The sequence below is a fragment of the Symphodus melops genome, assembly GCF_947650265.1.
Source record: "Symphodus melops genome assembly, chromosome: 2".
NCBI classification, from domain to species: Eukaryota; Metazoa; Chordata; class Actinopteri; order Labriformes; family Labridae; genus Symphodus; species Symphodus melops.
Window position 1 is genome coordinate 18,100,266 of NC_136692.1, and position 59,997 is coordinate 18,160,262.

General features: G+C 38.4%; 2 protein-coding genes across 2 annotated transcripts; one reads left to right on the forward strand and one right to left on the reverse strand.

Annotated features, from left to right (window-relative positions):
* Positions 1-6,770: 6,770 nt before the first annotated feature.
* On the forward strand, positions 6,771-34,783 carry LOC306820233 (neuronal membrane glycoprotein M6-a-like). Its single transcript, XM_079338010.1, has 7 exons — positions 6,771-6,980; positions 21,375-21,567; positions 22,351-22,507; positions 25,244-25,397; positions 27,800-27,876; positions 27,995-28,060; positions 30,910-34,783. Exons 1-7 carry the CDS (start codon positions 6,944-6,946, stop codon positions 31,060-31,062), a joined length of 837 nt encoding a protein of 278 aa, XP_079194136.1. The 5' UTR covers positions 6,771-6,943; the 3' UTR covers positions 31,063-34,783.
* Positions 34,784-39,595: 4,812 nt separating this feature from the next.
* Positions 39,596-53,638, reverse strand: LOC306820229 (docking protein 3-like). The gene is made up of 7 exons (XM_079338002.1): positions 53,552-53,638; positions 51,325-51,403; positions 42,039-42,175; positions 41,839-41,949; positions 41,623-41,692; positions 40,801-40,973; positions 39,596-40,656 (listed from the first exon to the last, which is right to left on the reverse strand). The coding sequence occupies exons 1-7, from the start codon at positions 53,606-53,608 to the stop codon at positions 39,730-39,732; spliced, it is 1,554 nt and encodes a 517-aa protein (XP_079194128.1). The 5' UTR covers positions 53,609-53,638; the 3' UTR covers positions 39,596-39,729.
* Between the last annotated feature and the right edge of the window lie 6,359 nt (positions 53,639-59,997).

The window sequence follows — 59,997 nt, forward strand, 5'->3', positions numbered from 1 at the left end:
TGTGTTAGTACCGTACTACATCAGCAGTGAGTGAGCAGATGTAAATTTGGTAATACAATCAGTTAGTAAAAACAGGTAAAATGTGAGTTGACATTTTATGACTGCACTTAAAGGTACGGTGGGTCATTTTCTCCAGATACACTTTTTAAGTTTTTGGTTGAAATTGTCTTTAGGTCCTGACAGAAATGAATAACTCATGTGCTCTGAACAGGGGTGCTGCCAGAAATTCTGGGCCCTGTGAAAACAAAACTTTCTGGGCCCCCTACATTTTTTACAGATAAAATTTGACCCAATATACCCGTATACTTTAAAAGAGATTTACTTGGCACAATGCATTGTTAAAATGCATAGAGGTGAGTATAAAGCCCACAAAAACAAGAAAAATTATATCTATTTTGTCAACTAATAATAGCCAATGGTTACTATAGACACATTTTTAAATTCATTTTTATTTATTATTTTTCCTGTAGGGCATTTCATTCATGTTAAAAACGTTTGAATGACAGCATCGAAGCAGCAGCACTGTCACTTCACATACACAGAGTTGTTTTATTTGGCAAACTGATTTTGCAACTTCATTTTCTAATGTTTGAAGCGCTATTTTTTGTTTTGTAAAGTTATCATGTGGAGAACACAATAGATAGGTTGTGTTTAGAGTATTTAACATTTGTGACAAGTTTAGTGCACAGGCTCACCTTGTTGTGCTGAGACGGAGACGGGTTCCATGGGGGAAGGAGGAGGACGTGTGCGGCGGCTGAGTGTCTACGAGACGTGATAACCCGGAGACAGCAGGGGTTTCATTATTGTTGGATGTAAATCCTAAGTCAGTAACTATTTTACAGTAAGCTAGCAAGATAAGAGCAGGTCACGTAGCAACAAGTCTGAAAGTTGTGGAAGGCAGGAATAGGGCAGGCTACCTTTCTTTTTCCTTTTTTAATGCTCTGACTTTTGATGTGACATGCCTGCATGTGTCACTGACTGTCTGCACAGCACTGCTCACCATAACAAGTGCAAGTGACGCTCTTTCGGACGTCAAAGGTGGAATGAACCATTGTGAGGGGGAGGGGTATGATTGAAACAGTAAATACATTAAATTCTTTGTTATATATTAAATCTATGGTCAAAGTGGACAAAATACAGCACTAGCACATTTAATGTATGTATAAAAAAGTAAAAGTAAAAAAAGGGGGGGGGGGGGGGGGGGTCTGCTCTTCTGGGCCCTTTGTCAGCCTGGGCCCTTACAAACCTAACCTTCCACCCCTTTACGGCGCCCTTGGCTTTGTAAAACATAAAACGAAAATGTGTCATCTGTAGCAGTTGTAAACATGTAAAAACTTTGAACAATGTCTCGGCACACGTTTAATGTAGCAATCAGGCCTCCCTGTCCCCCTGCTAGCTAGCTCTTTACCACATGCATGCATGAGCCCACACTCAAAGCTGAAATCTTCTTCTGGACCAATGGCGCTAGTGCATTTAAGTGAGAGGCGTGGCTTTAGAGGGTGCACAGAGTGGAGGGGATGAACACAGAGTTTTCAAAAATGACCTATCCTGCCATTAAAATAATGAAGTCTTTCAAAAATTAAGAAAAAATAAGTAAATAAAAGTTTAGGGTATGGATTGTTGTGGAATTTTTCTATTACCAAAGAGTGAAAATAAAGAGTGAGAAGATCTTTTCAAAAAAGAACCCCAAGATCGATCTGGTCTCAATGAACATTTATTCGAAGGCAAAATAAGCGTTCGAAGATCCGTGTCTCTTACGGTGTGGAAAGAAAGAGGCCCAGAGAACAGGCAAACATGAATACTTATACATTTAAGAACACAAGTTCATCACGTCTCATAGAGCACTCCCCCATCACGCCACATAGGGCCACTTCCCAGCAGGACACAATCTATCCCCTTGTGTGAAAAAAGAGCCTACTTACCCATCTCCTAAGGCTTAGAATGAGATGGAATTGTGTGAGAAAGAGCCTGGGTGACTATTCCCACATCTGCCCAGGGTGGAAGACAAAACATCCTTACATACTGTGCATGCAGTATTGTAAGACATTTCTGACAGATTATGTGAGACATTTGAACAGTGCGAAGTAAAATAATGCACATAGAACCTGTAAAGTAACATTTTCCATAACAGGATCTTTGGAGAAGAGCTTTTTTGTTGATTCATTTGGATATTTTTTTCAATAAACTGATCTTTAGTAGTGGAGGAAACGAAAAATCAATACACAAATGTATGCTCAATCTGATTTTGTCATGCAATTATCAAATTACTCATGCCAGATATCAATATTTTAATTTAAGAAAAAGCACTCTAAGTCAGAGGTGGGCAACATTTTTCTCTACAGGTTCATACTGACTTAGAAAATGTAAGTGAAGGGCCACAAATTGGGCAATTGAATCGAAACATTAAACATTGTTTGAAATTATGTAAAAGAAAGACGGCATGACCAATATCATCTGCCGATATTTGCTTATCCAGTGACTATCTGTATCAGCCCTCACTATAATGTATTGATTTTACAGAATTTATGGAGCTTCATATTTGATTGGTAATTTTCATGTCAGACTCTTTTTAATCCCAGCTCGTCACAAACCGACTCTTTACAAACTCACTGATGTTCATCATCTGTTTAAATGTCGGTCGGTCCTTTGTCTTTTTAATGTCTGTCTTTTCTCCGGCATTAAACTCCACTCATGTTGATAAATTTCACTTAAGTCTGATCCACTGCATCATCCAATCAATGAGTGATATACAAGAAGGAGGCGTGCTTGTCTGTAAAAAGACTTCTGTGTAGTTAACTCTCTTGTTTCCTCCCTCCTCTCTCCAAAGCTCTTTTAGCCTCTAATGAAAGGAGTCATTAGAGGCTAAAAGAGCTTTGGAACGATTGCGGGTCTGAAACTACTTCTGGTTCGGCTGAGGAACGAGGACAGAGGAGATAGCAAATAAGAGAACTGAAAAGTAACCAAAGGCAATTGTCATGTGTGATTTTGAACTGCGCAGAACAAAGGACAGATCAGTCTCTACCTTGGCCTATAGTTCATCGCAGGAAAAGTTTGTTCACACTCATACGTAAACAATCAGCTAATGACCTTTTCAAAGTACAGCTAAACAATCTAGTGATCCAGAGTGTCTGCATGTTCTGCCTTGCTTTTCTTCAGTAACTGAATGAAATAGTGACATAAAGCCTGCAGCAGGAACTACGGTCATGAGATTCACCACAGTCATAGTGTTGCTGAGGTTTCGGAGATCCATCAGCGGTGACCCCAGTGGTTTTTTCAATGGATGGATGTTGCTGCTATATCCAGCATGATGTAAAATTATGTAAAGTCAGTTACCTTTTTTGACGATTACCTCCACAGGCCAATTGACTGCAGCTACACTGATCGTTTTTTTCTGGCCTTCGTTTTGTAGCCCTGATGACTGCACCATTTCAATAACTCGCCATCACAGAAATGTTTGCTGTGGCTCGTGAGCTTCTTTTTTATTATGTAGCGAACTTTTGTTGCTGATTCTTGCATGGCTGACTGCGTGAGTTGAAACAAAGATTCAGGGCTTTTCTCTTTTTCAGAAGATTAAGTGTTCTTGCCATAATTAATACCAAGTTAAACAATGTGCCCAAACACTCTCTACACTGTTAAATTCACACAGTCATTCATGTTGTCAAAATTACATGGTTATCAATGTATGGGGAAGATACCTGGAAATGCTAATCTTCAGTGGCAGTTTAGGTTACTTATAAATGGTGTATTAGGTCACAAACATCACTGTTCAGGTCAGATCACAGAATTTCGTCACAGATCTGAAATAAGATCTGTTCATCGATTTATGTGATAGATTTGTAGGAATTTTAAAATAGTAGTCTGTAACTTGTTTAAACTACTTTCTGCTGTGATACAACTCGCAGTGTGACAGAGCTTTCCTTTGTTACCTCCAAATGTAGGTGTTGAGAAGGTTTTCAACATAATCACAATAATCAAAGATGTCCAAACATCCTGCCAAACGAAGCAGCATATCTCTGTGCTCAACTGATTTTAAATGCCTTCTATGGTCCACAACTACAATTGCTCACAATCACTGAATCAGTCCCACTATTCTGCCCTTTGCAGTAAATTAGACACATAAAAAAGACACACTTGCATCAAAGCAGCTGTGACCCTTCTCTTGAACAGAGCTGACCATTGCTTAATTTGATTTACACCATCTCTTTCTGCTTCATACAACAGTTTATAGACAGATAGGTCATTCCATCACTGTTATTGTATTAGAGTTTAAAGGGTCAGACACCACGTCCTTTCAACTTCACACAATAAATTCTCCTACACCAACTTCATACATTATGACATGGCACTCTGCCCTTTATTTAACTTGTCTTTTTTTTCATTTATGTTTTATGCTCTTGGTGCAAGATAACTTTCCCTTTGGGGGGTTATGGTTTATTCATTCATTCAACCTTCTTATGGGGCTAAATCACAGGAGAGATTATAAAGGAGACCTCAGAGCAGGGGCTTTATTGACTCCATAATTTAGGTTTTAAAGCTTATGATTGTATTTTTAAGATGTCAAAACAGACACACTAACATTTGAGCTCAATGGCATATTTCAATTCCTTTTTTGTTGTTTAAAAACACATGACCAATACGGAAATAGTTGGCAGCCGGTTTGCAAATTCCATCCACTTTTCAGGGTAACCTGACTGACTTTAAGATTGCACTCTAACAAGCTGGATTTTGAAATAAATGACAAATGAATAAATACATATACTTGTGCCCTTATGCTCAGTAAAGAGAACCCTCATCCTTATAATTGAATTGAGGTAGTGACAGTGCTACTACTACTTACCGATATGGCCCCTGTTGAGCCCCAACACCCAACTGTAAGGACATCCAATGGTATATCAGCAGGAGAGCGAAGAGGTGAAGACATTTAGAAGATTTTAGGAGATCACCCCAAAAGGCCAAAAAGAGCAGTGTGTATGGGGCTTAGATATTGTTACAGCAAATGACATAGTTGCAGCAGTTGTGCGTGCATTGGCATTAGCTGATTAGTCAGTCGTAACACTCTTCCAACATGTTGTGACTATCTTATGCAATCTCTTCTGAAGGCACCAGTTGCAATATTGTTCAGCAAGGCTTTACACTTTCACGTAAATCATAATCATATATAATATGTTCCCTTCATGCTCTCCAATTGGCTCCAATTAATCAGCTGGTTTTGGTAACAGATGCAACATTTCATGGCAGTATTAGTGGGAGTGGTCGACAATAAGATTAAAAATGTTTGATTATAGGATGAGAAAGGCATCTCATGATTATGTAATACATTTATGCATTAGTTAACTCACGTTTTTATTCTTGTCTATTAAAAAATACATTTATATAATTATTTTTTACTGGATGTATTTTTAATAAGTCATGCATTTAGTAAAGAACGTATTTGTTAACATTTTACCAACATTAACTAGTCCCACCATACCTTTGGAAGAATGGACGGTTAGCTACAGCAGCCCAGAGCTTCCCCGCTCCATGCTAGCTCTCATAGCTAACCCCACCCACAAGCAAATCTTCAATATCCTAACTTTTCTGGCCATCACAGCCAAAACAGAATTGTCATCTTCAACAGATCCAGGCTCAGTTAATGCAAGCTAAACATAGTGACAACACTGATACAACCTACCCTAGCAGATGACCCCAATTTTGGTCCCCAACACTCAACTGTGTTGGGGAAGACTGATGGGCAGCAAAAGCCAGGACATCAATGGGGTTGTCAAGTGGGAACCTCCCTTCACTGGTGTTTCATCTAATAAGTCCAAAAACACCTATTTTTTGTTTATTTATGTTGATCCTGAAAATATTCAATATTTTGCTTTACATTGCTTGATCGCTGTCATAACACACTAGAAGAGGTCAACTTTAAGGTTTTTCCTCATGAATATTACTGTCCAGTTTTGGTATTTACACAAAGGTAGAGGACCTATAAGTAAAGAGTGCAAAACAATTGTTTTTTAACAAAAGCCAAAAGGAAAAACAGAAGCTTACGTTCTTTGTGAGTCCAAAAATTCATATGCAAACAATGTCCAACATAAAATTCAAACCAGGAAAAAAACGGCAAGAATAGTTAAAAGAAAAAAAATCACTGTAGAAGACCACAGAACCAGGATGAAGGTTTGACATCAAATTGACTCTGAAGAGAAGATACACATTCATGAAATACACTATAGGAGTAATCAAACACAAGTGGGACAAACAAGCCCTGGGTGAAACTGATGAGGGCAATCAAACAACACAGGGGCAGAATGTTCAAAAAAACAACAACACAGATTTAATTATAACCTCATATATCAAGTCAGTTCTGGATCAGTTCCCAGCAAAAATAATAATAATAATTTAAAAAAAAACAAGTGAGGACAGAAAGGTTGTTTGAATGTGTTGAATGAATTCTGACCTTTAGGACTTAATAATAGGCAACAAAGATAAATAGTTCTTGTTTTTTTGTTTTTGTCCCTGAAAGTCTTCTGTAGACATTACCTTCTTTTCACTTGCTGGCTTTACTGTATATTTAACATCATGTACTGTGTATATATTTCTATTAATTGTATTTGTCACGAGAATTTTATGTAATTATTTATCTTTTATGGATACACTAGTATCTAAGAATTATTTTAAACATCCACGTTTCCTTTTTTTAATGCTTACCCCTTTTTTAATCAGTTTTCATGATTGGAATCTAAATGCTCAGATAGATGCAGAGATAGGATGCTGGAGTAAAGAGAGAGAGCTTTGTTGAAACAGGGACTTCCCTGAGCCTCCATCATTTGTAGGGAGGGAAAAAAAACACGCACACACACACATCCTCCTACATACACACACGCACACTGTGCTGCGAGCTAGCAAGGGGCTTTAAACTGCTTCACACTTAACAGAGACAAAGGGACTGTAACCTGCCACAATGGAGGAAAACATGGATGAATCACAGAGCCAGAAAGGTAGGACGGAAGAGCAATTTGTTAATTTTTATCTTTGATCAGCTGTGTCGTTGTGGCATTGTTCTTTTCATCCATCCATCTCAGTATCATGGGATTCCTTTGTGTGTGTGTGTGTGAGTGTCTTGTGGGCAGAGAGAGAGAGAAGATGTCCTGCAGAAAAAGAGAAAAGCATAGATTTGTATCTTTATATCTAATTTGCTATTTTTCCTCCACTTGATTGTGTTAGCTATTCTTCCCAGCAGAAATAAATATTGTCTGTGTTTTTTTAATCCCCCCACTGATATGTCTGCTTTTGATAACACCCCAGATTATACAACCCTGTTTTTGTGGTGCGTTTGATAAATGGATGCTTAAATGAGCAGATTGTTTGTGTCGAAGATGAGAGGAGATGGCAGACATTGGAGGGAAGGTGTTGTTTTGGAGGCTGGACGGACAGATGGACAGACAGATGGATGGATGCATGTATGGACGGATGGATGGATAGAGGAGGTGGGAGTGGCAGAGGGGGGATGAAAGGAGGTAGATGAGGGTGATAGAAGGAGGGAGTTTGGGGCAATAAGCTTTCAATAAAGCCTAAAAATTAGAAGGAGGGGGGATAAGTGGGGCAGTGATTGATGCCTCCATTGGGATTTTCTTTGTTAGCCTCCATTGTTGATGCTTCACGCTTGTCTGAACGCCTTTTCCTCTCTTCTCTCCCTGGCTCTCTGCATGTCTCCCTTTTTTCCTGCTGTCTGTGTCGCTCCCTAGCCTTTCCCTCCATTTTCTTTATGTCTCTATCACTTGTTGTCTCCTTTCATGCATTGGTTCAACTCCATATCTTGCACTCCATTTTAAGGCTCTGTGCCTCTGCAGGTCTTTTGTCTTTCCCTGCCTTTTTCATCATTATCTCTATAAACCTCAGTTTTGACTCCCTCCCTCACTGCCCCCCCCCCCCCCCCCCCCCCCTCCACACACACACTTTTTAAATGTATCCTTTCCTCCATCCATTTTTTAATCTTACACCGTTACACCTCCATCATCAGTTTCCTCTTGCAATGAGTGTGGTTTTTTTTTCTTTTTTTAAAAAACTGGGTATCCTCCCATATTTATGTTGTTATTGTCGGCTGTAAAAAAAATGGGCGTGCCCATTTTCCTCGTCGCACCTTCAGATTGACAAACAGACGTAAGCTGTTTTCACAGATTCAGAAATGAACAAGGATTTTACTGAAAAACATTACTATTATTTGCATTTATCGTCGTTTATTAACACTGTATCCATGGTAACACCATTATGGGATTGTCGTCTGTTGTGTGATAGGCGGAGTCATTTGGGGTTTTTTTGTAAGGAGTTTGTTTTAACCAATCAGAGAGCCAAATGACAAGGCATGATGTTTTAAGCAAACATGCTTTTTCATTTCAGCCACTTTTTTTTTTTGTTGAGCACTCACCCCCACTCCTTCTGTTCATCCCTTCAATACTCTCCAACTTCATTTCTTTATTTTAAAATCCTTGTTTAGACCAGCCGTCACTGGCCTTTGTGCTCTGTCTCCTGCTCCATCTAATAAATAAATGTTATTAATTGAGATGAAATACAGAGATTCAGGACTGTAAGAAGGCTAGCTGACATTTTAAACTACTTTCATTTTAAACAGTTCTGCTCTGTGAATAATCCACATCTCTAATAGCACTGACATTTGAGTAAACTGGTTTCTTTGCTTATCTTGGCTGAACAGATTACTGATAGTGTGCTTCTGCTAGTGTGATTAAATATTCAGAGATCAGCTGTGCTAAATGCAACATTAAAAATCTACATTGTGGTAAGAGACCAACTATAAGACTGTGTCCACATTAAGTCTAAAGCTCAAGCCTTGATCGTAAAAAAGTGATTAATCCATTTGACACGATAAAAAAAAAAGTTGTTACTAAGAGACTTCAAGTTCACCAGATTTTTCCTCTGACGTCAACAGCTAGCTTTAGCATTCTGTTTTCTTCTTGACATTTCTGTTTGGTGGAGTTAAATTATTTAATAGGGAAGGCATACTTCACATAATTACTCAATTTTCATGTTAGCCAGGTGTATTGATGTGTTAGTGAATATTTGTTAATGTTTTTTGCACTGAAATAGTGCCCAAAGATCCTCCATACTTTCACTAGCTATAATAAGTTTGTTGTCCTGTTAGACATTTAGTGAACTTTTTGTTGCTGTGTGTGGCCCTTCTGGATGGGATTACCATTGAAAGGGAAGGCGCTGGATCATTTTCAATGTAATGTGACTTCCCAAACAAATCAGAAACAGCCATTAATCTAATAAGAAGACTCTTCAGGATCATCATGTTTTTGTCAATATCAAAGCAATGTGATAGCTTTCTGTACATTCTGTAAAGGGGAGTTGCTAATTGTTGATACGTATCGGTACTCAAGAAACTTTGTCTATCTCTTTAAGGCATTCAAATGTGTCTCTGTAAGATGTGTTTTCCAAATAAACCTGTTGTTGGTGATAGCACGTTTCCATGTGACTTCCTGCATTTAAACACAATAGAATACGTAGATTTGACTGGATTCAGAAATGAAAGATCCATTTAAAACATAAAGGCATATCCCTGGTTTGGATTTGATTTACAGGTGGAAAGCTAAGGATAGTTATGTCCAGTGTAGATTTAATTTTACTCTCTGGATTAATATAATTCACCAGTGCAGGCAATGTGAAATGATCAAATCTTTCTTGGATGAATATCCAGTGCAAACAAGGCTTTAGTCCGAGTTATGATTGTCCAGATTTGAATATGATCTGTAATATTGTATCCATGTTAAAAACGGTATTCTGTTTGTTCTGTGGAAACAAACACCTAGCATCATCACAGAGATGAGTCAAGTTGAATGTTGAAGGTGTAATGGAAATTCAAGAGGAAGTGTTACCTGGAGGAGAGCTGGCAGATGTTTTGTGGTTGCTCCCCAAACCCATATGATCAAATTGGCCATTTTGCTCCTTCCCTTGAACATGACCCACAGGACCATTTTCCAAAACTGGCTCCCCATTGATGATGTCCTGACACCTACAAGCGCTTACCAGTAACGACATGGTTAAAAAAAATTAAATCAGTGGTGCTTGCTTTTTTGTTTGTGTTGGTTTCAAAATGTGTTTGTAAGCCTATAAGTGTTGAGTTAAACAAATCATCTTAAATCTTAAACTCATCACAGCCCCCTGTTGAATCGTACTCAGTACTTTCATGCGAGCAGGACTCACAAGATATTATACGTCAAGGAATGGCTGCTAAAAATTTTATTCTGACCCAGTTTCTTCTTCTCAAATAGATTTGTCTTTTAACAGTAATGCCCATGGAACATGGATCACTCGTGGTACAACCAAAAGATTGTCAATACATTGAATTCATATCTTTAAATGACATTGGAATGTTGATTCAAATAATTTTCATGTCTAAAATATTTAGGAAAAATTGTTTGTCCTTATTAAAATATGGCATTAAAGATATGGCATCCCACATCGAATGAACAAACTACAAATGTTATAATTGCTGAGCAAGACATAAAGTTTAAGACTCTTCAGTTATTATTTAATGAAGTTTAGTGATTATTATAGTAGGAAATTGACTTTGTAAAAGGCCACAACATATAAAATCAGGTTAAAATATCAGAAATGAGGGAATTATGTTTGTTAAATAATGGTACATGTTCTGAAATGTTTGGAAAATCACTGATCTACAACATTATCATCCTATGATATGTCGTCATTGTTGAGTAACATTTAAAAGCCAAAACATACAGAGCCTTATCTAACATGATTATACAAGGTTAAACTTAATTAAGGAACATTTTAGAGATTTGTGAAAGAGACAAAAAATGAGTAAAAACCGTATATTTCATTATGTATGTGTCTTCTGTTGTTTTATCCACTGGTTTTTTGTTTGTCATGTTGGAGATTGGACTGCTTGATGGATACTCTGGTTAATCAGGAGCCATTTACCCCATCATAGTTTTTTTCCTCCAAAGCAAAGACTGGATTTTTAGCATTTCAAAGACAAATTGTTAAGTTGCAAAGAACCGGCTGGAGAATGATTAATTTTAAATCACACTGATATTAAGAGACATTACAAGATAACCTATGAAAAAGCAATTATTAGTTTTTTGTCCCATGAAGTTGGTTGTTTAACTTTTGCATACCGTGCGTGGCAGTCTTTTCTCATTCACGTTTACTTACGCCAAACAAAAGTAAAGCAGGTCTTTTAATGGGATTAATTGTGTGCTATTTTGTCCCTTTAAGTGCATCCAATGTTAGGCTGGTAGATGCCCTGTGGCCACAGTGATGGAAAAGAACAGCACCACAACCACTGTGTGATATCAAACATTTTACTTTATTATCGTTCCTTTTAGCTATTTTCATTTACTTTTCAAACTGTCACAAGTTCCTGTTTCCATGGTTAAGATAACGTTGTAATCTTACATCTACTTATTTTCTTTCATAAATGAACTCAGGTTTGAATCCAAACCGGAAGTTTAGTACTCCTATCTTAAGACTGTAAATAAAATACACAATGAAAGTATAACAAAAAACAGTTTTCAATTGCAAAATAATTGAAGTTCAAACGCACAGTTATAGATTTGACTGAAATCCAGAGGTGAATGACGACTAAGAAAACTATTTGTTAAACAGTCCATAGTCCAAACCCAACTAGACAAGGTTTATGATTTCACAATAACCAGCCAAGCATTCTAGTGAATATTTCAATCAGCTGTAATAGGTTACCTTGAAATTGAAGCTGAAGGCAACCTTTAAACAATGCAAAAACACCAAAAGGTACATCAACACAGATACTAATGGGTGTCTTAAAAAAGAAAGTTCTGAATGGTACAATCTAACAGACATGAAAGGAAGGTATATTAAAGCTGAAATATGTTGCAACAGCCACTAAGCAGATGATCTTTGTGCATTTGTTTGAGTGTATCTTGTGTGTCGTCTTGGCCTAAGAAAGTCTTGATAACGTATGTCTTATTGTATGAGGATATGTTGTGTTCCTTTTTTCTAAGTCTACACTAAATAGAAGCTATAATTAATTAACTGGGACCATTTGAATATAGAATATCTAATTTAATGGAAATATCAATGGATACACTGAGTGTTCTCAAAGAGCTGAAAGTGAACTGGGTGTATTTGCCTCATATCCATTTCATTATTATGACCACTAATAGAAAGGAACTTAATGGATAGAGGAATACGTCAATACAAATTGACTCAGCTTGACCACAGCGGACGAGACAGAGGAGACCAGGAGTGAGAGAGAAACAGATCCAGAAACAGAATGGTTCTCCTTCTCTGTGGGTAATTTAATTACCTTCCATCATCAGTAGAAATGAAATCTAGCTTTAAACAAGGTCTGTTCGGCTGCCTGTGAAGTGTATCATATTTACACACCAAGCAGCTCAGTTGTTTTCTGACCAACGTGGGAGGAAGAGGTTGACTCTGGCCCTGCATGCAATATTTTATTACTCTGCAAACGATTAGAAGTCTTTGATCCAAATATCAGCAGCTTCTGGGCTGACTGCCATGAATCTGCCTCATCAGCCCAACATTTCACTTGTGCTAAAGATGTATAAATATAGTGAGCTTATTGTAAAATCCACTTTATATAGTGTAATAAACTCAACTCATATTAAAAGCTTCATGAGCCCTTTCCCAGTACACTCCCAGGTAAGAATGCTGCACATAAAAAAGCTGTGAAGCTTCTTAAAGTAGATAAACCCTTCTCTTCTGTTTAAGACCTATTGAGCTCTTTAGGACCACTTTATGGAAGGCTCAAGGCCAAGATACTCTCTGAATTTAACAAAAAGGATATTTGATGTAAATGTGGTGCCTCACATTAAGCCTTGGATTGCATGATTCTCACTCCACCTTCAACTGGATCCTTATGTTGCTATTTGGATAATCCAGCAAAAATACAATACTTTCATTTTTTTTTATAACCTTATAATTTATTTTGCTCTTCACTAAATATTAAATAGATCAACTACATTTTTGCAGGATTGTAATCTCAAAGAGAAATTTGTTTGTGGTCGTCAATGTATTTGGCGTTTTTACTGTTGGCATGGCTTCTAATGTGACCCCAAAATGTTCCTTCATCTTTAACCGAACCACTGATCAGATCTTAAATGGATCATCATGTAAGACTGTAATGAGTGTACAGTGTGCACTTCATGTTTACATTAAATGGACTCTATGTCAAGTTAAGATTGATATCAATGCAATCAATATGTCTGTAGGTCTTAATTAAAGGTCAATATGTCAATATGTCATATTTCCTAAACAATAACTTTGTATGTTTGGTTCATTCATCTAAACCTGGGAAAGTTGCAACAGGCACAGTGTAGTTATATTCCATCATCAGATCATCATTTAAAAAATAAATAAAAAATAAACCCTTAAATGTTGCTGTAACAGGAGACAGAATGGTCACTGGTCAAGATTGAAGATTTTTACTAAATTGACAGTGTCCTAAAAACCACATCCATCCTGGTAAAAGACTGTTTTCAGTGAGCTCCAAATATTCTTTAAGAGGAGCCTTTGTTCTCAATATTCTTGTTTCAGGTGTGATCATTTTCTAAGGACTCTGTGTGTGGAGCCCTTTTAGATGTTCTCTTTTTTTATACGCCATTATCCTATTTAATTATTCATCTACAGTCAGAAGAACCAACACTCCATAATCACACAAACACCAAGATTGAGTTCAGAATCTGTGATGAATTATTGTATGTGATAGACTGATACATGAGCTAGCTGTGTTCTGTGTATCTTTATTTGCATTTGTCCAGCTATGAGTCAGAAAATAATCTTATCTCACTGAAAACACGTCGAGGCCGCTGTCATAGAGTCCTGGCTGTGTTTCCAGTTTTTCACTGTCTGTGGAGCTGCTCCAACAGGAGTCTGAGGATGACATCATCACTACAGTCTGTCTCTCTCTGCTGTTTAGCTGAAGAAGGGAGTGGTTCAGTCTCTACACATTAACACCGATGAAACAAACAGAATTCTTAATATGGATTTTATTTCTGCAGGGTTTTCCTTTTACACTTAAGAGTTCTTGCAAATTAATCGTTAGTTTGAGGTCCTTGTGTTTTATATCACGGGGGTTGAATTGCTTCGGAGAAAGCGTCTTGTGATGCTCCAAAAATGATGTTGCGGGTGCCGCTCTGAATCCTTGTTTTATTTTCTGGGAAGTAGAGAGTATCCATGGTTTACTGTTTTATTATGTTAATAGGAATATTACACATTTCTATTGTATGTAAATACTATGTTTTTTTATCAAGGGAAATAAATACATTTTAAGACTGGATGTCATACGAATACATTCTTTTAAACCTAATGTTACATAAAAGAACACTAGAATCCAATGTGGCTGAAATGAATGCAGTGTAACCCTGGATAAATTCACTCATCTTTAAGTGATAGTTTTCAGCCACTGATGGCTCAGATTTGTGTTCAGAGTCAGAGTCTGAAAACTTTACAGAAATGATCCCTATAGAGATAAGACTTTTTTGTTATTGAGTAAGATGCCTTTTTAAACCAGAAACCGCTGTGACATCAATCTTTTCAAAGCAACTAGGCTGTCATTACCTTTATTTTTATTTTTTTTCTGTGTAATTAACTGTTGCACAATGATTTTGTTGGATCCCTTCTGAACATTTTAAAACTGAAGACAAACAATACCATTACCGGTCGAGGCATAACACCCTTTAATTTAAAAAAAGTTTTCCCATTTAGCACCAACGTATGTTGCTGCATTACCTGCATTTAGCAGGTAAACTTCACCATTGTCCTGTACCATGTTAACTGTCTGTCTCAGAGAACAATCTCTGACATGTGATTGGTCCCTTTGTGGCTTCACTCTTCTCATGTCTCTGTTATTGTTGTTCTGCATCCCCTTTCTCATAATGACATTACCATACCTCCTACACTGCACACATATAAACTGTAGGGACATCCCTCCTGCAAGTATGACAGTTACATTGTTTTTAAGGAAAGGAAAATATAAATGAAAACATTATCATTGATTTGTTTGAGCTCTTCCATAATGGGAGCTGTGACCAGATGAATGTTTATCTCCTCTTTGTCAGGACTGTGATGTTGCGTGGGCCACCTTTATTCTCCTGATCTGCTCAGTCCAGTTACATAAAGGAAACAGTATTATGTACAATATTATTTACAAAGCACACACCTTTTGACTGTGACTGAAGAGACAGATTTATGGATTGTTAACAAGTGCAAAGGATTTTTGATGAAAACATCCAATATCAAATTATATTTAGGCCTATGGGGAAAAAACAAGGGGGTGGTAGACACTAGAATCGCCACTTCAGCAGTACATCATTAAATAGATGTTGATTTTGTAAATGATTTAAAATTAGGGTGAAGTGTGAGTCTCTACCATAGTAGCATAACTCGGAGACGTAACGATTTGTATCTTCATTGTATAAATTCAAAAATAAACAAGCTGGCGACAGCAGAAAAATGTCAAGCTCCAGCTTCAAAAGCGAATTCAAAAAGAAATGGGTGGATGGATGTGTTGACTTCTTTTATATGGTCTCCCTTCAGAACCTTTATAGCCAGCTTCAGCAACTCAACTCAGTTGAACAGTAAATTACCGTCAGATAGTTTAAGTTTAATGTAATGTGAAAATGTATTTTTTATTTATCTGTTACAGGGAGAGCTTTCCTCACCTTGTTTAAAACACAGATCTTCCTTCTTTCTTTGTTCCTTCAAAGAATCAAAGCTGTTCATTGAATGCTTTTAGATAGATTAAAGACAATAAACAGAACTAATGAACTTTAAGACACACAGCTGAGACTCAGAGGGAAGGAGAGGGAATCAGGGATTTTTGGATGAATGGATAATTTGATTGGCAGCTTGGAGAATCTTTTCAGGAGGCCATGCCAGCAGAGGCCACCACCATTAACTGTGTGTGTGTGTGTGTGTGTGTGTGTGTGTGTGTGTGTGTGTGTAGGTGCGTGTGTGTGTGTGCGCACGCTTGTTTGTGTGTGTGTTGAAACATCAAAAGAAATATTATTAAATGCACTTCAGAGTGAAGCATCGTTATGACTTCAAGATTGTTAAAATGATCACAATGTGAAAATAAAAGTCACCTGCATGTCAGTTTGACTCTTGTCAGTGCACCCATAGATGTATGTTTATCTGAGTTATACTCCACTGTGCTGGACTTCTTCCCTCTCTAAATGGTGCAGTGGGGCTGAACTTGTCATTTTCTATTAGAACACAGCTTTGACTCTTGAGTGCATCTTCAGGCCACACTATGTGTGTGTTTCATTCTCTGGCTCTCTTTATGTTTGACTCTGTGTTAGCGACCCAATCCTCTGTCAGCACTGTTATACACACATAAACACTCACACGCAGCCATATTCAGCAGCTAGATTATCTGTTAGACTATCAGGCGAAACAGAGCCATGAGTGTCAAAACTCAACAGTGAAGGTATGAAAAGTCAATTCTGTCAGCTTAATGTCCATAACGTTTGTTCAATATTTGTCATGATATTGCAGGATTTATGATGGTGTAAGATGTTATTGTCATGGTGCTTTAAAAACATATAATATCTTGCATTTGCTCAGTACAAAGAATACACATAATTAAAATCCAATGCAAAGTTGAGAATATATTTTTATGACATAAATAAATCAATTCCAACCACGCAGATTTTTGTCAGCAATGTGATTCTCTGACATCTTAAGGTGCATTAGAAACAGTCAATCCAAAAAAACAAAATAAGCATCTTAAATATGTTCCATCGGGGAGATAGCGATGACATATCATATATTACACCTTTTTACAAATATGCATCATGATGTAGTTCATTTAGCATCCATTAAGCCTGTTTACTTTGGGTCCAGCTTTAAAAGATGTGGCAGACGTTCCACAGCTTAAGCAAAGAGCCGATTGGTGCTCTCATGAAAAGAAAACCAAAAATGTCAAAAGCAACGTACAATATAAACCGTCATATCCTGCATACTTCACACACTCAACTGCTAGAGGGGCATTTTGCATAAAAAGTCTGAGGGGCAATGGTGGCCCAGTACCAATCCGGCCTGCAGGTCCTTTCCCAAGTGTTATTCCCCGCTCTCTCTACTTGATTTCCTGCTTTCAGCTATCTCTCGAATAAAGGCACAAAAGCATTAAAAATATATTTTTCCAAAAACCGCAACACAATTAGCTCTTCTTAAATCTCCTATATGTTTTATATGTTAGGGTTGTTGCTAATTTAGTCATTGTCATGCCAATTTAGTTTCATGTACACATTTTTATGAACTCTGTTTTTCTTTATAAATAATACTTCAAGAAGAATTTTATCCACATAGCCTTTTTTTATGAGCAAAGTCACAAAGTGATGAAGGATGAGAACAGACAGAAAAAAGCAAACAATTCAAAATCTTCATGATCTTCATGACAACGAAATGATTTGTGATGACTTTGGGATTAAACTGGAAACCTAAACATTTGTGGCTGTAAAACAGTAATTTTGAATAACGGGACAAAAATGGAAGCTTATTTTGTCATCACGACTGAAAATATTTATCTCTTCATAAACAAAGAACACAGCCTCACATATTCAACATTGTACTCAGTCGTTTGTGTTTATCCTGTCCCAGTTTTTACCGGGTCACTGGGTCTTTCCTGCGTATAAGCCCAAATATGGAAATATGACGAGGATTATAACTTGGCTGCAATTCAGTGTGCACACACACACACAGTCTCACACACACATTGTAGGAAACACAACTGCACAGTCACACACATGCAGATATTGGCCTTAAAATGTTTCAAAGCAAATACAAAATGTCTGTGAGGAACACCTAAACACATAACTCATCACAAATTTATGTCACTTCTCCTCTCTGCATCTCCATCAGTTTGTTTCCTGAATCTTCTTCATGTGTGAATGTGAGACTCAAAAGCATGAGAGCATACAACCAAATTTAGCATGTAGCACATTAGCAATGCACGTTTTATTAAATGGAGTCAGTCGGTGTAAAATGGTACCTTCCTACCAGACACAGCAGCCATTTTTGTTCCTCGGTTATGCGCTCTTATTTTGACAGGAGACAAATTGAAAATGTTTGCAGATGATTTTTTCAACAAAAAGAAAATGAGAACAGACTGTGTGTGTGTGTGTGTGTTTGTGTGTGTATACGTCCGTTTGTTTAAAATGTACATCAGTGTGACTGTAGTTCTCGCAGAGCAGTGCTGTTGCCATGACAACGCTACAGGCAAAGTGGGTCAGCAGGCTCCTGCCACACCCCTGTTGGCATGGCAACAAGCCTGGTCGATTAAACCTGAGCAGCGCGATGACTCACAAACACAAACACACATGCACACACACAGACATCAAACTCAAACCCCTTTCTGTGCAACAGGGAGGTGAAAAAGGTGTTTGTGTGTGTGTGTGTGTGTGTGTGTGTGTGTGTGTGTGTGCATATGCGTGTGTGTAGGTGTGTGCGTGGGTGTGTGTGAGAGTGTGCGTCTGTGTGTGTGAGAGAGAGATTGTGAAGGGGCAGATATGGATTTAATAAAGCTTTTGATTTGAAAGCTACACAAAGCATTCATATGATTAGTAGTTGTAGTGGTAATAATTTTAATTGGTAGAAGTTAAAGTTGATAACTAAAATAAAAACTGGGACATTTCTCAGGAGCTTGTCAGCTGATCTTAAGTCTATTTGCTTAGTTTCTCTTTAAAATACCTTTTTAACCCTTTTTATATTTGTTTCCCCATGTTACAGATTTTCTCAGTTCATTTTTAAAATGTTGCTTTATAATTGAACTTTGTTTTCTTCAGTCGAGCATCTGAATGTCATATCTTGATTCAATAAAGTCTGAATTATTATATAAGTAAAATGTGTAAAAATTCAAAACGTATATAAATTATTTCAATGGACATATTGCACTGTTCCAACATCAACAAATGTAAAACATCAACATGTAAAGAGGCCTGTTACAATTCCATCCTTTTGTTCTCCTGTCTAAAAGCGTGTTGGATATGTTTAATGTCTGAATTAATTACTTTTTTGCTGTCATCTCACCAGCTGATACTTTGGAAGGGACTTAACCAGAATCAAATGACCCCATGTATTTGAGATACCGAACATACAGTAGATGACGAAACAAAGCAGTTTTTGTTTAAGTATGGAACCTTTCCTTTCTTAAGTATTTTGTTTGCTCGGAGTGGAGGCAGTCTTTTTTAAGACTGTGCTCCAGAAAATCAGCTGTTTAGAGACAATGAATTATTGACCGCTGCAATGTGCTTTTGGTATCCTTTTAAACCCAGTGAAAATACAGCACATCATGCACATGGAGAAAAAAATTAATAGTATTTTTAATTACTTTTAAACTGCAGTTTTTGCTTAAGCTAAGGGGGGCTGAGGTACTGTAAGAGGAGGAAGCAGTAGACATCTCAGAGGGAGAAACACGTAAAGCAAAGAGTAGAAACAACAACGAAACTTTGAACAGTGATATAATTACTGACGAAAAGGATTCTTCGCAAATAGAAACCAGACTAGATCAAGACAGTTTTAATTGGAAAACATCACTTTAGAAACAGCAGCTTCAAACACATCCACATGATTTAACCTGTTTGATAAGGAGGTTAACACTATATGAAACCCTGTGACCCCGACACTGAACTCAACACTGCATGTGCTCAGATCTGTCAAACAAGGAAATCATTATAGAGTCCACTTTAAAAATAAATAGATGTTACGACACTACTTGCCATTTACTGGTCTTGTATCCAGTGAATAAAAGTTCCTTTATCCAACGTTTGTAGTGTATCACTGACGCTCTTTTTACTATGAACATCCTTTGTGGGTAGATTAAAAACAACAATTACCTGATTTTAAGCTTTATTTTGCATATTAACTCTTTTTTGCAACAGTACACCAAGATTAATTCCTTGTATATGTAAAAGGACTTAGCAATAAAAACTGAACGTTGGTAGGTACGATGATACGATATAGCTATAGTTTTATTAACATCAGCTGGTCAATCAGGCCAACACTTGTCCTGTCCTGACCTGACCTGAAACACTTTTTTGTATGACTTTAGTGTAGCAGCTTATTTTATCCAAACATTTACTGTACCTTAATACATACTATAGGCAGTGAGCTCTCGTGGCTTAGTGGCTACAGCAAGAGACTATGAATGGATTAAAAAAAACACTTTAACTGATTTAAGGAACTGATTAATAGATGTATGGGGATGTTTGATCTTTATTTGTGTTTAATTTCTGGCTTTTTAGGCTTTCATTAGCGAGATCAGGGCGATAGAAGGAGTGGGATATTAACATGTGGCAAAGGAGCCACAGTTTGGATTCAAACCCGTGCTGCCCGCTATGAGAACTGTAGCCTATGTTTGGTTACTAAACCAAATTTAACTATAACCATTCGATTTTGTGTTCACCCATCAGAGTTTACAAAAGGAGGACAAGATGACAGGATTTTTTGAAATTCTGACCCTTAAACCGGTCAATTAGGAAAACATATACAAATATTCTAATTTGAAGGAGGTTTCATGGGTTATTACTACAGTTTGACCTCTTCAGGCTCTACTTACGTCACACAAAGAGACCTCAGACAGTTTTGACTATCACTATTAATTAACGACAACACCTTTGCTCTTCCTTGACCATTTCTTATGCTTAAAAAAAGGATCATTAGTAATGTAGAAGTAAATGTGTTTACTCATTAGTTCCGCTTTGAAATGTCCACTGATTAAGTTCAATCACATACCTGCTGGAAACTTGGAAATAAATCGGGATGGATTTGATCTTTTATCTGAAATAAAGTTGTGATCACTTTTGTTTTCCTTTTTGTCTCCTGCGTTTGCCATTAGCTATGTTGAAGAATTTAATAGGAGTTCTTCACCTGTCACATTATATAATTGTTCAGTGGCTCTAAATGATGCATCAACTATTCAGATATTTTGAGCTGTTGCTTTGATTTACTGAATTATAATAAGATAAGGGAGTCTGTCCTTTTTTCAGAATTGAGAGGTTTAAGGTTTTCAGCCTAGAAATAAAGTGAGAAAGTGGGAAACACTTCTTTTAATTTAAAACTATAGCAAAGTGTACATACGTTGCTGGACACTGCTTTTCACCTTTGCTGTATTATTTTAAGATGGTTGTTTTAGTGAAGGCAGGAAACTTTCTTTAAGCTTAGAAATAACTCTGAAATAAGGCAGAAATTGGCCATATTTTATCATTACCACTTTCTGTGCTTAATATTCACCACCAGCATTTTGTATTGTACCATAAAAAAATGTGTTAATATTGTTAAGACAAATATATCAAATATACTGTATGTTAGACATTGTCAGCACTATAATTCTGTTCACTTCTGTGTGTTTTAAGGCTGTAAGGAGTGCTGTGAACGATGTGTGGGAAGCCTGCCCTGGGCCTCTCTCATCGCAACCATCCTCCTCTACATGGGCGTGGCCTTGTTTTGTGGGTGTGGCCACGAGGCTCTTAGCGGCACCGTCACCATCCTCCAGAACTACTTTGAGGTCATCAGAGCCCCTGGAGAGACATTGGATGTGTTCACCATGTGAGTGATTTTTTTTAAAGTTTTTTTAGTTTTTTTTCTCAGTGACATTAATTGAGCTTACCTCTGAGTTTTTCAGGATTGTTTTTTAATCTTTCAATTTGAATGTGGTTAGTTTCTGAACGCTAAGACATTAAATGGCTCAAGGGTTAATTCTGGCAAATTCCTGCTTCTAAATTCTGGGCAGAAAGTATACATTATGAAGCCTTAAGTGAATCAGAGGGCAGAGCTAGGGAGAACAGATCACCACAAATAAAACAATGTATTTGAAACACTGCAAACCAGCTAAGGGACAGATACCATCTGTGTGTCTGTCCATTATTTGGTCACAACTTCACTCAAACTAGAGTACAGACATCTTCGTTCTTCTGACACTTCATTTATATTTCTAAGACACTACAAAAAAATAAAGGACACATCCATTGATTTTAATTTGTTTGTCTTTTTTTCTTTCTTTTGTCCCCCATAACTTAGAATTAGTCTTCCATGGACAAAAGCAGATGATACTGTGAACACAAAGTACACTGAGTTTTCATATTTTTCTGTCTGGGTGAGACAGAAAAATAAAACAGGCAAATATTAAAGTTGGCAGTCTGAATGAACAAGTTTTCCTCTGATCAGAGGAGCAAAAGTTCCTTCTGTCTTCATGTTGTCACTGATAATTCTGGAAAATAAACACATTAATTTAGCTGAAGAGCTGCAAGATCCAGACTAACGTGAAAACAAATAAATAGCCTACTAATTAAACCCTGACACTGTGGGTGTGTGTGTGTGTCCTCTTTACAGTATTGACATCCTGAAGTACATCATCTATGGACTTGCAGCTGGGTTCTTTGTGTTTGGAGTGCTGCTGCTGGTGGAGGGCTTCTTCACCACCGGAGCCATCAGGGATCTCTATGGAGAGTTCAAGATCACCGCCTGCGGACGCTGCCTGACTGCATTCGTAAGCAACCAGAAGACTGAACATCATATACAAACGTTGATGTTAGTGTAGGACTTGCTGATGACTTTTATTTTCAAGCACATGGCTGGGACTTCTTTTTATAATATTTTCATGAATGTCAAGGCAAGTTTATTTGTTCAGCACATTTAGAAACAGTTTTAGTTCAGCTTTACAGGCAGTGCAAAAAGAGCCAAAGAAAAAATATTAAAGACAATTTTCACGTGTAGCCTACATACACATTACATACAAATGCACACACTCATGTGTAAGCGTATAAACAAATGCATAGAATAAAATAAAAATAGAAAATAAAATATGGGGCCTGTTTCAGCTAGTTTCAAAGGCCATGAAGAAAAGGTAAGTTTTGAGTTTTGAGTTTTGATTTGAATGAATTTAATGAGTTAGTTTCTCTGATGGGAGGCAGTTGGTTTCAAAGACAGGGACCAGCCTCTGAGAAGACAGTTTTCGCTGGATTCGCTGTACTACGATGAGGGACCGTTCAGAGTACTAGACCATGCAGTGACTTAAGAACAAAAATACAATTTTGAAATGGATTCTATGATCTACAGGGAGCCAGTGAAGGGAGGTGGGGACAGGGGGTGATGTGCTTTCGTTTGCGTGTACCTGTTAAAAATCTTGCAGCAGCATTTTGGACATACTGCAGGCCAGAGAGGGAGGACTGTCTGACTCCCATACAGAGGGAGTTAAAGTAGTAGTTTGTCCAGGTGGGACGAAATAAAAGCATGGATACATTTTTCTGGGTTGTGGAGTGATAAAGATGGTTGGAAGAAGCAGCCTACAACAACTAAGTTTACTTGTTTGTCGAATTTGAAAGTTGAATCAAAAGTCACACACAGGTTTTTTTGCACAAGATTTCACAAAGAAAAAAAGTGGGCCAAAGTTTTTAACACAAAGGTTGGTGGAGTCCAGATTAACATATGCCCCAAGTCACCACCCTGTTTCTGCAGATCCCACCCTCCAGCTCCAACTGTGGCCAATCAACTAACTAACTCTAACCCTAACTATCAAAGAAATATATAATAATAAAGTATACTGGTTACAGCTTTAGAGTCAGTAACCATGGTGATGTGTCCAGGTTAGAGGTTTGAAACAATTAATTTAAACATTTTATAAACACATTAACATGTCATTTGAACACGAGCTGCAAATATTTTGATTAAAGGGAGACATGTCTTTGTCCCAAGTTACTAATTAGATAATCACACTTCATTCTTTAGTCAAGAATGTTTTAATCACAATCAAAAGAAAATAAAAATTTATTTATTGTCTAAAATTGTTTTGAGTCTTTAAACTGTAACATATATATAATTCGTTGATGATGTTGAAAAGCGATACCGACCTATGTGTTTCTTCTGTCTTCGTCTACTGTCATGACTCACACAGAGGACTAACTCTCTTTCTGTGAAAAAAAGAGTTTGTCCTCATCTGCTGAGGAAATGTTTCTCTCACAGCTGTAGCTCTGTGTGTGTGTGCCTGTTAACCTCCAGAGACAGACAAACACACACACACACACACACACACACACACACAAACACACAGACACTATTAAGTTAAAGGAAGGGTAGGTAATTTTCTCCAGATACACTATTTAAGATTTTGGTTGAAATACAGTAATTAATAACTCATGTGCTCTGAATAAAGAAACCAAAAAAATCTGTCATCTGTAGGAGCTGTAAACACGTAAAAACTGTGACCAATGCCGCCACTCGGTACACGTTTTATAAACCAATCAAGCCCCTCTACCCCATGTATGGACGAGCCCACACTCAAAGCATGAGCTGAAATCTGCTTCTGGACCAATGGCGCAAGTGGATGTAAATGAGGGGCGTGGCTTTTGAGGGAGCACAGAGGGGAGGGGGTGAATATGGAGAACGGAGAGGATGCTACTTTCAAAATCATGCTAGTTGTCGAAAATGAGCTACCCTGCCTTTTAAAGAACCACCTTTACTTTAGGATTGCAAATGCTGGCTTAATCCCTTATCCCAAATTAGTTTCTCAAATGATGAAAAAAGGAATACATGCAGGCTTTTTAAGACATTGAAAGTAAGAAATACAAAATAACATATACATGAAATAGGTCTAAAGGAAGTCTATTATCATAAGTTAGCTGAGCTTATGATGCAGGAGGTCAGGGGCGTGTCCAGACTTTTTGAATAGGGTTGCCTACCAGGGTCACTGATTTATGGAAGGGGGGGCTTGAGGTTTGTGGGTACACAACTGCAAATCACTGAGCTGCAACTTTCTATTACCACTAATGATATGTACTTGTGAGAAACACAATCGGGCTTCATTTAAATCTGCTTAATTTGATTTCTTAGAGACTCGAAAACAAAAATGTATGTTCAAAGTCACAATTTTAAGTACAAAGAAATTTGCATTGAAAAATCTGTACTCTGTCTAACTTGCAAACAGACTTGAATTGGCAACTAAGTCTGTTGCAGGTTAGACAGTGAGCATGAGTTTTTGCTTCGAATTTTTATGGCCCCTCCCCTCTGGACATGCCCCTGAAAGAGGTGAATAATAATGCATACATACGTAACTTTTAGTGTGTCCATCTTTTCACTTTTAAAAATAGGAAGTCTTGTTGAAGTGACATACCATTTCTATGTGTTTTTAAAACGCTGCTGTCTGCACAACTACATTGACAGCTCAAGGATTGTTAGTCACTGGTGTATTGTCGCCGTCCCTCACGATATCTTATCTCTGTGTGTGCAGCTGATGTTCCTGGCCTACCTGTTCTTCTTGGTTTGGCTTGGAGTCACAGCGTTCACCAGCTTGCCCGTCTTCATGTACTTCAACGTTTGGTCCATGTGTCAGAACACCAGCCTGGTGGAGGGAGCCAACCTGTGCCTGGACCTGCGTCAGTTTGGTATGTGATGCAATGACATTGATGGATGGATGTGTCTCATTCTTTTTTTATCTCTGTAATGTTGAGATAGGATGATCGTGTACAATGTTCTTAAAGTAATAGCAGCTTTAAGGATGTAAGAAACAAGTTATTTGGTAATATCGCAGGACTAGAAAATGGAAATCTCTCTCATTCTAAGCTGAATCTTATCTGGGTCTAAATAACTTGAAGGTTGAAAAACAATTGTTCCAGAGGATCGCTTACAATGCCAGTCATGAAACAGGCTGCAATGACTGCGGCATTGCTACTGTTTGAAACAATCTACTGCAGCATGTCTAAAACTTTTTGCACATTTAAATCATAACCCTTTAATTATGTAAGTAAGACCAGCTGTTACCAAAATGTGAGCAGCTTTGACTCAGTTGGTGATACATTGTTGGTGAGACACTTTATAGGGCACTCATTGCAATACTTCAAAAATTCAACCTCAGTGTTATTGGGTGACATGACACAACTTTATTTCTGTTAAAACATTTTTCAAAAAATTGGAATTTCATGTAGAAGAATAGAAATTGACAAAGTTACCATATTTGGTTCAAATGCCACAATAGCAGGATCAGTTACTTAGGGTGAACTCTTCTGATTGGCTGAATGAGGATCACATGCTTCTCGACCCTACTGAGGCACAGAAGGGTGGCCATATGTAATGTTTGCGAAAACTACCAAAAATAGTCACATGCCTGATAAAGGTTTTTATCAGTTGTGTATGAATGGGATAAATTACATCTGATGGTCACTCTGCCATCAGTGAGTAAAAGTGCTTTAAGTAGTCAGAAGACTAGAAAAGCGGTATCTAGGCTCAAGTCCATTTACCAATATGTGAAATTATACAGAACATATATATAAGTTGTTAATTTACATGTAAATCTTATATTAATCTTCATTTTGAAGGTGGAAAAAATGTTCTAGTTACACAGCAAACAGCACTGTTTGATCACTTCTTGAATACAGTAAGACCTATGCATCTGCATAAGTCCTCTTGACGATAAGCACATAATTTCCCCTGTTTACTGGAAGACATTCTTCAACAAGCTCAGTTCACTCTAATTAATGGCAATAAACCAAATCACCAAACTGGCACAGATAGTGGAAAAACCTGTGTGAGTGCAACCAAAGTGCCAAGCCAACAGAGTACCATGTGCCACCATGAATATTTCCCCCACTAAAATCCGCCATTTCAGTTACCTAAGCTGTGCTTCACTAGTTGGTTAAAGGTAGAAGAGGACTGATCACAGTCTCCATGTCTGTGAGTGGACTGCTGTGGCTGTTGAGTTAGGCCTGTGACTTAGAGGAAGGTTAGAAATCAAGGAATTGTCACTATTAAAAGAGCAAGGAGACATTTGTATGTGTGCTTACAGCTTTCGGACAGAACCCTTTGTTTGAAAATGTTCTGGTGACAGAAAAAACAAGGAAAATAACAACTATGGAAAAAAAAGACCTCAATTAAAAGAGGAATTAAGCGTTGTACTTCTACTACGACTTCGACAGCAACCAAAGAAAGTACTGGAATGCACAAATCATCAAGGCAAATTTATTCATTTGCAAAGGACTAATGTTTTGATACATTGCCTCTTCACCAGAGTCTTTTTTATGTGCCCAAAACTATTTTGCCAAAAGACTATGGAGCAAGCCCATTTCAGTGCTTGTTAATTAATCTCCCATTCTCAAACTTTTGTTTATTGTAGTCATTAAGACCCCAAGAGTGTAAAAAGTGAGCTCAAAAACAACATTTAAAAATTAAACAAATTATATGGTCTAGTATATAAGATAACGTAGGCTATAAGAATAACAAATGCATGGTGTTTTTTAACACTCTTTTAAAGACAGGATTCAAATGAGAAAGAACTGATTGGCGTATTAAAATAAAGGTTTGAAACTCTTTGGACAATTTATTATCTGTGATTTCTTACATATTTTAAAAACATCCAGTTCAAAGACTAATTCCTGTTAAATACCTGCCCACCCACCAGTGTACACACTGGGAAAAAACATATTCAACGAGATATTAATAAAGACTTCAGTCCACCATACTGTTCTTCAGGCATTAATGAAAGGAAAATGTAAACCAAACAGCTCCTGCCCCCAACTGTCCAACCTGCACATGATCCTTTAGAGTAGTTACTGGGTCTGAAACATTTCTTGGAGGGAATAATGACAGTATTTCAAGAAATATAAATTTGGTTTATAAAGGATAGGATGCATTCCCCCCATTTGCACACTGTGGTCATACTGGTCAGCTCTCAGTGACCAACAGTGAGTAACTTTCTAAATAACTAAATACAGAAACTCTTTAGTGCCTGCACGCCAATCATATATCTCCAGAGTAATAAAGTGTTTATGATGTGCATGGTCTTGTTTACCAGGAGCTGTGACTATCTCTGAGGAGAGGAAGGTGTGCACAGGATCTGAGAAGTTCTTCAAAATGTGCGAATCCAACGAGGTGAGCTGAAACACAAAGAGACTGAGGAGCATGTTTGATTTCTTCAATTGAAATGATTTAGATGCAAATATCTGTATGGGGAAATAGATCGAGACCCTGACTCTGGTTTGTGTTGCAGCTGGACTTGACCTTCCACCTGTTTGTGTGCGCTCTGGCAGGAGCAGGAGCTGCTGTCATCGCCATGGTGAGGACCTTTATACTTATATCAGATTGGTTTTGGGTTTGCGGTTATGACTGGCAATGAAAAGCGTTACTGCACCAGGATTTTGCTGCCTGTTAGAGCATTGGAGCATTGGTCAACAGTAATGATAACTGTTTAGTGATATAATATAAATACAAGTATAACCTTCACCTATATACCAATAACCTTGTTCTTGGAAAAAAGAAACTCTTCAGTCATATCTTTGACCAAATACAACAGTGTCCAATACTTCTAAATGTTCTCATTTCAGTAACAAAAATATAGTACAATTTAGAATTTAGTGTGCATTTTTTGGTCATTAATAATAAAAAAAAGAAACTAACCAATATTGGTTCCTTATTGTAATTGTTGCAGTGGTGTCTAAACAGGAATCAATATCTTTCAATGTATTCTCGAATCTTATCAAAGTTTAAAAATTGTAAATCATGAGAATCCCTCTAAAGATGGACGAGTGTTTGTCTGAAATAATGATCATTGCTCTACATACTGTAAGTATTCAGTGAATTTTTAGCAGCCTGGTCCTGTACTGTTAGTTAATGTTTGCTCTTTTTTCCACCATCAGAGTTAAAACACAGAGCAATAGGACACTTTCATCTATTTTCTGTAGCTGTTTATTCCAGGGGGTTGGAGTCTTTCCCAGAAACACTATCTACCTCCTCCACAGTTTTCTTTTTTTTTCTATCAGAAAAACAAATTGTGAAGCTTTTGAATGCTAAAGAAGCTCAGCAGAAAGAGAGACACTGAGTTTGACAGCAAGTACTGTGAGTGATGAATCAGATTCGTTTCCACTTTGTGGCAGCTGGTATGGAGGTTTTTCTCCTACAAGTGACTAATTCATTTACATAGTAAAGTAAGTAAATAATTAGTGATAATACAGTGAATTAATTGACTATATATGAAATATATAATATAGACCATGTTGCACCTCCTTTCCTCTGAAGCCAGCCTTCCCCCAGAGTTGCTGACATACTGCTGATTTGTAGCCAGAGTCTGTGCGGTGTGGATCAGCTGGAGGAGCCATTGTGGGACATTCCATCCCTGTCAGTCACCAAAACACCTATTTAATTGAAATGACATATCAAAGATCCTGCAGTCAACAGCAGAACAGATTCCTGTGTCCGTTCAAGTACACACATGGTTAAGTTGTTATGTTTCTTCTCCTGCTGGGACATGTTCTTCAGTGCAGCAGGAGCCACATTTGTCAACAGATCTGCCAATTAGTATGTTATAGTTATTATTATAGCATCAAATGACAAATTAATTGAATTGAATTATTAGACTTTTTAGAAAAATGATAACTTGGACCTAACTGAACATGATAATAATGATCTGTAAAGAGAGAAAACATGTGTGGAAAATATGTATTTGACAAGTATTGATTTTCCATTTTAACTAATGTCTCATCTCATAAAATGGAAGAAGCAGAGCTTATAAACTGTACTGTAGCCACTAGCCAGTCTATAGGGGGAGCTGAGTAGTGAATGCTGCATAGAGTCAGGGTTGAATGACAAAAAAGCCTGTAATTCTGCCTGTATATATTTGCCTGCATGTATGTATGTATGTATATATGTATGTGTGTGTGTATATATGTGTATGTGTATATATGTGTATGTGTATATATGTGTATATATGTGTGTGTATATATATATATATACATTCATACATACATACACACACACACACACATACATACATACATACATACATACATACATACATACATACATACATACATACATACATACATACATACATACATACATACATATATAGTTTCTGAATGTACACACACACACACTCTTTTGCATTAAAACTACTCTGACACCTGATATGCAGCTCCAATAAAACAAAATATATCTGCATGTGACTGAGTTGGAACAGAACTGCTTGTGAACATCACCTGAGCCAAAGAAAGTTTGTGTTGTGGGCAATTTAAACCTTGCATGAAAAAAAGATACATCCAGTCTAACATCTTTCTGAAAGCCCTCTATTTTTGAGCTAGTAGGCCACAAATATTTATTACTTCTTCTATCCTCTTGCAATTGTAAATGCAGTTGTCTGATCAGCTTGTAGATGTAGTACTGCCCTCTTCTGGACTGATGTGTGTTGTCAGAAATCTTTTTAATCGTTAAAGAGCCACCCAATAATGCTAGCAGTTACAATACAATAGATATCCATCTTCAGGGAGCTGATCAAACTGATATCAAAATGAGAATGATATGTAGGTTAAAGAATAAACCACTATACTTAGGTTAACATGGATGGTAATACTGCTGCCATCCAGAAACGTGTACAGCAAACACTGTATGTTATCAGGAATGTTATCTCCTCCTGTTAATTTACCAGTGCATTAATCAAACCATCCTGCTGCACTTGTTTTTCAAAAATGTGGCCTCCCTCCTCCTGGCCTACCAAACTTTGAGTCCAAAGCCACCACACAGTGTTAACAGTGTTAACCAACTGAACTTGCAGTATTAAGTTTGAGGTATTAATTTGCCCCTTTGGCTGTTTGTAGTATGTGTGCATCAGTTTTTCTTCTTGATTAAACCCTGCCAATGAGAAGCAAACATCTGTGCGTGGCTTACAGTTGTCTTCATGACGGAATGATAAAAGAGTAAACTTTCAGAAAACTGCAGATTTGTTCTGATATGAGTGCAATACATAGAAAACAAAGGCGGGAGAAAATCAGAGGAAAAATCAAAGTGGTAAATAGTTTCACCAGGTTTTGGCTGGTTTGGATTTTATTGTCAAGAGTCTGTGTGCCTTTGCGCTGCCATGAGGTCAAAAGCTGATGGTTTGATCCAAATATGTGGTTCCTTCATCTTTTTCAGGTTCACTTCTTGATGGCTCTGGCTGCTAACTGGGGCTACCTGAAGGACGCTAGCAGGATGCAGAAGTATGAAGACATCAAGTCAAAGGAGGAGCAGGAGCTGCACGACATCCACTCTACACGTTCCAAAGAACGCCTAAATGCCTACACATAAACACACACACCTGCAGGAAAACGACACACACTCACACACATGCGCGCACACACACACACACACACACACACACACTTAACCTGTCAGACACACAACATATGATACTGTACTTGCAGACACACTCACACACACAACACTCGACACAACAAACAAGAAACATACAGAATGCAAACAAATGAAGAAACAATACAAAACAACATTCAATGCAAAATAAACACAACGAGGGAGAAATAAAGAAGAATAAATGATGAAAACATGGACACCATCATCATCCTCATTTCTGCAGTGGTTTATTAACTCAGATGATGCTAACAATTTAGCATCACCCACCTGTTTGCTTGCTTCATTTTTTATTAACTATGGCTTTGTCCTTTTGATTAAGAAAAAAACAGCTTTACTTGAAACAAGGAAAATAAACTGATTAAAGGAGGTGTAGCTACTGATAGAACATACATACTGTACTACTTAAAATCATGACTAACAAGTTAAAAACAACTTGCAATTTTTACTTTCTGAATACATTCAGAAAGAATGATATTTCTTATGCCCTGAAGATTTGGGTTTTTTTCATATAATTTCAGAGAATTACAAGTACAGACAGAAAGTGTGCACATACTCTTGTCAGCTATGTACAGAGACCATCTAGTCTCTCCTGTACTGGAATTGGCACATTAATACCAATCCTCACACTCAATATGTTTGCCCATGAATATGAAGGAAAACAATATATAAAATATCAATAAATATAAGTGGATAATAGTTTCCAGAAGGAAAACATAAATAAACATGACAATATTCAAGTATAAAATACCACAAGACATTTACAAAATTATACCAAATGACGAATAATGAGCAGAAGAACCCAAAGACGTGTTTGCCCTTTTAATTTGCGTCCCTATGATTTTAACAGCTGTGTTGTATTTTTTTGTTTTTGTTTGAAGATAAAGAGCACATCTCCCCTCTTTTTGTCAGCTTTAACATGTTATCACAGCATGCCAAAAAAATCTACAGCAGACATTTGAATGAGTTTGGTGTCTATGAGCTCATCATTTAAAGAGGGGGGCAACATTACTGTATTCCCCCTGCAGTACACAAATCACACATGCACAAACACGCACACACACACACACACACTCACACACACATAGATGTGGCTGAATGGTCGGTGTTGTTCAGGCAGTGTTGTATGGTGGTGTCATGCTGTGTCGTGTCGTTTCGCCACATTATGATGACTGGTACTGCAGAGAAAAACGGTCCCTGAGGATGTATACCTCCCGGGTGCAAATGGTTAGCTTTGCTAACTTTTCTCCCCCCCCTCTCTTTCCCCCTCCTATGTCCTCAAACCCTACTACTCCTCTTCTTTCACTCTGTGACCTCTTCATCTAGAGCCCAGTTCCATTACTTGATCCACAGACCCTTGTTTCGGACCATAGTGTTCTCAAATTGGCCATGTTTTTGAATGAGGTTTTGGTTTAAAACGACAAAGGTCATTTTCACTATAAAGCCATACAGTAGATTGATTGACAAAATATGCAGATAAATGGGTGTCAAATTGTATTAATTTCCAAATTCACCCTGATATGGCTTTATTTACACTATATATCATAGTACTGTCCTGGCTATTTTGGACTTTTAGAATTAAAGCATTTAAGATTGCAGTGGAGACAATAAGTGAAACTGGGCTCTATTTCCTCCCCCCTTCATCCCTGATTTGTACAAACGTGTGAATTTGTCTCAGAAACAGCACATCTTAACAGCACAAAGTCTTTTTAACGTGTCTTGTTCTCATCAGTCTTGTTTTTCTCACTTTTTGGACTTTTGCCACATTTTTGATCAGTATTATTTATATGTAATTATCAAAAGGGGGAGGGGGGGTTTCAATGGGGCAGGTGTGTGTGTGAGACGGAGACGGGGTTGGTTGTAACAATTTCACATTTTCTTGTGATGATTCTGTATTTGAGTGGTTCTGCACACACACACACACACACACACACACACACACACACACACACACACACACACACACTCACAGATACACACACACACACACACACACACATGCGTACGCACCAATCATGTTGAGATTATTTATTGTCATGTTCATGTGTTTTTTTATAACTTTATTTTAACTAGCCCTAATGTGACCAAAACTCCAGTTCATGTATAAGCTGAATTTGAAAATCATTAATACTGATACCAATTTGTAATTTGTGAAAGAATCAGATGATTACTGTGAATTCTGGGAGGTGGTGAAGGTTTGGGAGATCAAGCAGGATGTGTTGAAAGGTTAAGGATCTAATTCCTACAAATATTTGAAGGTGCAGAGATTTGCAACATCGAACGAAGCGTCCGGCACAAAGAGTAGAAAGGGACAGTTATCATTAGGTTGAGTGGTGTGAATAAAAGAAATAAAAACAGGTCTTGAGTTTCTAATGAAAGCAAGTGAAACTCATCACCATTGTTTGCAGGGATCTAACTGGAGTAATCTTATTGAGAATTAAGACCAAGATGAATGATGTTCCAGCTGATAAGCTCACGGTTTCTAGATGATTTGTGTTACTGGAGAGTGTTATAAAAGATGCCCAAGTTAAACTTGGTATCTGACTTATCTCTCCTCAGGTGCTCTGTTATTGGAAGCTCTGGCCTAATTCTTTGCTATGGATCACCAATAATATGATTATACTTGTTGAGATTTTGATTCCAGTTTTTACGTATTGCTGTTTTTCAAGTAAGCCAATTTGACCAGCATTAAATACAATGCAAAAACTTGATTTGCATACTTAAAATATAAGGAAATAAGGAGATTTTAAAATGATCTGCTACCAGTGTGCAGGGCTGTTCTGTCTGTTTTATATGTTAAGTTATGTTGAGCCATTAAAATGAAGGTGTGTTCAGAACAAGAGTGAAGTGAATTTATGAACTGAGTGGTCACAGATTCAGAGTCAATGTCAAGAAAAAAAAACACTTTGAAGGCAAATTACATGTTTACATATGATCATTTGTGCCAGATATGAAACAATAGCATAATCATAATAATGCATAAAAAACATGTATGAGTAAAAAGAGGCAGAAGTTTTCTTCACTTTTATTGAGTACACGTCTTTAGTAGGTTGTTTGTTCTGTCCTGGTTGAACTGTGAAGGAAAGTGACGATTCTCTATCTGCCAGTAGAGACGACTGAGAGGGAATGATTACTGTGCTGATGGTGATGATGGTGATTGTGGTGAGGAAGGGTTTGATCTGATAAGACTACATACTTACACAAACACACACACACGAACACCTATACACACACAAAAACAAGCACACAATCCACCACCGCCATCACTCTGAGCCATAATTCTTTGCTCATTTACTTTCACTGATGACATTTCACTATTTTATTATCAACTTTTAGAAATGTTAAATCATTTAATTAAAAACAAGGAAATGTGTTTTTAATTTTCTTTTTCTTAATTTCTTTGTGGGCAGTATTAAAGCACTGTACCTACAGTAACTCTGTATAAAGATATACATATATGTGGAACAGTCGAGGTGAGCAGCCGGGAGAATGATTTCCGATTGGTTACAGAGTCTGGAGGAGGCGGTTCAGTCCCAATGTCCTGAGCTTCTGCTCCCTGAAAAAGCTGCATTTACACACACATGGGGGGAGGGCAGGTATTTAAGTCAATGGTTATTGGTTTAAATGTCTTGCATGATAATAGTTATTCTAAATTAACATACATTAAGTATCAAATGCAGTACTCCAAAGTACCTCTAGGGGTTAATGATCTCCGCAGTCACAAAACCATTACTTTAAATCCTTAAAAAAATGGCACCTGAGCCTCCAAAAAGTAGTGATCCAATAAAAATATAGTCTGAATATAATGACTGATTGCTTGATCAAGTTAAAGTTTTACGTTTTCAGAGACAAAATTGAAGGCAAACTAAACATCATGCAATTAACAGATGAAGCAGATCAACGTCCATAGTGGCACTGAAATCTGCAAACCTCATTGGATCTACTTTCCTCCATGAACATTTTGGTAAACAGAGTTAAATCTGGTTTTCAATCTTGTGTAAATGCAGCTTATGTGACAGAATTTATTTAAGAAGTATCATCTGTGTCGATAAAGGGAGACTCCCCCGGACTCGTGTCCTGTTCAGGTGTGTCTCGGCTGCATACAGTCAGTATTTTTAAGGGTCTAGTTTTACAGTAACAGTATACTATCATTTCATTGCCTGACAATGGATGTCATGTCAGTGTTTTTAACCTCAGATAAAAAGAAAAAAATAGTTTTTGTGCACTTATTGACCATTGTGAGCTCTCTCTCTCTTATTCTTGGTGTGTAAGTGCATTGAGATCCCCTCTGAGGGACCTGTGTATAGTCTTGCAGCATTGGTTATAACCTGAAGAAATAACAATGATGAAAACGAATGAATTCATAATAATGAAGATAATCTTATTCTAGGTTTAAAAAAAGAAAAGAAAAAAAAAGACAGTGAATCTAGTTGTTGTTTGTGGCATGGTTATGCATTCAATGGTCATCATTTTAATGATTAAAATAATACAAAAAAAAATTATTTTCCACTGGCGCTGTTCTGCTGTTTTGTTTTGTTTTCACATTTTCAGTGTGCAGTATTGCGGTTCCTGTTGCTAATGGTGTTGCTAAGCTAGCTCGCTTGCTCAGTTGTTTACCACCAGAGCAATATATTGTAGCAGAAATCCAAACATAAAAACACAAAGTCAGTACCTTTTCTGGCATTTAAGTGCATGAATCTAAGATTGCAAGTCTTAAGTGATATGATCATGGTGTTCTCTATTGTTTCTCCTAATAAATCGGATTTGCAAATGTGGTGTAATGTATTGCTCTGGCTATCCCATCTTTGTCTTCATCCTGCACCCACCTCTGCTCACGTCCTCTTCCTTGCTCAGTTCTTTCTCTTTTTTTTTATAGCTACAGTCACACCACAGCCCTGGGTGCTTTTGTATTTAAAAGTGACTCATGTCTGATTTCCTGTGTGTGTGTGTTCTTGAAACAGCCAGTGTAGGCACACACAGGAGTCACTGATGCATAAGTAAAGCTCCATGTTACCTAGCAACAAGCACAGTCTGTCCAGCTCACGCAGCCAAATCACCATCTGTAATGAAGGCCGAGTAATAATTCAGGCTGCTTCCAGAGCTAATACAGAGCTGCACCATCACTGTTGAAGGTGGATAGGAATGACTGGACTCTGGCTGACACTACAATAGTCCAGCATGTGATAGAGACCTACATAAATTCATTATTATGTCTTTGCCAGGTGGTGTGATGGAGCTTAAAATCTGAAATGTTTGATTCAGCAGCTGAGAGGAGATCTGTGTGTTGCTCTGAGTAGGGAGGAGGATGTGAGCTGCTTGCGCTCCATTTGTTTACGTCTCCTCACTTCCCCATGTCGTCTACTTGTTTAGATGATTTTTAGATCGGTGTCTGACACACGCTAACCCTGCGTCCTTCTTGTCTACCCGCTGACCACAGCTGAACACGGACTCACTTTACAATCCCACCATCCTGGCCACAGGCTTTTTAGGACAGAAAAAAAACACAACAATGTCAGAGTCTTGAAGCAAGAATTTCAACGAGATGAAATCTGATTTGTAACCTTGTGTGATGAAGATTTGATCTGTTTTTGACTGTTTTTGCAGCTCTGTATCACAGGATGAAATTTCAGATCCTTTGTGCCTGAAATGATTCAGCTCAGTTCGATGATGTCGAACATGTCATCATCGCCTGTTTCAGGTCTGTGTGCTGTGTCAGGTTGGGCATTTTGGACGTTGGGAGTAGTTTCTTTATTTTTTCTGTTTCTCCGTAGTATTGTAGACTTTTTGTACTCCACTCTGGTTGCTTAGTAGCAAGCGTTATCTTATTCACTCCTCCATTTTTGTACATATCTGTGCCAACAGCTTGGGCAGACAGTGGCTTTTTTATTTGTAAAGACATAAACTTGCTTGCATATATAAATAAAATGAAATAATACACTTGTGTACTTGTTAATAAGGGAACATTGTGAGTTTGTGTCATCATTTCACATTGCAACACTTGTGGTTGTTCTCAAAGCTTTCTAGACCATTTGAACATTGTGTCTACAGTTATTTAATTGAAAAAAAAAAAAAGGAAAAAAAAGCATGAATTACTGACATTAATTATGCATGATCTGACAATGTGTGAAATCTTTGGACATTCAGGAACCTGCAAACAGAGCAGAATAGGGAGCTAATTTTATCAGGTAAACAGCCCCACCTGGTGGACAAATTCAGAACAATACATTTTCACTTGAGGGAGCACACTTGTCAGGGTTGACTTTCAGTTATATTTTTTGAACAAATAATATTAAAAGTGAATTACCTATAAAATAAATTATTACGCTAAAATGTTGTAAAAGTTGCCAAAGCAAAAATTTATTTGGTTTGAAGCCTCCCTTAATCCAAAGGATATGATCCAAACCCTCCTTAAAGGGGGGTTGTTGAGCCACCTTTGGATCAGGACAGGGCTCTTTTCTTTTCCTGCACCACTTGTTTGCTCCCAATAATGTTTTTATTGTTCTTTTATCCAAATGACATAATGTTTATCTAGTCCTGTAAGGATCTACTTTCCCCCACTGCTAAGTTAGGGAAATGATGTGACACGTCACATGTGGAGATATAAATTATAATAATTATTAAAATTATACATATACATATATATACATCATGAGCAGAAATGGTGCATTGAATTTCAAAGCCATCTAAGGTGAATTAGTTTTATGTTTTACGAATGCACGCTATATTTTCTTCTAAAATAATAAAGAAAAAATGCCCAAATCATAACAGAAAGTGCACCCATGAAGTAGACATGCAAAGTAATCTCATATTTTGTGGTTGTTATTGTTTATGAGTTATAAATCAGTGCTTTGTTTAAATAATGCCCAGGTTGTCACCTTATCATCAATAAACTGGTCTGTGTCCTTTAACTTGATTTAAATTAAGAGATCTAGAGAGGGCTTCTATTTATGTTTGCATGGTAAACTCCAATTTTTATGAAAGCAAATAAAAAGAGGAGGAGGATGTTGCTTACTGGCTGAGAGTAGACGAATAACAAATTTCATATATTGCTGTAAAACTGTTAAGCAATAAGTTGTAAAAAAGTATTAGAGGTTTCATCCATCTGTGGTTGAAACTAATGAGTGAACATCTGTTTATCCTCCAACTGCAGCTACATCTAATATACTTGTGCAAGAGGAAAAATAAAAGCACCATGTCTGTTTATCTGTTGTTGACAATACAATAAGCATCTATTCAAAAAAATTTCCTTTAGCTGTCGTCCAAATAAACCAAACAAATAGTACTCAGACAAGGACTATTTTTATAATACATTTCAAAGAGAACAGGAAATAAAAGCACAGCATTTTTCACAAACATATCTGACATCATTATAATCTAATGCTGTTCACTTAGTGTTGTTGACATGTATTTCGTTAAACAAGCTCAGGTCAACAAACATAAAAAAGACAATCAAGATGGAACATTGGCACAAAAGATAAAACACCATGTTTTGTTTAACAATCAGGAAAAAAAAGATGTAACTTTATTTACACACAAAAATAACAGTCTAGACCAGTCTGTTCAATAAAAATGTTTTTTTAATCATTGTTATATATTTTACATATAATGTATAAATTTCTTTCACAATATATCTATACACACACACACACACACACACGGACATATACTGAAAGACATGACCACAAATACATTTTTGAAGATTTGAACATTAAAGCTGACATGCATGCTACAAAATCCCTCAGACCAGGAAAGCAGAACCAGCGGTACACAACATTCATGAAATAAAAAACTGACAAAAAATACACGTCTGAATTTCGCAGCAAAACAAAATAGCATTTTTATATCGTCAGCATGGGCCTTGATAAAAGTTACATCTAAGAAATACAAATACTGAAAAGGTTGAGACATTCAGCGCAATCGTTAGAAAATTACAAATTAATTTTACAAATATGATACCTCCTTTGATTTTTCACAACAGTGTTTTTTTTGCAGGTGTTGATGAATACCACTAATGATTTAAAAACATATGAATAAGACCTTTTCTTGTCTTCTGACAGAACAAGTCTTATAATCAGTATATAGCCAATGTGTAATTAGACCTTTGTAGTCTATTCTAGCATAAAACACCTGAAGCTCCCACTAAACTTTCAGCCTCATTTTGGAAACAGAGGCCAACTCAGGCTCACTCTCCATTCTTTAAATGGTGCTGCACATAGCCTTCAACTTAGCCATAGCTATACCTGAAGCCTTTTATTCTGATAGAGTCCTGCGACTTTAAAGAGCAGATTTTTTCCCTTTGTGTGCTGGTTGAGGGTTTTGGATATGTTTGGAGAAGTCTCTTCCCCCATGGGCAGAAAAATAAAGACACAGCAATAGTACCAAAATACTGCAGTTTTTAGTAAAAAAAAAATCTCTTGTCACCTTCCTTCCTCTCATAATAAATGTCTGTGATAACTAAATGTACTAATTTTTTTTTTATTTTAAGATATACAGGAGTGCTTACTACTTACTTAATACTTACAACAATTCACAATGAACTCTGAATCTTTTTTCAGTCATTGTTAACCAACAATACATACTAGGCTTGTCATGTATGTGTTTCCTTTTTTAAATGATGCCCAGGTTTTCGTAGATTACATCATCCAGATTATGGTCTGTGCCTTTTGTTGTAACAGAGGAAGAGGAAGCAGAGCTCAAAGGGACAGTATTCGTAGACAAAGGAGGGCCAGAGGATGGTTTTGTTTTGTTGACTTGAGCGTAAAGTTGGGCGAACGGATCTGTTTTGATTACATTTTTATGAGTTTCCTCCTCCTTTTTGGTCATGGGCTCAGAATAAATAGGTTCATCGTGAGCGTAACACTTTATTTGTGCTGTGCTCTGAATCACAATTTGTTTATTTTGTAATGGACTGATTTGGTCGTACACCTCTGAGTAGACTGGATCTTTGTAATCGATGCTAACGCAGGGTTTTGAAGCCGAGGAGCTTGGGATGGGACTGACTGATTCCCTTGATATGGGAGGTTTAATCGGGAGAACACTGGCAGGGTCTACGTACAAAGCTGTGGTTGGATGATGTTTGGTAACAGATTGAATGCAATCAGCAGGGTCAGCATACACAGCATCTAATTGTCCGCCAAGATGGCTGACAGAGCTGCCGTCTTCTGTGGGGATCATTGGGAGGGGCATGAGGGTAATAGGAGCTGGCTTTGCTGATATACACTCAGGTGAACTAGCCAAATCTTCTTGAGAACTTCCCTCTGAAAGGGCAGCCTTCTTCTCCTGTGTCCTCACTTTGTTCTCCAGGATGGCAGCCATACTGGTCAGATCAGGGATCTTTGGGAGAGGGGAATGGGCTTGAATATTGGAAACTGATTTGTCGCTCTCTTGGTTTGGGATGCCTAAAGAAACAGGTGAAGTCTTCCGTTTGATGGTGACCTGAATCAGGGAGAATATTTTCTCAGCCTGCTGTGTTTCAAAGCTGAATGTTCCAGGACCAGAGTCACAGCGTCGTCCTGCTTCAATGGTTAAGGCCAACTGATGAGAAAACACAAGGCGTTGTTTATTGTAACAATCATGTTCTTTCTATATTTGAACAGGGACAGTGCACCTATAAAGTAGTTTTCAGAGACACAAGATGAGCAGCTACAGGAAGGTTTGTGTTGTTTACAAAAAGCTTACCTTATCTTTTCCATATCGCCTCAGCTGTTCATATGGCCACTCTCTGATTATACTTTTCTTCTGTGTTTCTTTTAGCAGCAGTGCCTCTGCCCCGACCTGCAGGAAGTATGACCCCTGCAGGCCACAACGTGTCGCTGCGTCAGTCCTCTGAACCACCACCCAGAACTCTGAGGCTGGAAAGAGAAATGACAATATTCTTTGTCTAATTGAGGATCACTCGTGTCCTTGTTTTTTCAATCAGGGATAAACATAAATGACTCTGGACACTACAACTGAACTGAGCAAAGAGTGTGTGACTTGGTAGTTTGTTTCTCAGTTCAATATTACAATGCCATATGTCATTTCATCGAATAATTCAAAACGGCCATGTTTAGTTATTGCAGTAACCAACTATTAGCCACAGCATATTTACAATGTTTAAATCTATGAAGGTCTTATAAAAAACAAGTTCAACCTTGAGCCAAGAAAAGTGATTTAAAATGTGGGACCTCATCAAAATGTATTGTCTAAAAATTTGGTGTGCTGCATACTCTTTAAGTAAAGTATTCAAGTTCAGGCACCATGTTTAATCCCTTTTACTCTGAACTCCTGAACATTTCCTGATGTTGTCCTGGGGAGGTGAAAGAGTGAACGCTAACAGCTGTATCTGTTCACCCCAACTTTATCCAGACTTTTTTCTAGTAAGTAAGAAGTAGGATTTTAGTTTAGGAATAAACATTTGGAGTAACTGAGGAAAAGCTATAAGAGTTGGTGATAATTATGGAGCACAAATCAAGCAGAAAGAATAAGGGAATAACTAATGTAGGGATGGAAATGGTTTACCTTCATTTACTGAGGCATATATTTGGTTTTCCTCCATATGAAGCTGATCAGTGCCTGAAGCATTGCCTCTCTGAGAAAGACAGGAGAAAGAGGCGCTGAGTTTTTACTTCTTCACAGAAAATGTGCCTGTTAAACAGCTGTTATCTGACTGATAATATATAACATGGAAGGATTCATTTCACTGCCTTTTTACCCAAGATGAATGTAATAACACACCTGAAACGTGCTTTGACACAGTTTTTCCACCCATTCCACACAGTCGTCTTTGAGTGCAGCAAACACCATCGTCCTGTCCTGAGTCTCCACACAAAATGCTGACATGTTTTCCTGCAAACAGCCGAGATAGGGGTGTGTCTTATTTAATGACCTTTTTATTGAATAGCTACTGATCCTTATGTGACCTTATAAAGACCTACCATGGGACAGGCCTCAGCGTTTGGGGGGAGTCTCAGGACACTGATGAGCTCTGACAGTCGCACTATCTTTGTCTTTCTGTCTTGAGGCTGATGATGCCTCCTGACACCAGAACCATGATCACCTCCAACATCGCCACCTGGTGGACACACAATGAAGAAACAGTCAAGGTTTTTGTTAGTTTAAGATCAGTAGAGATCCAAAAGATGATCCTGGAAAAATTCAGTCTAAAAAAATTAGTTATATACAGTATGTACTTGTGATAGAGCAGCAGTGTCATTAAATTGTACAAATAACATTATGTTGCTTTGGATTTTATTATTGATTATTGTTATTATTTCCTATAATGTGTATAAATGTCACTTGCACTGTTGGGATTTGATGTTGAGAAAAGAAAATGTTGTGCACAATCTCTCTAATGAGGGATGAAATGTATGAGGCGACTTCAAAAAAAGTTCAAAAGGAGGTGTGACAGCTGCTGTGGCTGCATAAGAAAAGAAGCAAGTCCCCTTTACAGTAGAGATATGGTTCATATAAACACAAGATCCATCCATCCATCCATTTTCTACCGCTTATCCGGGGACAGCAGTCTAAGCAGAGACACCCAGACACCTCCTCCAGCTCTTCCGGTGGGACCCCGAAGCGTTCCCAAGCCAGCCGAGAGACATAGTCTCTCCAGCGTGTCCTGGGTCTACCCAGAGGCCTCCTCCCGGAGGGACATGCCCGGAACACCTCCTTAGGGAGGCGTCCAGGGGGCATCCAGACCAGATGCCCAAACCACCTCAACTGACTCCTCTCGATGTGGAGGAGTAACGGCTCTACTCCGAGCTCCTCCCTGGTGACCGAGCTCCTCACCCTATCTCTAAGGGTGCGCCCAGCAACCCTACGAGGAAGCCCATTTCGGCCGCTTGTATCCGAGATCTCGTTCTTTCGGTCATGACCCAAAGCACATGACCATAGGTGAGGGTAGGAACGAAGATCGACCGGTAAATCGAGAGCTTCGCCTTTCGGCTTAGCTCCTTCTTCACCACGACGGACCGATACAGCCACCGCATGACTGCAAACGCCGCACCGATCCGTCTGTTGATCTCACGCTCCATCTTCCCCCCACTTGTGAACAAGACCCCAAGATACTTAAACTCCTCCACCAGGGGCAAGGACTCCCCGCCGACCCGAAGGGGGCAAGCCACATTTTTCTGGTCGAGAACCATGGCCTCAGATTTAGAGGTGCTGATCCTCATCCCAGCCGCCTCACACTTGGTAGCGAACCGCCCCAGTGCGCACTGAAGGTCCGGGTTCGATGGAGCCAACAAGACCCCATCATCCGCAAAAAGCAGAGACGAGATCCTGTGGTCCCCGAACCGGACCCCCTCCGGCCCCTGGCTGCGCCTAGAAATTCTGTCCATAAAAGTAATGAACAGAACTGGTGACAAAGGGCAGCCCTGCCGGAGGCCAACGCGCACCGGGAACAGGTCCGACTTACTACCGGCAATGCGAACCATACTCCTGCTCCGGTCGTACAAGGACCGGACCGCCCTTAGCAAAGGGCCCCGAACCCCATACTCACGGAGCACCCCCCACAGGGCGCCGCGAGGGACACGGTCGAATGCCTTCTCCAAATCCACTAAGCACATGTGGACTGGTTGGGCAAACTCCCATGAACCTTCAAGCACTCGCTGGAGAGTGTAGAGCTGGTCCAGTGTTCCACGGCCAGGACGAAAACCGCATTGTTCCTCTTGAATCCGAGGTTCGACTAACAGTCGGAACCTCCTCTCCAGTACCCTGGAATAGACTTTCCCAGGGAGGCTGAGGAGTGTGATTCCCTGGTAGTTGGAACACACCCTCGGGTCCCCCTTCTTGAAAAGAGGGACCACCACCCCGGTCTGCCAGTCCAGAGGCACTGTCCCCGACCTCCACACGATGTTACAGAGGCGTGTCAACCATGACAGCCCCTGCACATCCAGAGACTTAAGGTACTCAGGGCGAATCTCATCCACCCCTGGTGCCTTGCCACCAAGGAGCTTGCCAACTACCTCGCTGACTTCGGCTTGGGTGATGGATGAATCCACCTCTGAGCACTCAGCCTCTGCTTCCTCAGTGGAAGACGTGAAGGTGGAATTGAGGAGATCCTCGAAATATTCCTTCCACCGTCCAACTACATCCCCAGTTGAGGTCAGCAGCTCCCCACCTCCACTGTAAACAGTGTTGGTGAAGCACTGCTTCCCCCTCCTGAGGCGATGGACGGTTTGCCAGAATTTCCTCGAGGGCGACCGAAACTCCTCCCAGGCCCGAGTTTTTGCCTCCACGACTGCCCGGGCTGCGGAACGCCTGGCCTGCCAGTACCCGTCAACTGCCTCAGGAGTCCTATGCGCTAGCAACGCCCGATAGGACTCCTTCTTCAGCTTGACGGCCTCCCTTACTTCTGGTGTCCACCACCGGGTTCGGGGATTACCGCCATGACAGGCACCAGAGACCCTGCGACCACAGCTCAGAGCAGCTGCTTTGACAATGGAGGTGGAGAACATGGTCCACTCGGACTCAATGTCCCCAGCCTCCCCCAGGATCTGTGAAAAGCTCGTCCGGAGATGGGAGTTGAAGACCTCGCTAACAGAGGGTTCAGCCAGACGTTCCCAGCAGACCCTTACTACACGTTTGGGCCTGCCGAGTCTGACCGGCTTCCTCCCCTGCCAGCGCATCCAATTCACCACCAGGTGGTGATCAGTTGACAGCTCAGCCCCTCTCTTCACTCGAGTGTCCGAGACACACGGCTGGAGGTCAGATGACACGACCACAAAGTCTATCATCGACCTCCGGCCTAGGGAGTCCTGGTGCTACGTGCACTTATGGACATCCCTGTGCTCGAACATGGTGTTTGTTATGGACAGACTGTGACTAGCACAGAAGTCCAATAACAGAACAGCACTCTGGTTCAGATCAGGGAGGCCATTCATCCCAATCACCCCACTCCAGATCTCACTGTCGTTGCCCACATGAGCATTGAAGTCCCCCAGTAGAACAATTGAGTACCCAGTCAGAGCACTGTCCAGCACCGCTCCCAGAGACTCCAAGAAGGCCGGGTACTCCGCACTGCCGTTTGGGCCGTAGGCCGAAACGACTGTTAGAGACCTGTCCCCTACCCGAAGGCGTAGGGACACGACCCTCTCGTTCACTGGGGTGAACTCCAACACCTGGCGGCTGAACTGTGGGGCTATGAGCAAGCCCACACCAGCCTGCCGCCTCTCACCACGGGCAACTCCAGAGAAGTAGAGAGTCCAGCCCCTCTCAAGGAGCTGGGTTCCAGAGCCCAAGCAGTGCATGGAGGTGAGCCCGACTATATCTAGTCGGTACCTCTCAACCTCCTGCACAAGCTCAGGCTCCTTCCCCCCCAGTGAGGTGACGTTCCACGTCCCAAACGCCAGAAGCTGCGTCCGGGGATCGGGTTGCCGAGGCCCCTGCCGTCGACTGCCGCCCGATCCACACTGCACCCGACCCCTACGGCTTCCTCTGTGGATGGTGGGTCCACAGGAGGACGGGCCCGCGTCGTCCTTTCGGGCTGAACCCGGCCGGGCCCCACGGGCAAAGTCCCAGCCACCAGGCGCTCTCCTGCGGGGCCCAACCCCAGGCCTGGCTCCGGGGGTGGGGCCCTGGCTCCGCCATGCCGGGCAACGTCACGGTCCTATTTGTGTTTTTCATCATAGGGGTTTTATGAACTGCATTTAGTCTCACCCGTCACCTAGGACCTGTTTGCCTTGGGTGACCCTGCTGGGGGCTCAAAGCCCCCGACAACATAGCTCCTAGGGTCATTCGAGTGCTCAAACTCCCCCACCACGATAAGGTAGCAGTTCAAACACAAGATAATAATCCTTATTTGTCATTCCTTAAACTTTCTGCTCGAAAACCATGGAAACATTATCAACTATTTAAACCCAGTTTGAAAAAATCACAATGTCATCAGTTTAAAGCAACTGGATTAGATCAAATCTTGAAATCAGATTTTTAAAAGACAAAAACCCAGATAAAGGTATCAGATAAAATTAATTTATGATATCTTAGTTTTTATCTAGATTTAATTAATTTACTCCAGTTTGGATTGTATTATTGGACTGTATTATTCTTCAGCAGATGGATATATTCAGGATCAATATCAGGAAGAAAATATAATTCAACATTTTCACAAGCTCTTGATAATTTCAATACTATAAAATCAAGCTCATTTTTCAATATTAAAAGTGAGCTTGATCACTTTTAATAGTAACAGGTTACTTCAGATGAGATCTTTTAAACCTTTTTTCAGCAATAGCTATGACTTCTAACATTATGTACATTTTAAGTTTTTAATGCTAAAAAAAGAAAATATCAGTCCATCATTCTGTAACGAGGCAAGTTCTTGAAAGTTGTGGTGTAATATAAGGCCTTCACACTGGAGTGAAATGAGCTGTGTTTACATAACAGCCACGAGATGGCACTATGCCTTCTTGGAGGATCCAGCATGGACAGGTGCTGAAAGAAGGAAGTGACATCAAAACAGGAAGTATCTTTCTCTTTAGTGGTTTACTTGTTTTGTTTTTATAGGAAGATTGCTCATTCTTCTAAAGGGACTGCATGGTAAACACTTTCTCTAATTGTTGCTTGTTCATTTTTAGACACATATTTTCTCATTATTTATTATTGCAAATATTTCTTGCACAGCAACACACGTTTGTGTTATCTGGTGTTGGGTTATAACAGCTGTGTCTTGTTCACTTAGTCTTTAACAAAGAAATGTTTCCATATTGATAATTTCAGGGATTTTTTCAGATGGTAAAAAATAATAATCTGAGTCTCTGAGAGGCAAAAAACAGTACTTGTACTGTATTGGACAAGGATTACATGTATGTTGCAGCTATGTAAGCTTGTTTTCTAGCTGCTGAACCATTTCCCCCAAAAATGCAGTTCAAACTACAAAAATGTGGCAAAATAATAGGACCCATGTTTTCCAGTACCAGATTTACACTGTAAGTCACCAGAACAAAAAGGAGACATGACTGTTATAGCACCGACTATATCTGAGCTTCCTCAGGTCTGACTCTTCAATAGATAACCTGAAATATATTTCAAACAATGAAGGTCAACAACTAGATTAATGTCATGTTTTTTTTACCAAGGCAACATTAAGCACTCCTTTACACACCTACTTAGCAAACAAAGTAAACACTCTGAACTCTGTTAAACTTTGGACTTTGTTCTTGAGTAAGATTTATTTATAACGCCTACGTCTTACAAGATTAGAACAGACTTGACTTTAGATGCACTTTCATAACAAACACAGCAGCAGTTCTTGGTCAGGGATGTTTTCTGCCATCAGCTCTTTTTCTCCTGCTGATGTTCCCTTTGTTTTGTTGATTGCCTGAAAGTTTTTACCCTGCTGTGAAGTCTGTTTTCTACCATGCAGTGATTAAAAAAAAAAAACCCAAAAAACATGACCCCCCCCCCCCCAAATGTTAGAAGAGAGAAACCTCTGATTACACTTTAAATGAACTTGTGTTTGAGGTTATTGAGATGACACTGATTAATTTCAAGAAGAGACAGTGGAAGTTTACTCAGAACTATGAGACATCCAAAGTTTGTATAATCTCTTATTTTTCAACAAAGTGTCAAAGGCTAAAGAAATGTAATACTTCAACAGAGATTTTTCCTTTTACTAGTATTTACATTTAAGCATGTTGCCTGTTTCAGGAGATTTTTTGTACTTTAGTTTCCTCGTAAGCAGGGGCATGTCTAGACCTGCATATGGTAAGCATGAACTTGTATGCAGGGGAAGCATAAAGTTTGTGTGCACAGAAAATAATTTAAATAGTTGACCTTTTTTCTATGTCCATTAATTGTTTCTCCTTTAAAAGAGAATGTCAACATGTACTGTACATTTTTTTACTTAAGTCTCTAAGGTTTCAAAAATAAAATGCTTATCCAAGTTGACATTTTCAAGAACTCCATAAATTACAAATTGCAAAAATCCAAACTCCTGCACACTGTCTAACTTGCAAAAACAAATTAAATATGTGACTGAAACATAGTTCCTGTAATTCCTTGCCAAAGGTGCAAGAGTTTGAAAGTAAATGCTAGTTAACTCATTCCTGTCCTTCTGTATGCCTCTGTCTTGTGTAAAACATGCGCAAAGTGTTGATTTTCAATTTGAAATAAGAATAAAACAAAAAAATGCTTTATCGTAATGTAAAGAAAACCACTAGTATCCTGTTAGGTAAAGAGCCCAAATACTCAATTTTCACTTAAATCCTGCCCCTGAAAAGACAAATAGTCAATCACGGTTTAAGATTTTGGGATGACACCCGGGAAGTAAAATATTGGTTTGTGTCACTTTTCAGTTTTGAGGTATATAGAGAACTACTTATTGGGAATTTATTCAAGAACTGTATTTTTTATCAATTTAAAAATGAAGAAAAGATCAAGATCAAATGCAGCTCACTGTGTTGTTGTCAATCTGACAGCACAGCACACATTTATGTTGTTGTAAACGGAAGATCAAACACAAAACACTGTTACACATCTGAGGACACTACGAATGTTTTCAACTGTTTTACAATCCCAAAGGTGATTTTTGACTTTATTAATTAATAAATTATTATTTATAATAATTATCATATTATTATAATTATATATATTAATTATTATTAATTAACGTTTAAAGAACTTTTTTTTTTTATTTCTCTGGTTAATCTCATTTGTAACACAAGAATATGTATCTGTGCCCAGAATACTTTATTATTCCTGACTGTTGTATAGTTCTCTAGACTAGAAAGCCTTAATTCTAGTTCTTTTTTATACTTTTTTGCAGTGAACCAGCTGTCACTGTTATGGTCCCTCAGACACTTCCAGGTCATTTCATTCATTCAGAAGTCGTCCAAATGAAGCACAGTCCTGCTGTCCTTGTCAACACCGTGTCTGAGTGTTTATCTCGTCCTCTGGGTCAAGAGGTCACTCACACAAACGCCTGCAAACACGCTCAGGTCATAATTTACATCTAATCTGTGCTACACAACCTGTCACTTCCTGTCAGTGTGAATCAAGCTGTGACTGTACTGCTCTCTATATTAGAGCTTTTTTAAATTCACTGTGTGACCAATGTCCATACTGTCTTGTCTTTATTCCAATATAAAGGCTGAGCCATGTGTTCTCTTCTTGTGATGATTCTCTGCTGTATCTGAGACTTCATGTATCATTCTGACACAGTTTCTCAGAGGGCGGTACGTGTATTTCTATGAGTGCTTAAATCTAATTCAATGAAATGCCAATTCAACTTTAAAAATCCATATATTTTCATTTAGTAGTCATCTCAACAAGTACGTCTTTTTACTATTTCTTCAAAATGTTTTTTTTTTTTTGTTGTTGTTCCTTTTTATAAAGGTTGAGAACCACATCCCTATCACTCTTGAGCTCTTCCTTTTCTGTCTTGAATTATTTAACATGCACGCTGTATGTAGCGCAGTCACAAGTTAAGTCTGCAGTGCCTGTGTCCTGCTGCTGAATTTAAATAACACTATCAGTATTTCTGGGTTCTAGTGAAAATGTCAAACACACTGCTCATGCTGCGCTGTTGACATGTTAATACTGTATATCCAGCACCCAGCATGCACCGGTGGTTTATTATCCTCATGAGGGATGTTGAACTTATCGAGTCACAGGAGGTCATCCAAAGACATTTTTAGCATCTTTCTTGTACCTCAACGTCAGAAGAATGGAGTCCATTAGGGATGTACATGTGTGGATGTCACTAAAATGTTTGAAAGGAGCTTGACTTTATTTAAAAAATGTATAGCGTATCCCTCACCTCATTTAGGCAGGAATTATTTCTAGAAACTACAAGCAAGTTTAAAAGGGAAGACCTCTACCATGCAGAGCCAAAACAGGCAAGTGTTTTATTCTGAAAGAGAGACTATGCATGTTAAAATGCAAATCATTGTCAGGCAACAAGACTAACAATGCAGACAGACCAAGGAGGACAACAGTCAATTCGAATTTATTTAAAAAAATAAACTAAAAAAAAAAAGAAAGTAGAGAGCGAAAAGAGAAAATAAAAGAAAAAGATAAAGAAATTAAAGCAGTAAAATATAGAAAAGAAATGCAGGAAATAAAGAAATAAAATGACCATAAAAATTTAAGTACAAGAAGTAAGTCAAGAAATAAATATTAGAGCTGGGAAATACATCATTTTAATTAATCAATATTCTTTTTGGGATACTAAGATATTTTAACTTACTCCCCTCGGGCTCCCGTAGTTCATATCCTCTCCCCTTTTTTTACTTCCTACACAGGACACCCAGATGCCACTGAGCAGAAGTATTTGGCTGAAGTTGCTCTGCATCATGTGTGCCTTTGCTGTAAACAGCAAAACTGCATAGTGCATTTTCAAAGACAATTGTACAGCTTGACCTTAAGCCCCAAAACATACAGCTTAGTTAATAAATACTCAGAAGTTCAGTTTTTGAAATGTTGCTTTTGTAGAATTTTACTGACTTGGAAAGAAAACATCCCAAACATGACTCTTGCGAGAGTATCACCAATTCATTCCAGAAATCACAATGTTTCAACATCTTGGCAAAGGTTCAGAGGGACCGAAGCATTCTGATTTTTCTAATAAATTGGGGATACTTAGCAATAGTATTGTGCAGGATTTTTTTTTGCTGCCCTACGCACCTACTTTATGAGATAGTCTGGTGTGCGAACACCTCCTTAAAACAACTTTTTACTGTCAAATAAAAGCCAAACTTGTTCAGCTTCACCTTATTTTTAACAACTGTAGAAAAAAAAAAGATGCTGTCGAAATCAAAATGGATTTATCTCACCTTCCAAGTGCAGCTAAAAATCTGCCCTTACATCATGTTGACATCGTAAACAAGGCGACACGTTAAAGGAAATCTAGGCGGGATTTCCTTTATAGTAAATGCTGGCAACATCAGAAGCCTTGTTAGACTGGAATTATAACCTGAGTCTATAACAGCCAAAAAAACACCCTCTTAGTTTACGTTTTCTGTTTCGCAGTTTTCACAACTCCTTGTGAGAAATCAGTGAAATGCTCCTTGAAACATTTCAGTCAGACTGTTTAGACTGTTTAGTCCCCACAGTGGACTCAGCGCTTAAGATGTTCCAATGTGTAAAGATCTCAGTTATTCTTCTGGTGCCTCCAATTTTAAAAGTCGTTTGTGAAATAATGAGGCTGATGTTCTGATATGGTGAAACCTTTACACCATCTTGGGTCAAATGGGAATAAGAAGAAGTAAAACTTCACTGTACCTCCCATAGCCTGGATCTCCAGTCGTCCCACTCCACTGCTGCTGTGTGGAAACAGAGTCAACCACACTGGCTTCCATTTCTGATAAAAGACAGACAGATAGGGAGGAGAAAAAGTTGAAAAAGTTTTGTTGCCTCTGAGTCTTAGACCTCCAATCTTTCTAAGATCAGAAACTCTATGGAGTCTGTTTATAGAACTCTCTATATTTACCTCATTTAACATTTTTTCTTGTAAGTGAATGATCTCAATCTCTAGTTTAAAGTCTTCTTCGGTACAGATGTTGGTATCGTGGTCTCTATTATCCCATGTTACACTTCCTCTCACTTATTTCTGCTTACTCCTTACAGTGCACTTTATCTGTTTTTACAGCAGGTGAGTCATTGGTTTTGAAAAAGAAGTTTGTTTTAAATTACTTTGTGTATCAAATTGATCAAAAAGTAACATTACCAAATTACACCATGTGCAAAACCAACAGATATCTCCAGTGTTAAAAAAAAGGCTGTAGTACTTGTCATAGGAGCCGTTGGTCCTTTGCTCGACATTTTCTTTCTCTCTTTGCTGTCCTATCCAATAAGGCAAAAATGCCTCCTGAAAAAAGCCTTGCAAGTTACATACTGTATAGGAGGATTTTTTTGTTTCGTTTTGATTTTATAACAGATAAGAGTTACACAAAAGCAGCACCCAATAGCCTTGTGCCTATTTGTGCACCTCATGTACAGAGGCTATGGTCTTTACGGTGGGTCACCCAGGATTGACTCACAAGTCATTCCCCACTCTGTCATCCCTTTACCCAACTCTCTCCACTTTCCTCCTGTACATAAGGGTAAATTAAAAAAAAATAATTATCTAAAAATGGAATTAGCGTGACTGATATGATTGAAAGCGAGTGTGTTTTACTGTAGCTGTAAGTTTCCGCCTCAGCTCCACACCTAAACCTGGCTATTGGGTGACAGAAAGCTACGTTGAGGCAGCATTTTCAATATGGTGAATACTATCATTAGGCCTCAAAACTCCACTCAAGTAACCAATAGGTGACAAAGTGTTTTTTTGCACTGTGTGGTGTCTGTCACAGAGACCAGGAGCAGGAGACGCAGAGGAAATGACAAGTGTGTGCTTATTATTTGACCATGAATGGTGCTGTTTCGCGGGAAAATAAAAATATGAAATATTGAAGCATGTCACCTAATTTACCAACCGTTGATATACACAAGTAGACGTGTGTGTGTGGAAAGTACTGGATGTTTATTACCTCAAAAATATTAATCTCACACACCATACTACAGGAAGTCACTCGAGGGTCAGAAAGCTCAGATTTTTGTTGCACTTCTTGCTCATATTTAGTAAGTACATGTAATTGTTTTCTTTAGCAATAATTAGCATCCCACTTCTTAACAAAGTTTTCAGAAACAAAGCTGCCAGTAACTTCAGCTGATAACTCCAGCTGTCTACAAGCTGACCATCAGTGACATCACGGTGGTTATGTAAACAGTCTATGACAGAAACCAATGTGACTGTCAGTTTCAACCATATCAACACTCCCTCGAGTGACACATTGTAAATAGTCCAGGAATGTAACACCATGAATAAGGACAAATTATGACACCCTATTGATGCAGTCACTCCTTTAAAATAAAAAGAAGGAAAGTATGCCTGTTTCTGTGAATATAAATTAAAGTAAGTCACTTACTTGTCATGTTTGATGTAAAATATGTTTTGATTGGTAATTGATTCTCTTCAGTTCAATTCCAGACATTTGAGATTAACGTCATCAATCAAAACTGCTGCTGTGAAACCACACAGAGTGTACTTTCTGTCAGAGCTGCACAGGAATGTGCAGTTGTGTTTCAACTTGTTCATTTGGATTTTTTCTCTGTTGTTTCTTTTGAGCAACACGCAGAGCGTCTAACAGCCTTCACAAACAAAACTATGGCTCTACTCTATACTGAGTTAAGATTACTGTGGAATCTGAATGAAACTGATAAAAAACACTGCCTTACACATTTTTTGTTTCACCTTTTAAAACCATAAAGGCCCCAACCATTTTTCTATAGCACATTTTCTGTCTTTCAATCCTTTTTAATCACAAATGTAGTGCAGTCAACGACAGCTTCCTGGCAATTATCCAATTTAATGATTTTTTAAAAATGATGCATTCTTCACAGAAAATAAACGTATTCATGTATTCAAGTATAACTGTGAGAGAGAAAGATCAATAAGGCTTGTACTCACTTTGCCAGCTTTGCGTGGTTGGAGGTAAGCTTTTCCTGTTTTTGTCTGAGAGTCCATCTGAAGAGAAAATGCGTGTCAGTTTTGGCCTTTGGATCCTGAAAGGAGATTTTTCCTTCTCTTCTTTTTTCCCTTTGGTAAATAGAGGTGGGGCGTGACCACAGTGAAACATTCATGAAATACGATCCCCACCTGTAGAGGTGAAGCCGAGATTACACAAGTGAGAGGAGACAAGTTCAGCACTAATTCAATGTTTACACACATCCTATCTATATTTAAAGTAATCCACTGCTATATGTTTATGACAGACCAATAATTATGGTGCAAGAAAGCTATTGTTCTGTAGAGTTTTTTTGTTTTTTTATTATTATTATTATGAGGATTAATGGTTAAATAGTCAGATTTATTAGATTTTTATGCTGTCAAACAAATACAAAACTGGCAAACACATATATTGTACACTACAAATAACAACCTGCTTTGATTTCAGGATGCACTTAAAGGCTTAATTCACCCATTCGCATTAAGATTTGTATCATTAGAAACCTGGTAGTATTTCTGAACGGTTGTGCATCCCAGTTCCTCATATTTTCGATCCACTGAAGCTCCAGATGTTTTATAGATCAGGGGGCAGGACCTCACTGCCAGAATTCAAATTTAATGTCAGCCATGTTGCCAGGAAGCTATGACGTGGATAAAGTTAGAATGGCCAAAAAAAAGTATGTTTCAACTTCAAACTGATATAGATGAAGGGGATTTTGAAGGTCTTGTGCTTGACTTGGATGTTTTATCTTCACAAGCCGCAATATAGCAGCGACCACTTGAGGATAATCGAGGAACGGGAGCTGTCTGCTGCTGACAAGCAGGTCTCAGTAGTCGGTGCACATCACCTGCCTGTAGCCATACCGGTGCTGTCACTGTTTGCCTATGGACACAGACATAGAGTCTGTTTGCTGCCAGAATTTTTTGAGATGCCAATTCCTTCTGGAAGAAATCTGGGAATCAGTTGAGAAAATATTAACGGTCATGTGTTGTAGACAGTCTGTAAATACACTGTCGCTTCAGTGGGAGTTAACTGCAGTGTTGTGCATACTGGGAGTTGTTGTCTTTCATCCACATCAGTCAAGAAGAAACTTTCTCCCTTTTCCTGGTCAAAAAGGCACCAACTTAACCAATTTATTTCACATTTACACTACATATATGACCCTTGACATTTTGCACAGAAATCAAGTGGTACTCTCCTAATTCTCATTTGCATTGTGTCACAGTACAACAAAAGTTATCTTATGACATGCACTTTATAAAAGGCAATTCAGAACAGATTGAGTCCATCAATGAGGAAGCACTTTAAACAGCCTCTAATAGCTGCCTCTTTCTGAGTGGCTGTTCTGGTTCATAAACTGTAAATACCTTAAATAGTTCATCATTCTTTTATTTTACGGTATTAAACAAAATGTTAACAATTTAGTTGGTGTTAGATGTGGTTTTTGGGGTCCACGTGACATCTGTGACATCAACCTAGTGCAGTTGCAGTGGATTTGCCATATCAGCACATTTTTCCTTTCTTCCACACGTTTCTTCTTTATTTATTTTTTATCCCTGTGATGTTTTTCGATGAGAAGTAGTAATAATAAGACGTGTGTAATTTTTGAATTTTCAGCCGCAGTCTCAGAATTGGTAGGAAACAGTTTGGTCCTGATCAAATGGGGTTTTAAGCCTGTTTTTGACAGAATAGTTCACGGATGCCTTCTTGAAAATCCCACCTCTTCTTAATGCTGTATGTAGAGTACTTTTCTCAAACTGCAAAGCTTTTGACAAACAGGAAGTTGTTAAGACTCCCTTTCTTTTCATATTTTCCCTGGATTTCACATATTTGATTAAAGTCCAGGCCTGAAGAACTGGATCAAATCATAGCCATAATGCCACCTGCACAAGACAGAAAGACAGACAGCAACAAAGACGAAAAGTAGCAATGCCAGTACTATGAGTAGAAATATGATTTTTTTGTTGACCAATAACTTTTCATAATAATGACATAAGTTTAACTGAATTGTTGCAGAAGTATAAGCCAATCAGTTATAAAGAAGGAGGTGGTCCATGATTTTTGCCCAGTTTTTCTGGTTTGGATTTGATGATGCTGAAGGTTCTGTGCTCAGGAATAAGCTATGTAGGTCATACAATACAAATACACATTTTATACTATAATGTAATGCAGAACAAAGGTGGTCCTGCTTCTCAGCATGAATAATCCAAAATGACATCAGGTTCTGAAACTAGCTAAAGGAAAGGTCATTGCTGAATATAATAAGCAGAGAACATAATGCAGAGGAAAAGATTCTGCTGCCATCAAGTACGAATTAACCACCAGGCTGACTGGGCCCGTACCCAGAGGGCTCCGACCTATAGGGGGCCTCCAGAGCCCCACCACCTGCTTTATAAAATCAAATCTGTCTGTCTTGTATTCGTGTTAAAATGTGAATTGATACAGACTTATGTTATTTGCAAACAAATTAATTTGTTCCTGTGTGATGATGCCGATGAGTTAGGCGACTGTAATTGGACAGCACATAGACTGAGATTTATTCTCCTCATAGCAGAAAATGGTGAAGCAGTGGAGCAGCAAAAGTTTCAGTGAAGAGAGAAAAGGTTAAGATGGAGAGGGAATTACAGAAAAATATAGCTACATTTCTGTATTTTTCACTTGCTGCTGGCAATGTGCTAGAGCCTTGTGGTGAGAACAACACAATAGTTGAGCCCGACACAAAGCTGGAGGATCAGACAGACATAGAAGTGGTTGTCAGAACAAGCCGCAAAATGTATCTTTTGCTCACCTCTTTTTTGTCTTGACTATTTCTACCATGAAAGCGAGGTACAGCAACACCAGAATAAATCGATCCTCTTTTGTTTAAGGAAACTTGTATTGCAGCCTTGCTGAGCTAGACTCAGCAATCTCTGTGCAAAAAGTCCTGTCCATTAGGTATGACTTAAACAACTCAGAGGCGTGGCCACTGGTGCCCACCCATTGCTCTAAACGGGACAAGAGGATGGTGTAATCAGCTGTGTCAAACACTGAACTGAGATCTAGGAGTACTAAAAAAGAAAGAAGGCCAGCGTCAGCAGTCAGTCATTAATGACTTTATAAGAAGGTCAGTTTCTGAACTGTGATGAGCTCTAAAACCAGACTGCAGGGAATCAAACAATTAGGCTAATTATCTTTTTCATAAAAGGCTATAAAGTAAGTTTAGAGATAGTTTTAAAATGGTTAAAATCATTATAATGTAGTCCAGGTTTTATTAACAGGTTAAATAAGGGCATTTTTTAAATAATAGTGCACAATCCCGGTGGATAGGGGACTATTTGAATTATTTTATTTAAAGGAGGTAGAGGTCTGGGGTTAAGGGGGGCCTCCAAATTTAGTGCCAAGAGAGCTTTTAAGCAATACGTTTCTGGTTGCCATATATTCATGTTCATAAAGGACTTTCCATCTTCACTCAGCAGATTAAAAGCTGCTATAAAAATGAAGTAAGAATCTATAGATGGATGGATGGATACCATAATGGATGGATGGATACCCTAATCAGTCAAATAGTCCTTTGTACAATTTATTGCAATTCAATACACACTTCAGCATCAAATAAATGTGTCATTTAAATGTTGTTGCCTCTACTATAAGACAATGAATGTTAGTCTTTGTTTCTATAAATAAATGACCTTTGAATGCATAACATTTCTTCTTGGTTTTATTTTTTATTTTTTTAGTGAGCCAATACCTACCTGCCAATACTTTGATTACCCAAATGTTGATATCCTTTTTGTTGTGCCTGTGAATTAATACAATCATTTAAGGAGGATCAAACCAAATCACTCCATTTTTGTCTCTGTTTGTTTCTTGCTTTACCCATTTTGTCTGAAGAGGTGAAGGACAGGAGCACTAAGATGACATCTGGTAACATTTGTTTTCAGCCTTCTCTCCTGAGAATTCCCTTTGGCCTGCAGTATTGACTGAACATCAATCATGTGGGAAATACTGTAATCAATTCATATTGACAGTTAAAATGTCAAAACCTACATCCCTGTGTTTCTGTGGAGGCTACATATATGTGTCAGCCTGCTCAAGGATATGTTATGACAGGTTGACAGGCTAAATAATTGATTTAAAGATGATTTTGTGTGATTTATATTCCTTGTTTATTTGCCATTGTTTACCAATGATAGAGTGATACAAAAGTGAATGTTTCAAGATTAAAAACAAAACAATGAGTTGAAAGAAAGGGAACCAGAGGTACATTTATACATAAGGGTAAAAAATGTCCACACTTTAATTAGATTCTTCCGTTGAAAGAACTTTTATCAGGTAGGAACAAATCAAAGACAACCTATTTTATTTTATGAGCAAAAATAAATAAATAAAATAAAATAAAATAATATATATATATATAAATAAAGCACTTTGTCACAGACAAAATGACCCAGAAAGATTCTCACTCGTGGTATAAGTCCGGATACCATGTTCCTGCTGACAGATTGACTTTTTCTATGTCAGAGGATCTTCATGTACGAACGTGATGATTTGCATAATTAAAATGCACTGCAGAGGGATAATTGAGGTCATTTTACCGTATGGCATTCTGTTTTTATGTAACCTCCTGGGGACCTCTTTATAACACAGACTCACGGTTGGATGCTGCATACAGCTATTTTCCATGTTTCCACAGTTCATTGTGTTTCTCCTGCTTATTGATCCACGCCTTTTTGTTGTGTTTTTTTTTTTCATGAACCTATTACGTTCTTCTGTCCCTGCACCATATCTAGACTCTGAAAGTCTTTCAGTTTTTGAACTTCTTAAATATAGCAGCAGCCTGCCTGTTTTCTTGTTCTTTTGTAGTCTGGTAACGCATTTATAATTTCCAATTTTTTACAAAATGTAATTTAAATAAATGCTTAGGGTTGATAAAAAAAAAAGGTACTTTCCAGCAGAGGGCGCTCTGGCTCCCTTGCTTATTATCCTCTCAGCATTGTCTGCAGCACGTAACAAAAAGATCAACAGAGAAACCTGCTGTAATAGAATTGACTATTTGTATCCATTGTTAATTAATTATTTCTTGTAATTTATCCCTTCACACAACATAGTTTTGTGCTTATAATGTCACACTGTGCACCGGTTTTTCCTCCGTTTGACATAATTGTGCAACGCTGTCACTTTTGTGAGCATGAGATTGGTGTGATGGCAGACGTAACCAAACTAGTGCTGGTGTTAACCTTGCTAACTGCACTTTTTACACAGTTGCTTTCCCGTCATGTCGCTGAACAGAGACACTTGAATGGTTTGGTGGAAGAACTTTGAAAATGAACTCATCATTGCAGGGGAATAGCTAGATAATAAAAGTGTGATAAACTTAGTGTGTACGGACAGGATTTTTTTTAGAACGAAGGAGGAAATTCTTATCTTCAGCAATACCTGCCTATGTGTGGACTGGTCCGAAGAATGCCTGAAAGAAGACACTGCTACAGTTTGTAGGTTAATTACCATTGATAATGAGTTCCTGTTTATAAAGGAAGAGGGTTAATGAAGCTCTGGCAGCAGCTGCAAGGTGGGGAGAGAGAAACTGAGGGGTTGAACCACAGAAAAGAGAGGAGCAGAGTGTTTTGTGAGTGACGGAGACGTTACCTACAATTTGTTCAACATTTCACTGTCAGACACAGAATGGCCTAAATGAGGGTCATCCCTCCCTCAGAGGAAGGTCACTGTGGCCAACACAGACACGTATTACGTGCATCAACTGCCTGCTGTTAAGTGGATCTCCGTCTGACATATCATGACAGATTTTTCTCTTCGAACTGATGACTTCTCACAGAAAAGAAATATAGTATGTATTTATATCAAACCATCAGCCTCCTGCAAACATGTTCTCATGAGTGGACACTCTGTTTTATAGCTTATAAATCTCCTATTTTGAGCTTTGTTTTGGGAGAGCCCACAAAGCCTTGGTGGAAGACCTTCGCACTGTATTAGTCTGCATGGAAAAGTCAAAGTGAGTAAACAGAGCTTAGGGAGATCTGGAAATAAACAACCAATTATAAGAGGCAAAAACGTTTTTTACATTGATTTTTGATTTTAAGATCTGTTAATTCAGTCAAAGTTCAGGCTGAAGTATTGAAAATAAGACCATTACGGATTCCTGGCAAAGCAACAACAAAAAACAAAATTCACTTTTATAGATATAGAGAAACCTTAAGAGTTGTATTATAGAGTCGGATAAGCCTTGATATTTAACAGAAGAAAAACAAAATGGTAAAATAGGCTCAAACAAGGACACAACTTCACCTCAGATTCCCCAAAACAAAACAAAGACACATGGTCTCAGAACAAAATAAAAACTGCTGACCAAATGTGCCTTTTATAATCTGCGGTCTTGCTGCCAGTGTTATTATCTGAGGCTTTTTCTTTT

Bases quoted from the DNA above. Each gene is read 5' to 3' on its own strand.
- LOC306820233 (XM_079338010.1), top strand. From the start codon at position 6,944: ATGGAGGAAAACATGGATGAATCACAGAGCCAGAAAG. The intron at 25,398-27,799 runs GTATGTGATGCA...CTTGTTTACCAG, and splicing joins CCTGGACCTGCGTCAGTTTG to GAGCTGTGACTATCTCTGAG. The intron at 28,061-30,909 runs GTGAGGACCTTT...CATCTTTTTCAG, and splicing joins GAGCTGCTGTCATCGCCATG to GTTCACTTCTTGATGGCTCT.
- LOC306820229 (XM_079338002.1), bottom strand. From the start codon at position 53,608: ATGGACTCTCAGACAAAAACAGGAAAAGCTTACCTCCAACCACGCAAA. The intron at 42,176-51,324 runs GTACAGTGAAGT...TGTGTCCACCAG, and splicing joins GGAGATCCAGGCTATGGGAG to GTGGCGATGTTGGAGGTGAT. The intron at 40,974-41,622 runs GTAAACCATTTC...TTCTCTTTCCAG, and splicing joins ATATGCCTCAGTAAATGAAG to CCTCAGAGTTCTGGGTGGTG.